Raw genomic sequence first — 72,089 nt, 5'->3', positions numbered from 1 at the left:
ATATCCAGTCCATGTTTTAATTATTTTCTTGCATATATATATCCATAGCAATATTTAGAATTCATGTGAATATTTATTTACATGATTGTTATAACATTATGAAATGTATTTTGTTTCAATCAACATGTTTTCGAGATTTATCCGGTTCCATCATATGGATCAAGATCCATTTAACAATTTGATACTATGCCATCAAATACATGTAAACTAATTTATTTTCCATTCAAATATTACTGAACAATTGGATTGTTTCCATTACTTCTCTGGAACAAACAGAATTTAATAGAACATTGTGTAGACTTCTCCTGAGACTCAGAAAGCATCAGGCTGTTTGAAGGATTGCTGCTTGCCTTTAGCCCCCTTCCACAGGCCTCCTCCAGTAAGACACTTGAAGCATGGACAACATTTGTCAGGAATTTGAAGCACAGATGAAAGGAAAATTCTCTCACATGGGGAGATCTAAGCCACTGCCCAGAAGGTAACAGGTTCATTTTAGGCATCCTGTTGGGCTCTAGGGAGAATCTGTGCCGGCCTGCACCTCCGTCCTTCTGCCTCTCCTCAAAACAAATGCGGAGAAAAGGAGAATCCAAATACCATGAGCAGACAAAGGGAGTGAGCCTGGGGGCTGAAGCTGTTATTGAGATCTCTGAATGGAGTGTGAGGGCACTGTGCAACCAGATGGCCTGGCCCTGCCTTCTGAGAACTTCTTTCCAAGGAGTGCTAGTGATTAAGGTGGTGCCTGACACATGCAGCTGACATGGACCACATTGTCACAGAAATCTGCTGCTTTATGAGTATCTCTTCTTGTTCATACACTCTTGTTTCCCATTATTTGGTCACTGCCTTTTGTACTTCACTAATGTGAATCATGATAGCTAGAGGACCGGGGACATGAATGACCCTTCTTACTAGGCAGCATTAGTCCATAGCTTGATGGTGAGGGAGGAGGTCAAACTAAACTCAAGAAGGAAAGATGGTGTTGAAGAGATGATCTCAGAGCTGGGTATATTTTCTCAAAAGCTGATGAATGATGGATAGCTCCTGGGCTGCAAGTGTTTCCTGGAGGCCTACTGGCCATGGGGCTGGGTTCACTCAGTGAAGGAACCAGGTACCCCCTTTATTTCATTCCTTGCTCATGTTTGTCCGTCTGCCAGCTTCTCTGCTTTTGATACACACTCTGCAAGACTGAATTTCTCCTGAAACCACTTTCTACTTGTTATTCTAGTCTTATGAGCATTTATTGTCCCTTTCTAGTGTTCCTCTAAAATGCCACTGCAGGGAATTTATAATTTGGTGATCATGCTTCTTACCATATTCTCAGCAACTTCTGATAAATTTTATCTACTTTATGCCATAGTATTTGCACATCAAGAATACTTATACCAACTCTGCAGCTGTAGGTTAACCCATGAGGAATCTTGTCTTTTTCTCTCTTTTGACAAACCCTTTCCATCTTTCAAGGTCCTTTGCTTGACTGTCTCCTACCCTGACTCTTTTTTTTAAAGTTTATTTTTTGCTATTTCAGTAAACTTTCAATCTCCTTCTCTAATTTCCTCACAAGCATGTAGAATTTATTTCTTGCAAATTAAAGGATGTTTGGTTGTTGAAAAGGGATAACCTCTCGGGTGTTCTTGCAAGTATGGAAGCTTCCCTGTCTGGCAGTCCTTTGAAGCAGGCCCCACGGAGACTTGCAGTTGAGTTCCAAACCTTCTAAGAACAAAACTCACACCAAGAATATGTCGCAGCAAATTAGAGTCCCTGGACGACTTCCTAAGCTCAGCTTTGAATTTAAATCCAATTAAGATAATTTAGGTAAAAATCACGGGGCTATATGTGTCCTGAAATCCGCTTAAATAGAATAAGAACAACAAAAAAATCCCAAAATTGGAAGAAAATTGCACTTAAAATAAAATTAGGGAATAGTCCCATTTCACAAATTATTAAGAATATCTGCTATACATGATAAAGTTTCCCTATTTTTAATCTGGCCAAGGAGTGTGTGTGTGTGTGTGTGTGTGTGTGTGTGTGTGTGTATGTGTGTGTGTGTGTGGTTGTGGTTGTGGTACAGTGAGGGTGGAGGTGAAGCTGAAAGGGCCCTTTGATCTCTAGTTACTTATCCAGACAGGGGAGATCCCCATTGCCTACACGAGCTACATCAGACCTAAAGATTCCTGCTGTTCCTGGTAGGCTTTTTGGAGCAAGATGGAATGCAGAGGCCTGGGGTTCCCTTCCTGTCTCTCAGTTAACATGCCACTCTGGGATTTCCCGGCCTTATCATGGTGCTGCCAAGAATCTGATCTGAGTACCCTGCTGCTCTGGGTCCCCAGATCCTTCTCTTCTCATTCCTGGGGAATATTTGTACAAGTCTCTTGGCCAAGCCCTTCCTCTCTGAGGCATTCTACTTATTCTTCAAAACTGTAAAGCTCCCTATTTTTCAACAGTAGTTTTGATGGCTCATTAAACCTAGGGTTAAAATCACTGTCAATAGGTAAACTAGTTTATCCTTTTTTAGAGGTCATGGGAGTTTGTCTTCAAACCTCTCTAATAAGGAGGAACATATAATAATAAAATTAGCTAGATATTACTGATAACTGATCATGAACCAAGTGCTCTTCTAAGCATTTGTTTGACTCATGCAATCAGTCTGAAGAATGACTCTAGGAAGCAGATGCTATTTTCTCTTAGGATAAGCACCTTAGTGGTTTAAGGAAATGTGGGCACAACTCCTGGAACCATCTGAGAACTTTGTTCTTTTTTCTGCAGCCTTGAATTCATCTGAGACCAGACCACACTAGTCTGAAGCATATGAAAGGGTGGATGAAGAATTTGTTCACCCCTGAAGTTACTGTACACTGTAGTCACATCAGCTACTAAGAAAAAATTCTAAGATCAGTGAAATGCACCTGGTCCAGATAAGGCACAGGATTTCAGACAGAAATTATATGCAGAAAACCTCTGGCCTGGTGGAGTTTTGAGCTTGTTCTGTTTCTTCCCATGAAATTTAGGTTCAGGGGATCCCCCTTCATACCATTATCACCCCTGAAGGTGTTGGAGCCATCCACAACTCAGGGCTTCTAAGTGTCCTGGCATAGTGGATGCAGAATAAGTTGGATGGGACACCCCTGAGTGTCATTCTTGCTGGGGAGTCACGGGTGAAGTGCTGGCTGCTGGAGATGCATGCTGGCGTGGGGCAAGCAGAGTGTCTCAGGATGCTTGCTCTGCACTCATTTGTGTGTCCTTTTCTGCCCGGCTCCCTTGTCCAGCCACCTCTGACCTTCCTCCTCCATCCTCAGCCCAGGGAGTCCCTGTCTTCACAAGAGTAGGACATTTGCCTCATTTTCCCTGATCATATCCTTTCTCCAAAATGTTGTCATTGTGAGTTTTTCCCATTTCCTAGACTCCTTTCTCTCCATTCATTTTTGTTCTGTCATCTCTTTCCTGCAGCCTGCTAACTCAATGGGGTGTTTCTTTCTATCCAAAGATGAAAGAAATATCAACCATTAAAAACAAACAAAACAAAAAAACAAAAAACAAACAAAAAAACAAACAAAAAACACAGACATACCAGGAAAATTTCAAAACATTTATCCTGCCACACTTTAAAAAATCACACAACCAATATATAGAAAGTCTCAGTGTAAAAACTCAAATAATTTAAAAATTGAGTAAAACTTAATTTTTTTCCATACTCCTTCCCCAATTTATTTAGTCCTCAATGTTAACTTCATTAACCATTTATTATGCTAACTTTCAGACATTTTCCTATGCACACATATAATTTTCTTTCTTCACATAGAGTGTGAACTAGGTCACCTCCAAAATGCTGTGATTCTGTGATTTACTCTCTCTCACTGAGTCATCCACTGATAAAATAGTCCTTTTCATAGAGGAGTAATTCCAATAGCTAATAGTTAATATCTGCCAAGTGCTTGCTGTGTGTCAGGCACTCTTCTGGCTACTTTATATATACTGTATATATTATATATACTTTATATTTGATAATATTACATATTATCCATGTAATTTTCACAACATCCTTATAAAATAGGTATAATTATTGACCCCATGTAACAGATAAGTGCAGATAAGTACAGACAATACACGGAGGTCAAGTGACTCCTCCAAGACGTAAGAGCAAGTCAAAATCCATGACTTTAATTATTTTGCTCTATTGCCGCCATCTGGGAGATGATGGTTTTGCCACAAAAACTGTTAAAAATCATGTTAGATTTTTACATCTCTTAAGACAATCATGGCACTGTTATATAGAAGAGGTTAACTAAACGGATCCTTTATTTTATAAAACTCCATGTAGCTGGATGAAGGAAAACAGCTACAGATTCAGGATTCCCACTACCCCCCTCCCCTTTTTATAGAAAATAGCTTCTTGTATGCAGTTCATGTAATGTCAAGTCTAGGGTGTAGTCCAAATACACAGGGAAAAATGGAGATACATAGAAAAGTACTTAAAGTTGGCAAGTACTAGGAGCATAGTATTATCGGGGCCCAGGTGGAAACGCACAGAAAAAGCTTGCCTGGTTCCATTTCAGGCCTTTGGATATGCTCCACCAACTGCCATGGTCCCTGGGTCAGCTACTTGGCCCATTTGTTGCTACAGTAGTATCCACAACTTGATAGAATCATAAGGACACCTTAAATTTAGTTAGCAGTTCTACATTCTTGATGCAATAATATTTTCATGGTGTGGGAGGACATCAAACTATGGAAATATCCCTGCAGAGATTTGCTTATTAAGTTAGTTTTCTTCCGTCTTCCTGGTACTTTTTGTTTTTTTGCTAAACACCAGGGGTTTTGCCTTCATTTTTCAGATACATGCTTTTCCTTTGTCTAATGAACTTTTGAATACTTTTCGATAAGATATTAAGGTTGGAAAAAATAACCATGTCTTTAAAATAAGAAAGATAGTGATAATGATAAGTATGTAAAGTCCTAAAACTGAAGATATTCATTATAGTCTGTTAATTGGAATGAAAAGCTCATGCTTACTAATTCAGAGTCTATAAATAAAAGCCAAAGATTATTTGGGGCATCTTTGGGGTCCTTATTCCTGATCCTGGTGAGCCTCCACCATTTCCAATGAGTAGGGTTGACACATAAAATACAGGCTGCTTAGTTAAATTTGAGTGTCAGAAAAATAATGAGTCCATTTTTAGTCTAAGTATGCCTAAGTATTATGTAGGATATACTTATATTAAAATAATTATCTGTTGCTTACCTGAAATTCAAATTTAACTGGATATCATATTTTTATTGGCCAAATCTGGCAGCCTACTGATGGACCACAGTAGAGGCAGCTAAGGGAAGGTACAAATAGTCACAAGTTGCTTGAGTTCTGGGAACAATGTGAAGTCTTGACTGCAAGTACTTCCTTGGGCTTCCCTGAGTTAAGGTGACCTTCCTGACCTTCCTCTTAAGAGCTTTCTAGTGAGTCTGGAAGCCCATATCTAAGGGGGAGCCCCAAAGTGACTCTCACCCTCATGACTTTGTTTCCAGTTCAAAATGGAATCTTCCTAAAAATAGCTGCATGTGGCCAAGAAAAGATGATGAGGTTTGTGAAACTGGGATGAACACAGCTTTGACACCTATGTGGTTTTTCCATCTTAGGAGATTTAATGGGATTGATGTGAAAGATTCTATGTTCCCAGATAGACAGAAAAAGTCCTGTTACACATCTAGATGCATGATCAGGCTCTAGTGGGTCAGAGCACACAGACGGATGCAAGCTTAGATGTTTGTAGGGACCAGGTACAGACCTGAGTTTCAAGATGGGAACAGGTACAGACTTGAGTTTCAAGATCACCTTTTATGGCCTGTGGAAACAACAATGAACTACACAGTTTCCAGAAGGGAAATCACAGAGGAGATCTTGGCTTCATCACATGTAGACTCTTATATTTTGTTCTGTCTAGATGGTGTTTCAAAGACGGAGTTTGTTTACAACTTTGGAGGTCCAGGAAATTCTCTGATATACTCTTTGGACTCTCACTTTCTGAGAAAAAGCAGGGTTGAGGCTGTAGAAAAGACATGAATTGTCTGGGCTGACAATGGCACTGCCGAGACCCTGAAGATGTTATGCTGCTCCTGGTACAATGCAAAGGGATTTTCATCTGTTTTGTTCCCTTTCATGGCACAAATATCTGATATTTATGTAACACTGGTATTACAGGAGCCAAGGACAGCAAATTATTAGGGATAATTTGGACCATCGTAGAGACAGCTAAGGGAAGGTACAAACTGGTTTTTGAATAGTCACAAGTTGCTTGAGGAGTTCTGGGCACACTGTGAATAGGGATGTGTGGAATGGGAAGAATGTTGCTGGAAATTCACAAATGGCACATGAAGAGGGATGGCACTGGGCTGTGATTTGGGTTGCAGGCCAGGGAGTGAGGAATAGCGATAGGGATTGGCCAGCTTGTCATTCATTCATCTGTTCCTAGGTATTTATTGAGTTACTGTCATATGTTAGGTAGTATTCTGGGTTTTGAGATACAACAGTGAAGAAAACGAATTATCAGGCTTTAAGGAGCTTATAGTTCAGTCAGAGAGACTGATAAATAAATAAGCAATGACAATGTAGGAGATAGAAGAAGTAAGTGCAAACTGTGGAGGCAAACAGGAGCATCAGCTAATTAAGTCTAGTTGTTGGGGTAGGGAATGGGGGACCCAGGAAAGACTCTCAGCAGAAGTGACATTGGAGTTCTGCAGGGTGACTAAGAATTTTCCAGGACTTTCCCAGGCAAAGATGGAGAAATGGAAAAGTTTTGGGCAGAAGGAAAGTCTGTACAGAATCTCTAAGATGAAGAGAATGTGCACATTCTTCAGTATGGTTGGGCATAAAATTCAAGGGAAAGAGTGACTGGGAAGGGAGACAGAGCTCTGTTGACTGTGTTAATAAGTTTGGACTTGTTCTATGGGCTAATAAGCAGAAAAGTGACTTCATCAGATGTATATTTTAGAGAAGTCACTAAGGTACCTGGGTATGGAGTGGATTTAACTGAGCATCAGCCAACATGGAGTAAGCTCAAATTCTTCTGTGTGTGGACCAGTGTCCCATACGGGACTAGGTAGGTCGCTGGGGCTAAGGTGGAGGGTAGGGGACAGTGAGTTTCGTTGTTTTGTTTTTCTGTTTCTTACATGAGGCTGCACCACCACATTGATTCCACTAAGAGTAACAAGCTCAGTAAATTTCCTGATTCTGTAAGGCAGATCTCTCTTTGTATTATTTTAAATTACCTTAGGATCCAAAAGGGCCATCACTATAGAAAAAGGGTCTGGTGGCTGGGTGCAGTGGTTCATGCCTGTAATCCCAGCACTTTGGGAGACCGAGGCAGGTGGATCAGGAGGTCAGGAGTTCAAGACCAGCCTGGCCAACGTGGTGAAACCCTGTCTCTACTAAAAATACAAAAATTAGCTAGGCATGGTGGCAGGCACCTGTAATTCCAGCTACTTGGGAGGCTGAGGCAGGAGAATCACTTGAACCTGGGAGGCAGAGGTTGCAGTGAGCTGAGACTGCGCCATTGCACTCCAGCCTGGTGACAGAGTGAGACTCTGTCTCAAAAAAGAAAAGGAAAAAGAAAAACGGTCTTGTACATGTAGTAGCCTGTTGGGGTGATCAGGTCCCAACACCAGGTCGTAGGGGTGACGAAGTCTGGCAGAGTCAAAGGAATGAGGAAAGACAGTTTCAGAGAGAAAGTGTGTCCAGGCAGCCAACGCGAGTATGGAGGCTGTGAAGGCCCCGAGCTCTGGAAGCCCAGACTATTTATTGGTGATCAAACAAAGAAACAGGTGGTGAGAATGTGGGGGTCAAAAGGGCAAGCACATGATCTACAGCTGTGACGGTTTAGCATTTCCTTTGAAGCATGTGGAACATATTCTGCTACTCGAGATAATGGGGAGCACGTTCTTCTAGTTTAAGTTAGAAACAAGGAACCAGCAAGTCGGGACTCATTCCAGGGACCACGAGGGGTTTTATGCCCTGAGCCCTGGGCATTATGTCAGACATGCAAGACCTGCCTCAACTTTTTTCCCAACACTCAGCTTTTTTCCCAACAGTAGCCAAGTGGAAATAACAACTGATGGAAAAAAATAAAATTTAAGGAATTCTGGGGCAGAGACCTAGAAGTTGTAGCAGTAAGGGCCAAGACACTGCAGAATTTCTAGCCTTATGACTCCTGGTCCTCTTTACCTTCTTTTCTTTCTATCCCCACACGCTTATGAGGATGAAAGGGTATTTAATGACCTTTGATCATATTCCTTTTTATGGGCCGTTCCTACACATTCAGTAGCTTCTTTCTTTGTCATGAGAAAAAGATTTAATTAATGATTGTGATGATTAAATGATTTGCACCGCCTGAGGCAATGTATGCCACATGTTGTAAGCAGTGGCAAATGTGGAGTAGTTGTAAATTTCTTCAAAAAAATTTCTCTGGTCCAAATCTGCACCAGCTCAGCATGCAGTGCTTCTCCCCTAGAACAGAGCGGGACAGGCCTCGTGGGCTCACCTCAAAGGAGGCAATGGAGTTTTGATTGGACCTCACCACAGATAACCGTTTTTTGCTTCAGAAAAATTATCAAAAAGCCAGAAAGCATCTCTCCTCTTTAAACTAGTTGCTGAATACATCACTTATTTAACACCCTCTCTTCTCCACCAAAGGCTATGTGTATGTGTGTGTGTGTGTGTGTGTGTGTGATCCAGATCTACTCAAACATTTCAGAAGTAATGTTAAAATAAGAAATGAATTCTCTATATGAATGAATTTCAATACATTTTAGTGTATAGACTGGTCTAAGTCTCTTGGCTTTCTAAAATATTTACCTTGTTTTTATTTTAAGAGAAGAAGACTTAGGCCTACTTCAGGGGAGGGAGCCACTCCTGGAAGACTCTTTAGCTTCACTTTTGAGGAAGGTTAAGTATTCCTGTGGAATGAATTCCAGGATGTGAAGGAAGCCTCCAGTCACATTGATAAAAGATCTTCAGTTCTGTCAAGCACAGACTTAGGAAAGGTTTCCTTTTCTCCGTGTGTGTGTGTGTGTGTGTGTGTGTGTATGTGTGTATGTGCACACACACCTATGCACGCACACCTATGTCTACATTTAGATTAACACTGAATTGTGTTTCACAACCAAGGTGCAAGAAGGAAGACTAATCACTGCAGACACCCCCACTGCCTCCCTGCCACCCTGCGTGGTTTGAAAGTAACAAAATTCCCTTAAAGGTAATGTGCTACTTATCTTCCTGTCAGTCATCCAGTACCATTTATAAATTCTAGAGGGCTACTGTTAGTAAAACCCTCATGCTTTCTATTCCTGAGCATGTTTCATCATTATACATTCTGATCTTGGAAATGTAATCTTTAACAAGGTACCAATGTCTGTGAAATGTCACTCCAACAAAGGATATCAGTATTCTCCATGGCTTTTGTTGTATTAGGATTTGACCTTCATGGCTAATTGTTGGTCTGTCTTCCTCGCTTACAGCTTATTTGGATGTACATTTCTTCTATCTGTTACCACTCCAAAGCTTTTGTCTAGAAATTAGACTGGTAAAATAACATAGAAGGGTTTTCCCCTATGATACCCTTTTCCTTTGATACAAATAATTGAAAATAGGGTATGATAGCATAAGAGGACTTAAAGTTTGAAAGTTTTAAGAAAGATTTGGAGAATCAGGAGTAAGAGAGAATAAATGCACATGAGTATAAAGTATTATTTTGCCCAAAATGCTACTTAAAATGGATTTGAATTTAGGTTTATTATAGAAGATGGTTACACATTAGGTCTTTAAGGTTCTAACATCTAGATGTTCTTTAAAAATCTATTTTAAAGTTCTAACTGGAGATTTAGAATAAAATTGCCAGAATGTGAAGAGGTAAAAGAAAAGTCAGATTGGAAGGATGCTACAAAAAATAAACTTCCCCATCCATGACCAGGCAGTGTGAATGGAAGTCAGATGGGAAAGGGAACAGACGCAGAGATGGTCTTGCAATTAATGGAGCTTGCAGCTCTTTAAAAATGTTAAACTTGGCTGGGTGTGATGGCTCACGCCTGTAATCCCAACACTTTGGGAGGCTGAGGTGGGCAGATCACTTGAGGTTGGGAGTTCAAGACCAGCCTGGCCAACATGGTGAAAACCCATCTCTACTAACAATACAGTAAAAATTAGCTGGGCGTAGTGGCACAAGCCTGTTATCCCAGCTACTTGGGAGGCTGAGGCAGGAGAATCACTTGAACTCGGGAGATGGAGGTTGTAGTGAGCTGAGATCACACCAGTGCACTCCAGCCTGGGTGCCAGAGGGAGACTATTTCAAAAAAAAGAAAAAAGAAAAAGAAACAGAGAAAGAAAAGTGCTAACTTGAAAGAGGCAGGTACAGAGCATGAAATGAGAGCTTCTCATAAAAGATTTTATGAGAAATTTGGCCCATTTGGCAGGGCCACCAGGTGGGAAATTTCTTCATTTTTGGTACACAGGCTGTTGTTTCAAAGATATGAAGACACAGGTCTTTCTCTGAAGGTTGTGGATGGTCATATTCTTTAGATACAATTTCTAGAGCTTAGTGTATACTCATTCTAAGGAAAAGATTTCTCTCAATCTAAGGACCTAAGAAAGCAATGGGAGGCAGAAAGAGAACTTACTCTGGTTTGTTACTTCAGGAAATTTCTTAATCCCTCTAACCCTAACTTCCCCATCTGTAAATTGGTGATGATCATAATAGGGTTGCTGTGAACTTTAAATGAGATCATGGATATTGGTTGCTCAAAGAAATACTTGGCACATAGGAGCTGTGTAATAAATGGTAACCAGTAATTATTATTAAAATCATAGAGAGTAATTCATCTTAGGCTTTTGTCAAAAGAGAATTATTATCTTTGCTCAATTGCTTAGATGGCTTGTGAACCCCTCTGAATTTGCACTTGGTATTTGTCTTCTATTGGCAACTCTTTCAGTGTCCCTCCAGTATCTCTTAGATCTTACCTCTTTGGTGCACTCTGGCATACTTCCAGCTGGCAGATGGTGTCTGCCATCTTCCAGCCCAAGAGCTTCCATAAGCTATGTGTAGACAGCAGGGAGGAAGGGATGGGAGCTAAGAACTCTCCAGGAACAGCTCTTAGCCAGGGACTGATGGGAGGGGTACACAAATGCCCTAGCTCTCTTCTCCTTCAAGTGGAATTTTCTGATTCCCAGAGTTTCTCTGTGGATTAACTCCAGTTGCCTATAATATTACCCAGTTAATAACAGACCCTTTAATGCTTTTTTTCTCTTCTCTTTCTCACCATCTTACTGCCCTGTTGGATGTCCCCTACCCCATTTCTCACATTTAACTACTTGAACTAGGACGTTTATTACTGGGGTTGAGTCTGGGAGAAACCATATGAAGACATTTTCTTGAGGAAACAAAGTTGTCAAGTTGTTTTCTATTCATCTATTAATATCTATTAAATAATCTTTTAATAGATTGTTTTTTGTTTTTTGTTTCTTATATGAGGCTAGACCATGCATTGATTTCACTAAGAGTAACATGCTTAGTGAGGTTTTTTTTGACAGTTAAAATGGAATTATTACTTTTTTTTTTTTGAGACAGAGTCTCGCTCTGTCACCCAAGCTGGAGTGCACTGGCCAGATCTCAGCTCACTGCAAGCTCCGCCTTCCGGGTTCACACCATTCTCCTGCCTCAGCCTCCCGAGTAGCTGGGACTACAGGCGCCCCCCACCTCGCCTGGCTAGTTTTTTGTATTTTTTTTAGTAGAGACGGGGTTTCACTGTGTTAGCCAGGATGGTCTCGATCTCCTGACCTTGTGATCCGCCCGTCTCGGCCTCCCAAAGTGCTGGGATTACAGGCTTGAGCCACCGCGCCCGGCCAATTATTACTTTTATTGACAATTTAGGGGCATAATGGACATTTTCACAGAACAAAAATGAGACAGTCCCAAGACAATGGAGTATAAAAGTATAGCATACAGGTTAATACTCTTCACCCTCATCCTCTCCCTCAGCACTATCTGTTCCAACCTTCTCATAATCCTTTTCAAGGGCAGCCATGTCCTCACAGGCTTCAGAAAACTCTTCTTCCTCCATCCCCTCACCCACGTACCAGTGAACAAAGGCATGCTTTGCATACATCAGGTCAAACTTGTGGTCCAGGTGAGCCCAGGCCTCAGCGACAGCTGTCGTGTTGTTCAACATGCACACAACTTTCTGTACTTTGGCTAGGTCCCCACTAGGCACCACAGTGGGAGGCTGGTAGTTAATACCAACCCTGAAGCCAGTGGGGCAAAAATCCACAAACTGGATAGTACACTTGGTCTTGATGGTGGCAATGACAGCAATGACGTCTTTGGGAACCATGTCACCATAGTACAACAGACAGCAAGCCATGTATTTACCATGGCAAGGGTCACATTTCACCAGCTGAATGGTTGGCTCAAAGCAAGCACTGGTGATCTTGCTAAAGTTACCTTTGTGGTTAACTTACATTTCCCTATACACATTATTTACTTACAGTATTTTTAAAATAATTATACAGTGTAAAGGTGGTATAAAAAGCATAATGACTCTATTAATTTTATAATTAAATGCATTCACTTTAAGCATATAAGAGAAGGGATACGGTTTGGCTCTGTGTCCCCACCCAGATCTCATCTCAAAATTATAATCCTCACATGTCAAGGGAGAGACCTGGTGGAAAGTGATGGGATCCTAGGGATAGTTTCCCCCATGCTGTCCTATGATAGTGAGTTCTCATGAGATCTGATGTTTTTTAAAGTGGCCATTTCCCCTGCCCCTTCTCCCTCCTGCCACCGTGAGAAGATGCGCCTTGCTTCCCCTTTCCCCCACCAAGACGGTGTAAGTTTCCTGAGGCCTCCCCAGCCACATGGAACTGTGAGTCAATTAAACCTCCTTCCTTTATAAATTACCAGTCTTGGGCAGTTCTTTACAGCACTGTGAAAACGGACTAATACAGTAGGTATCACTTATGTGAAATGCTAAGGGGTAAATAATCTAAGATCAACAGTTCCAATGTCATTTAATTCCAATGTCATGTACAGCCGTGGAATCTTGCTGAATTCAATTGTCTGCAAACAGTAGCGATTGGTGACATAGGAATACTAGAGTAAATTGGTAGCTATTAACCAAGGTTAGAAGAATGGATATGAGAGGGCAATTGGCTGTCAGTTCATATTCTTTTACTACTTCATTATTTAAAAAGCAAAGTAAAAAGTGCAACTCTCTACCTTTCTCACTTTGTTCTCTTATTTGAGGAATAAAAGGAGTGAAAATGGAAGCAATGTATAAGTTCTTTCTTAGTAAAAAGCAGATTATCTTCTCAATACAACTTTAATTAGAAGGCTATACCTGCATAACTTAATAGGAGTAGCTTGATTTTGAATTTGGAGCCCATCTCTAGGAAGCAAATGAATAGAGACCAATAGGAAGGGACTGAAGGGGACAGGAAGGTTAAGGGCTCACCTGGAAACCATATATAATCACAGCTTAATATCTTACAACTGCTTCTTTATCATAAATATAAAAACAAGGTCAGAAGCACCCCACATTTATAGTAAATGTTGATAACATTTTAGCATCATGACACCTATTTTTCATTCTTTCTGAGGTAGGCAAAGTCCAAATTTCATGTCTTCCCAGGTTTACTTTTCTAGTTTCATGCATTGACTGCACATTTGATTTTGGGGAACTGTTCCCTCTCAGGTTGTCAGGTTGGCAAGAGGTAAGAACTTTCTCACTAGTGATGCCTACTCATAGGATGGTTCTGCCTTCCAAATACACCTGGGACCATACATTTAGTGTTTTGTGTTTGCCTATCAGGATGGTTTGCAAATGACATCAGTGGTTGTATCTTCAAAATAGCAGTTTTCAAACTCTTATTTTCCCAGCAATTGAATAATTTTTTCAGATATAATATTCTGTAGAATTCCAAAACATAATTATATATGAAAACACTGATTCAACAGACAGGTAGCTGAAAATGGTAACAGCCTGTGGTATACTCTCACTGCACTCATTATTTATCCAGAAACATGAAAGAGATGGTAAGAAATTTTCATTTCAAAATTTAATCACCAACAATATCTAACTGTTGCTTGTATTTCTCATTATAAACATCAAAGTCAGAAAGGTAAGTACTAAAATTTATAATTCAACAAAATGAAGACATGACCTGCTAGAAATTAAATTCTTATTGGAAAATCGACTATTACATGATAAGACTATGTTCCAAGCAGATTAGTCTGAATCTTACCTGGCGTAAACGTGGGAGGGTCATGTTATTGCATGACTGGGTTACTGATATGGGAAAAATGAGTTATATAAATCTTATAGAAGATACAGTTTACTGTGATAAGCTCAAAGGATGTGCACTTAGCAAATTATACCAAGAGACATCAGACTGAGGGATATTCAAGGATCATGGATTCTCTATTCTCCTTGGTTCTCCCTATACAAAATTCTATCTAGTTGCAAGAAACCCAGATTAAGGCCTCTTCTAACCCTTTATAATTCAAATTTGTCACCCTGAAACTCCAGGATGATTTCATAACATGATTGCAAAATCCCATTAACCAACCCTTGTAGTAACTTAGTCGCAGTTTTTTTTTTCACTTCACCACTAGCGTCCTCTTGCTACACTACCACAGATTATGTAATAATGACCAGGTGTTGTACATGCCCACTATGGGCTGGCTTAGCAGATAGGCCTCAATAAAGCCATCCACATATGTGGGGACTTGCTCACACATCTGAAGAATGAGAGTAAATCAGGCATGACTTTAAAAAAGAAAAAGACCAGAGCTAATATGTATTTTCACTAAGAAATACTTAACAGATGGTCATTTATACACACAGATTTTTATAGAAGCTTTTTTTTTTTTTGAGATGGATTTTCATCCTGTCATCCAGGCTAGAGTACAGTGGCATGATCTAGGCTCACTACTACCTCCGCCTCTTGGGTTCAAGTGATTCTTGTGTACTGGCCTCCTGAGTAGCTGGGACTACAGGCGCCCGCTACCATGCCTGGCTAATTTTTGTATTTTTAGTAGAGATGGGGTTTCACCATGTTGGTCAGGCAGGTCTTGAACTCCTCCCAAAGTGTTGGGATTACAGGCGTGAGCCACCATGCCTGGCCTATAGAAGCTTAATACTGAGATTTGCACACAAGAATGGTTTGATAAGGCAATACCTTGAAAGGATGTTCACCAAAATGTGTTAAACTCATGTCTATAATACATGTGAGTTAGTAATTTCTAGTATATTCCCAAAGTGTTAAAATATATTAAAATAAAAAATTTGGGTGAAATTATTTGTATGCATCATGCTCAACTATGCAAAGGAATTTCATTTGACCCAGTGATGATTACTCAGGAACTCAGTGGCAGAAATGAAATGTGGAACTGAGGTCTTCTGTGCTGAAGTCCAGGAATCAAATGAACTAAATTTCCAGTAAGTAGAGCCTAGCTCTGAAGTTACAGATTAGAGCTGAATTATTGTAATTTGGTGTAAAACAAAATTCACTTCACTGAATTGGGAACAATTAATTGTTTAAAAATAATACTAAGATATAATTTCCTGTTACTTTGACTTTGTTCCTAATCCATGTCTGATGGCTTGGGAATGATAAACAATTGAAATGTAAAGCTATGTGTAGAAATAATCATTAGGCTTTGAAGACAGAACCAGTACTGGTAGAAATTGTAAGCCAGTGTATTTGGCTATAAAAGCATCCATAATAATCTTCTTAATAGATTTTGAGCCATCAGATAGATTATAAAGGGTTTGTAAAAAACCAAGTGTCATTTGCTTTTCCTTAAGAAATGCTAAATGCTAAAGTACATTCCCAATAGATGACCATTTTACATGACCATCATTTAAAAAAATCCTTTTCCTCAAAGTAAAATTTAGAACAATCTAGTCTAGACTGAAGGTTTAGGTGGTTATTTGCATCTAATCTCATTCTCATGGAAAATTTTGAGCCACCCCCTCTCCCTATCATGGGGATGTAAGGGATGGCTCAGGCAAGGTGCTCACGTTGGAAATGCATGACAAGGTTGCAGTAGTGGAGGAAGGCATGGGGTGAGTATTCATTAAAGCCATTTAGTTTGCTCACTCAAAAGATAAGTTGAAAGGATGGAAAAGGATCTAGAAATGGAAGACAAAGTTAATAGTAGAATTGAGACAATGTGAAAACAGGTAGACATGGAGCATAAAAGGGTCTCTTACCTTTATTGATTTTCAAGCATGTGATTTTACTAGTTTTGGAAGGTACGTATAAACATATGTTTATGTATATGCAATCATTCTTTTCCTTTTACTGAAGATCCTTGATATCACTGATTAGGGTCAGTGATAGTGGATATAAATCAACAAAGGAACAGATCTCATAAACCAGTTCAATGAAAGAACATTAATAACTAATACTCACATGAGAAGATAGGGCATGTTTAGGCCATTGCATACAAACAGAGGTTACATTTTTAAAAATGTTAAATTCCAGAATACATGTGCAGGATATGCAGGTTTGTTACATAAGTAAATGTGTGCCATGGTGGTTTGCTGCACCTGGTAACCCATCACCTAGGTATGAAGCCCTGCATGCATTAGCTATTTATCCTGATGCTCTCCCTTCCCTCACCCTCTCAACAGGCCTCGGTGTGTGTTGTTCCCCTCCCTGTGTCCATGTATTCTCGCTGTTCAGCTCCCACTTATAAGTGTGAACATGTGGTGTTTGGTTTTCTGTACCTGTGTTAGTTTGCTGAGGATAATGGCTTCCAGCTCCATCCATGCCCCTGCAAAGGACATGATCTTGTTCCTTTTTATGGCTGCATAGTATTCCATGGTATATATGTACCACATTTTCCTTATCCAGCCTATCATTGATGGGCATTTGGGCTGGTTCCATGTCTTTGCTATTGTGAATAGTGCTGCAATGAACATAGGCATACATGTATCTTTGTAATAGAACAATTTATTTTCCAAAGGAAACATTTTATATGAAAAATATACTATCCCTATAATATGTATTTATACCCAGTGGGATAATTCTGGGAGTAAGACAGTGTAATGCAGTTTGTTGGGTTGTTGCAAGGCTTCTAATGTTCTGCTCCCAAACATGACTTTCTTTCTTCATTCTTCTTTTTGACAAGAATACTTACAGACTTGGCAGAGTAGAAACAATGACAGAATATATATTCTTAGTAGATAAGCAGGTTATTAAAGTGCATTTTGATGGGACAGGGCCAAAAAGTATCATGAATAACCAAGTGTTCATTTTATTCCAAGGAGGGTGTTGGGTAAATGACTCTGATTTGGGGCCAGGAGTTAACAACCTGAGCTAGTGGCAAAGGAGACTTGCTGTGTCACTTTGGAAAGCATGTGTTGACGAACATTGTTGCTCTTTCTGATGGCAGTCTTTCTCATCATTTGCCACAGCTGAGAAGGCAGGCATCTCCCACAAAGTAGTTTAGAGGACAGATGCTTCTTGCATGGACGCTCTGAGTTAACTGCTTTCCTAGAGATTCCTTTCCAGCTCAAGCTGGGATTACAGAAACCATTCAGCAAATGAACATTGACTGAACCAGCTGCTCCATATATAACATATTGAGGCTCTTCAACTTGTTTGAAGCCTGGTACAATTTCTCTGCACAGGTGCTGCAGGTGGAAAGCTATTAAATTTTCATTTATGTTGGCATTTCACAGGCATTCAAGCTTTCCAGAGCTGGAGCAGGTTGCCATCTTAAATGATTGGATTTATAGGAAGTTCAAATCTTGTGGAGAGAAAAGGGAACATGTAGGCATTGACCTTGTTGGCTCATAATGTCTCCTTGGTTTCTGAACTTATTCAGTGTTTTGTCCTTCCTTCCTTCCAGATGCTGTTGTGCCAGATTCATTAACTGACTAACCCTGCTTTTCATTTTAATAACAAACATTTCTAATTTCCAAATAACAAACTCTGGTCTCAATAGTGACTGCTGACTTTAATCACTGGTTATCTGCTAGTCAGCTCTAGCTTAGTCTTAAAGACTTGCCTGAAGTTATCATTCTGTAATGCTATATGAAAAAAAACTGATTAAAAATGGTACAAAAGACTAGATTAACATATGAATGGATTATTATTTTCACCCAAACACAGATGAAAGAGACACAAATACGATAAATACATCCTATTCTGGAGCAGGGCATGTCTGCTATATATATATACACACACACACACACACAATATATATTATATATAGTGTGTATATATACTGTGTATATATTACTATATATAGTATTATATATATAGTGTATATATAGTATTTTATATATAGTGTATTTTAGTATATATAGTATATATAGTATTTTATATATAGTGTATTTTATATATATAGTGTGTATATATATTTTATTTTTGAGACAGGATCTTGCTCTGTTTTCCGAGCTTGGAGTCCAGTTGTGTAATCACAGCTCCCTGCAACCTTGAACTCCTGACCTCAAGTAATCTTCCCACCCTGGCCTCCCAAACTGCTGAGATTACAGGCATGACACACTATCCTAGCCTCAGATATATATTTTCTTCCCTTCCATGGGTTATCTTCTCACTCTACTGATAGTGTCCTTTGTATACAGAAGTTTTAGATTTTGACATAATTCAATTTATCTATTTCCCTTTGCTGCCTTTGCAGTCTTTATTATTTCTTTAATGTTGACTCTCTTCATAGTGTTTTTATCATGATGGAAAAATTTTGGTTACTTTGCTGTTTTCTTAAGCTTTATGTTACAGACCTTTAATTAACCTCGCTGCCTGAGATGCTTTTCATTCCTGTAGATTTTGAAGTCCAGCCTGAATTGTAGCTCCTTATGGAGTGCCAGCAAGCAGGCAATAGGGCCAAGGGAGCTTACATGCCAAGTTGACTTCTATTTATGTTCTCTTCAAAATTGGAGTTCTATTCTAAACAGTAACACTTTATTTGGTTGGCTTGGTAGCCTCAGAATTCCATCATCTTTTCAATCTATTTATTCAACATTCACTGGTGCTTATAATTTCAATTTGTGCAGTTTGTTTAATCCCTATTTGTGTCATCTGAAAAATTAATGAGCATATCTCATACCCTCATCTAGGTCAGGTTTGGGGTTTTTTTGAATATTTTATTATTTAAACTTTTTCCACATCTTTCTCCCCTACTTAATGATTTCTTACCACATTGTTTCATAAATAACCTTTTCAAATCTGTAATTTGAACTAACTCTTAGATAACTTCTGAATTAGACAAAATTATTCTTTTTTTCTCACTTATAACCCTTTCTGGCACATTTTGTATACAGAATTATGTGTTAACTAAAATTATATCCTTAGTAACCTAAAACTTTAGTGGAACCCTAAAAAGCAAGAAATCCTGAATAATAGTGGGCATTTACGGGTAAGAACAATTCACAGTTTTAGAAACATATTTCCCCATATTACGACACTTCTTAATTGGAAATGACCCAGATATTAAATGAGCATTAAAAGTAACTTTAGGATTTTAATTTATGCAAAAAGTTTATCTAAGACATTTATCCCCTTCACTGTACTTATTACTTTTAACAAAGGAGACATGAGATGTCAACTAACGTATGTAAAACAAGCATTGGTTTGATCTGGAAAGGTGGGACAACCAAGGTGAGGAGTCTCGGGGCTTTCAGATCACAGGTTGGAGATAAAGTGTTGCATTCTTTTGAGTTTCCAATTAGCCTTTCCAAAGGAAGCAATCAGATATGAATTCATCTCAGTGAGACTTTGAATAGAATGGGAGGCAGACTTGCCCTAAGCAGCTCGTAGCTTGAATTAACACTGACATTTTAAAATATTTAGCAAAGACAAACATAAAATTCAGACAAAATGTATGCTGACAATTCTGAAGGCATTTCTATTTTTATTCCACCAATAATTTTAAGGATAACTTGTTTAGTAAAGTTTTACTTTAAATCACATGAACTTGAAAATTGCTAACACTTATTTACTTAATTTATAAGCACTCTTACTTACAAGCCAATTTGGTAGACACAACATGTAACAATAAGTGTGCATACAAATAAACACATCTAGACATGTATACACACATAAACAAAGATCCCGTAGCTTGAAACCTTAGCCATGAGATAGCAATACAAGCTTGCTGGTTTTACTTTGCCCCAATAGATAATCCAAGGAAGGCTGTGAACCAAAATTTTGGGTAAAGCAGTCTCCATGGCCGTTTGATTTTTGTTTGTTTGTTTGTTTGTTTGTTTTTTGAGACAGAAGTCTCGCTCTGTCTCCCAGGCTGGAGTGCAGTGGTGTGATCTTGACTCACTATAAGTTCCGCCTCCTGAGTTCACGCCATTCTCCTGGCTCAGCCTCTCAGAGTAGCTGGGACTACAGGTGCCCGCCACCACCCCTGGCTAATTTTTTTGTATTTTTAGTAGCGACAGGGTTTCACCGTGTTAGCCAGGATGGTCTGGATCTCCTGACCTCGTGATCCGCCCGCGTTGGCCTCCCAAAGTGCTGGGATTACAAGCGTGAGCCACTGCACCTGGCCAGCCATTTGATTTTTAAAGGCCAAACCTCCCCAGACTACAGGAGCACTGGGGTCAAACAGTACAAAAGGAGAGCATCACACATTAACCAGGCTCCCTACTTACAACAGGAACACAAAAGCCTGGATACATGCAATGCCATCCCACTTTCCCATTAGACAGTAAACTTCAGATTTTAAACAAATTTGGGACCAAGCAGCATTGCAACTGTGAGAGAAAATTCTAAGGAGGGTTTAATACTAGGCCTCAGAACCTCTGCCAAGAGCCTCTTCTTTTGAGTATGAGGTCCACAGAACCCACAGAGCATCCTCCTGTGGGGTCCAGTCTTAGAGTTCCAGATGTCTCCGACCTCAAGTGGTCACCACCTGCAGGTTTCCCTCCAAAGCATACGATGAGGTTTATAGAATAGGAAACAGCCGCCGTAAGACTCTCCGGGCTGGCTCGCCAAAATATGTTAAGGGTGTCCAGGTTCTTGGCATCTTGAAAAAGAATTGGACAAAATGCACAAATAAAGCAAGGAAGGAATGAAGGGATTGATTGAAAATGGAGGTACACTTCACAGTGTGGGAGCGGGCCCGAGCATAGGGGCTCTAAGGGGAGGTTTTTTTTTTTTTTTAAATATATATTTTGTAAAGCAGCTAAACCCCTTTTGCAAACAGAAGCTTAAGCGAAAACTCAGTACAGCTGATAAGAGCAGCAGCTGCTCTGTTTGGGGCAAGGGATAAAGAAGTTCAGACTCCTGCTTTCCTTCCTCCAGCTCCTAAAGTTTTTCTTCTGAACTTGGATAGAGACTTTACTCAGAAGAGAAAGACCTGCTAATAAGGTAGGAAATGGAACACAGTCATTCACTCCTTCTTCCCCAGCCCTACTTACATCAAAGCAATTCTGCTTTCATATGTTAAACATATGTAGAAGTCCATGTAACATTCAACTTAAGCAACAGGGTTCTCTGTGTGAAATAGCTGTTCAAAGACCTCTAATCTAGTTCACAGGGCAAAACGTCAACCCATATAGAGCTGAGGACTTGTAACCATGATACAGCTCTATGACACCCCAATGTGGATACTAACCCAGGTGAGTAGCTCACATAGGGAAGATTAAAACCCAGAGGGGGGTCACCTGGCAAAGAGACCAGTTACTGAGACACACAACTCTTAGTTTTGATTCTAGAAATTGTAAACTGGAAGAGAACTCAGAGATCACCTAGCCCAGAAGCTGCAAATGATGTGTTGGTATGTATAACATTTTAAAAATCTGTCACCAGCAATTAAAAAAATAAGAAATGAGACATAGGGCTTTTTGGAACTTACCAACAGGGTTGGTCCAGTGAGAGGGGGCTGGACAGAACTGCCACAGCTTGCAGAAAGCATGCAGGTTATATAGCATTTTCACTTATCACCCTTCCCTCAACTACCTCCACCTGACAATCTTCATTTAATCCAACAAAGGGCCTTGATCACCTGTACAGCCTGTGTTCCATGGGATGGGGAAGGGCCTCAGATGTTTCTTATAGACAAGGAATTAATCTCCAGGTTGGTCATGCTCAAAAGTCTGAATTCACAATGCCCATGTATACATCTGTCATATGTGGGCATTCTCAGGGTGTGCTTAAGTTATCACTGTCAGGTTCATCTGTCATCTGCCATAAACTTTTTGTGCTTAACATAATGCCCTTGAGATTCATCCATGTTGTAGCATGTGATCAGATTTGTCTTTTTAAAAATGATGTAATATTTGCAATATAAACATCATAAAAGTATGTAGTCACTAGCCTATCCAAGGTCAATGCTAAAGAAAAAATCTTAAAAGCAGCTAGAGAAAAAGGTCAGATCATGTACAATGGGAAGCCCATCAGGCCAACAGCAGATTTCTCAGCAGAAATATTACAAGCCAGGGGAGACTACTTTCAACATTATTAAAGAAAAGAAATTTCAAGCAATAATTTTATATCTTGCCAAACTAAGCTTCATCAGTGAAGGAGAAATAAAATCTTTTCCAGACAAGCAAATGTTAAGGGAATTTGTTACCACTGCACCAGCATTACGAGAGATCTTTAAGGGAGTTCTAAACATGGAATCAAAAGTATAATACCTGCTACCACAAAGATGCACTTAAGTAAATAGCCTATAGATCCTATAAAGCAACCACCTGATAGAAAATATAAAGCAACCACCTAACAACTTTCAATAGGATCAGACCTTAATATCAACATAAACCGTAAATGTAAATGGTCTAAATGTTCTACTTAAAAGTCTCAAAGTGACAATTTGGATTAAAAACCAGAACCCATCTGTCTGCTGTCTTTAAGAGACCCATGTCACTGACAACATTCATAGACTCAAAGTAAAGTTGGAGAAAGATCTATCGCTGAAACAGAAAACAAAAAAAGAGATGAGGTTGCTATTCTTGTATCAGATAAAACATACTTTAACAACAGTGAAAAAGACAAAGAAGGAGATTACGTAATGATGCGGGGTTCAATTCAACAAGAAGACAATTATCTTGCATATATACACAACTAACATTGGAGCACCCAGATTAACAAAACAAGTACTTCTAGATCTACAAAAGACTTAGACTGCCACTCAATAGGAGACTTCAACACCTCACTGACAGTATTGGACAGATCATTAAGGCAGAAAACTAGTAAATAAATTCTAGACTTAAATTTGACATTTGACCAATTGAACCTAAAAGACCTAATAGAATATTCCACTCATCAACCACAGAATATACATTATTTTTATCTGTATGTGCTACATATTCCAAGATTAGAACACTTTTTTTTTGCTGGCCAAAAGCAAGTCTCAATAAATTAAAAAAAAAAAAAAAAAAGAAATCATTCCAACCATACTCTCCAATCACAATGGAATAAAAATAGAAATAAATACCAAGAAGATCCCTCAAATTCACACTATTGCACGGAAATTCAACAACTTGTTCCTGAGTTAATTTTGGGTAAGCAATGAAATTAAGGCAGAAATTTTAAAAATTCTTTGAAATAAATGAAAATAAAGACCCAACATACCAAAATCTCTGGGATGCTGCAAAGGAAGTGTTAAAAGTTTACTGCACTAAATGCCTACCTCAAAAACTTAGATAGATCTCAAATTAAGAATCTAACATCACACCTAATATAAATAGGAAAAAAGGACAAACCACAAAGCTAGCAGAAGAAAAACAACTAAAATCGGAGAACTGAATGACATTGAGACCCAAAAATCTACACACAGAATCAATAAATCAAAAGTTGGTTTTTGAGAGGATAAACAAGATTGACAGACTGATAGCTATGTTAACAAAGAAAAAAAGAGAGAAGATTCAAATAGACATAATCAGAAATGTCAAAGGTGATATTACAACTGATCCCACAGAAATAGAAAATTCCTAGAAACACACAACTTCCTAAGACTAAACCAAGAAGAAACAAACATCCTGAACATGTCAATAATGAGTAATGATATTAAATTAGTAATAAAAATTATACCAACCAAATAAAGCCCTGGACAAGATGGATTCACAGCCCAATTCTACCAAACATACAAAGAGGAGCTGATATGAATCCTACTTACTATTCCCAAAAATCAAGGAAGAAGGACTCCTCCATAACTCATTCTATAAACCAGTATCATTCTGATATCAAAATCTGGCAAACACACAACAAAAAAAAGAAAATTTCAAGCCAACATTCCTGATGAACATATGATATGGTTTAGATCTGTGTCCCCACCAAATCTCATGTTGAATTATAGGCTCCAGTATTGGAAGTGGGGTCTGGTGGGAGGTGGTTGGATCATGGGGGTGGATTTCTCAGAATAGTTTAGCACCATCCCCTTGATGCTGTTCTCATAATATTGAGTTCTCATGAGATCTAGTTCTATGAAACTATGCAGCAAGTCCCTCCTCACTCTCTCTTCCTTCTGCTCCAGTCCTGTGAAATGTCTGCTCCATTTTACCTTCCACCATGACTGTAAGTTTCCTGAGGCCTCCCTAGAAGGTAAGCAAATGCCAGCATCATGCTTCCTATACAGGCTGCATAATTGTGAGCCAATTAAACCTATTTTCTTTATAAATGACTCAATCTCAGGAAGCAATGTGAACACAGACTAATACAGAACAATTTTATAGGAATTTTTATAGCAACCTGAGGTCAGACTAATAGAGAAAATTGGTACTCAGAAGTGGGGCATTGCTATAGATATACCTGAAAAGGTGAAAGTGACTTTGGAACTGGGTAATGGGCAGAGGTTGGAAGAGTTTGGGGACTCAGAAGAAGATAGATGAGGGAAAGTTTGAAACTTTCTAGGGACTAGCTGAATGTTCATAACCAAAATGCTGATAATCAAACGTACAATGAAGTCCAGGCTGATGAAGTCTCAGGTGGAAATGAGGAATTTTTTGGGAACTAGAATAAGATTACTTTTGTTATGCCTTAGCAAAAACTTGGCTGCATTTTGCCTCTGTCCTAGGGATCTGTGGAACTTTGAACTCAATAGTGATGATTTAGGTTATCTGGTGGAAGAAATTTCTAAGCAACAAAGCATTCCGGAAATAGCCTGGCTGCTTCTAAAAGCCTGTTCTTATATGTGTTAGCAAATAAATGACCTGAAGTTGGAACTGATACTTAAAAGGGACACAGAATGTAAAAGTGTAAAAAATTTGCAGCCTGGCCATGTGGTAGAAAAACCCATTTTCATAGGAGGCATTCAAGCAAAAATTTACATGAGTAAAAAGGAGTCAAGTAGTTAAGACAATGGTGGAAAGGCCTCAAAGGCATTTCAGATAATATATAAAGAACTTAAGCAATTGAGCAAGCAAAAAACCAAATAACCCCATTAAAAAAATGGAAAAAAGACATGAATGGACACTTCTCAAAAGAAGATGTACATGTGGCCCACAAACATGTAAAATGCTCAACATCACTAATCATCAGAGAAATGTACATCAAAGCCACAATGAGATACCATCTCACACCAGTCAGTATGGCTATTATTAAAAAGTCATAAAATAACAGATGCTGGTGAGGTTGTGGAGAAAAGGGAACGCTTATATACTGTTGGTGGGAAAGTAAATTAGTTCAACCACTGTGGAAAGCAGTTTGGAGATTTTTCAAAGCACTTAGAACAACCATTGAACACAGAAATCCCATTACTGGGTATATACCAAAGAAATATAAATTATTCTACCAAAAAGACACACGCACTTGTATGTTCCTGAAGCACTATTTGTAGTAGCAAAGACACAAAATTAGCCCAGGTGTGCATCAGTGGTGGATTGGATAAAGAAAAATCGGCACAAATACACCATTGAACACTATGATGCCATTAAAAAGAAGGAAATCATGTCTTTACATCAATATGAATGCAGTTGGAGGCCATTATCCTAAGTGAGTTAACTCAGGAACAGAAAACCAAATACTACCTTTGGTTTTCTCACTTATAAGTGGAGCAAAACATCGGGTACTCATGGACATAAAGATAGCCACAGTAGACACTGGGGACTATTAGAGGAGAGAAGTGGAAAGAGTCAAAAAACAATTTTGTACTATGCTCACTACCTGGGTGATGGAATTATTCATACCTCAAATCTCAGCATCACACAATATACTCATGTAACAAACCTGCACATATACACCCTGAACCTAAAAGTTGAAATGACTAAAAATGGCCTAATAGTTCATTTTATGTGTATATATACCACATTATCTTGATCCATTCATCTTTTAGTGGACATTTGCATTGCTTCCACCTCTTAGCTATTGTAAATAATGCTGCTGTGAACATAAGTGTGCAGAGATCTCTTTGAGATCCTGCATTGATTTCTTTTGGATATATACCCAAATGTGGGATTGCTGTATTAGAAATTATTTTAAATTTTTTGAGGAACCTTCATACTTCTTGCCACAGTGGCTGCATCGTTTTACAATCCTACTCAAATTGCAAAGGTGTTCCATTTCTCCACATCCTCACAAACCCTTTTTTTTTCATTCTTTTGAAAATACTCATCCTAATCGAGCGTATTTCACTGTGGTTTTAATGTGCATTTCTCTTGCGATTATTATCTTTTCATATTCTAGTTGGCCATTTGTGTATTTTTTTGGATAATTATCTATTCAAGTTATTTACCAATTTTTAAATCAGGTTATTTGGTTTTTTGGTTGTTGAGTTGTAGAAGTTGTTTATATATTCTGGTTATTAACCCCTTTTCAGAAATACAATTCGTGAATATTTTCTCCTATTCCATATCTTTACTTTTCTATCTGTTGATTATTGTTTTGATGAGAAGTTGTTTTAAATTGTGACATAGTCCTATTTGTCTATTTTGCTTTTTTGTCTGTGCTTTGCTGTCTTATCTAAGGAATCGTTGCCAAATTCAATATCCTGTAGCATTTACCCTATGTTATCTTTTAGGAGTTTTACAGTGTTAGGTCTTATGTTTAGATCTTTATCATTTTGAGTTAATTTTTATATATGCTGTAAGGTAAGGGTCCAACTTCATTCATTTCCATGTCACTATCCTATTGTTTCAATACCATTTGTTGCAGAGATTATCCTTTTTCCATTGTATATTCTAGGCACCCTTGTCAAAGACTACTTGATCATTTACATGTGGGTTTATTCTGGACTCTGTTCTGTTTCATTGGTTTATATGCCTTTCTTATGGCTATAACATACTGTTTTGATTACTGTTGCTTTGTAATAATTTTGAAATCAGGAAGTGTGATGCCTCCAATCTTGTTTTCTTTTTCGGGATTGTTCTGGCTATTTGGGTTCCCTTGAGATTCCACATGAATTTCAGATATTTTTTTCTGTAATACGTCTGTAAAATATGCCATGGCAATTTTGATAGGAATTGCATTAAATTTGTAGATCACTTTGGGTAATATGGACATTTTAACAATATTAAGTCTTCCAATCTATGAGCATGAGATATCTTTCTATTTGTGTGTATTTTCTTTAAGCAATATTTTGTAGTTCTTGGTGTCTGTTTTAAATCTCTTTGGTTAAACTTATTCTTATGTATTTTATCCTTTTGGGTGCTATAGTAAATGGGATTTTCTTAATTTTATTTTCAATTTATTCATTATTAATACATAGAAATGCAAGTGATTTTTATAAGTTGATTTTGTATGCTACAAATTTGCTGAAAGCATTCGTTAGTTTTAACTTTTTTTGTTTGTGGAATCTTTAGAGTTTTCTCCATAAAAGATCATGTCATCAGTGAACAGAGATAATTTTACTTCTTTCTTTCCAATTTGGATGCATTTTATTGTATTTCTTTTTTATTTTATATTTTTTCCCAATTGCTCTGGCTGGGACTTTTAGTACTATGTTGAACAGCAGTAATAAGAATGGACATTCTTGCTTTCTTCCTGATCTTAGAGGAAAAGTTTCAGTCTTTCACCACTGGCTATGACTTTAGCTGTGGGCTTTTCAAAATTTATTTTTATTATGTTAAGGTAGTTTCCTTTTATTCCTACTTTGTTGAGTGTTTTTGTCATGAAAGACTGTTGAACTTTGTCAAATGCTTTTAAAACAATTTTAATTTTATTTTAAATTGACATAAACTTGTATGTATTTATTATGTACAACATGGTGTTCTGAGATATAGACATTGTGGAATTGCTAAATCTAGCTAATTAACATATGAATTACCTCACAAAGTTACCATTTTTTGTGGTAACAGCACTTATAATCTACTATCAAAATTTTTTTAAGAATACAATACATTGTTATTAACTAGTCACCATGTGTAACAATAGATCTCTTAAAATTATTCATCATAGCTAACTGAAATTTTGTATCTTTTGACCAACACTTCCCATACACCACACCTCCACCATTGCAACAGCATCTAGTAACCACCAATCTACTCTCTACTTTATTAGATCAACTCTTTTAGATTCCACGTATAAGTGAGATCATGCAGTATTTGTTTTCTGTGCCTGGCTTATTTCATGTAACATAATGTCCTCTAGGCTCATTCATGTTCTTGCAAATGACAAGATTTCCTTTTTTTTTTTTTTAATCACTGACTAGTATTTCCCTGTGTATATATACTATTTTTTCTTTATTCATTTATCTGTTGATGGACACTTAGATTGATTTCATATCTTAACTGTCAGGTTGGTGCAAAAATAATTGTGTTTTTTGCCACTGAAAGTAATATTTTGGATAATGCTGTAATGAACAGGAGAGTGCAGCTATCCCTTTGACATATTGACTTCCTCTTTTTGGATATATATCCAGTAGTTGAATTGCTTGATCATATGGTGATTCTGTTTTTGTTTTTTTAAGGAATCTCCATACTGTTTGCTATAATGGCTATACGAATTTACTTTCCTACCAATAGTTTCAAGGGTTCCCTTTATCCACATGTTCATCCACACTTGTTATCTTTTGTCTGTTAATAGCCATTCTAACAGGTGTGAGGTAATATCTCATTGTAGTTTTCATGTGCATTTCCTAGATGATAAGTGTTGAGGATTTTTTAATATATCTGTCAGCCATTTGTATATCTTCTTTTGATAATTGTCTATTCTGTTTCTTTGTTCATTTTGTATTTTTAAGACAGGATTTCAGTTTTTTTTTTTTTGCTGTGGCTGAGGTGCAGTGGTGCAATCACCGCTCACTGATGCCTTGCCCTGGGCTGAAGTGATCCTCCCACCTCAGCCTCCTGAGTAGCTGGGACTACAGGCACACACCACCATACCTGGCTAATTTTTTAATTTTGTGGAGATAAGATCTTACTCTTTTGCCCTGACTAGTCTTGAAAATCTAGACTCGAGTGATCCTCCCTCCTTGGCCCAAAAAGCTGGAATTATAGACTTGAGTCACTCTACACAGCCTCTTTGCCCATTTTTCATTCAGATTATTTGTTCTCTTGGTATTAAGTTTTTATGTTTCTTATACATTTTTAATATCAATCCTTTATTAGATGTGTACTTTGTGAATATTTTCTCCCTTTCTGTAGGTTGTTTCTATATTCTGTTGATTGTTTCCTCTGCTGAGTAAAAGCCTTTTAGGTTAATATAGTCTCATTTTTCTCTTTTTGTTTTCATTTGCTATGCTTTTGAGGTCTTAGCCAAAAGATCTTTGCCTATATTAATGCCCTGGAGTGTTTCTCAAATGTTTTCTTCTAGAATTTTTACAGTTTTAGGTCTTATCCATTTTGGTCTTTAATCCATTTTGAGTTGATTTTTTTATACGCTGAGAGATAGGGATCTAGTTTCATTCTTCTGTATAGGGATCTCCACTTTTCCAGCACCATCTATTAAAGAGGATATGCTTTTCACAGTGTATGTTCTTGGACTCTTTGATAAAAATCAGTTGGCTGTAAATCTATATTTATGTTTTGGTTCTCTATTCTCTTCCATTGGTCTAGCAATGTGGTTGTTTTTATAGCAGTACTGTGCTGTTTTGGTTAGTATAGCCTTGTAATTCAGGTAGTATGATACTCCCAGCTTTGTTCTTTTGCTCACAATGACTTTGACTATTCAGATTCTTTTTTGGTTCCATATAAATTTTAGAATTGTTTTTTCAATTACTATGAAAAATGTCATTGGTGAGCCTGCCGTGGTGGCTCACACCTGTAATCCCAGCACTTTGGGAAGCTGATGTGGGTGAATCACCTGAGGTCAGGAGTTCAAAACCAGCCTGACCAAATGGTGAAACCCCATCTCTACTAAAAATACAAAAATTAGCCAGGTGTGGTGGCATGTGCCTGTAATCCCAGCTACTAGGGAGGTTGAGACAGGAGAATAACTTGAACCCAGGAGGTAGAGGTTGCAGTGAGCTGAAATTGTGCCACTGCACTCCAGCCTGGGCAACAGAAAGAGACTCCAAAAAATCAAAAAGGAAAAAAAAAGAAAAAGATAAAAAGAAGAAAAATGTCATTAGTATTTTTGATAGGAATTGCATTGAATCTGTAAATTGCTTTAGGTAGTATGGCTATTTTAACAATATTAATTCTGCCTGTTTATTAGCATGTGATATCTTTTAATTTGTTAGCATTGCTTTCAATACCTCTCATCAACATTTGTAATTTTCCTTATAGAGACCATTTATGTCCTTTGTTAAATCTATTCTTAGGTGTTTTTTTTTTTTTTTGTAAATGTTATAAATGTGATGTTTTCCTTATTTTTTTCAGATAGTTTGCTGTTATGGTATTAAAATGCTGCTGACTTTTGTATGTTGCTTTTGTATCCTGCAAGTTGTTTATTAGTTCTCACAGTTTTTGGTGGCATCTTTGGGGTTTTCTACATATTAGATCATATCATCTGCCCATAGGGACAATTTAACCACTTTTTTCCAAATTGTAGGCCTTTTCTTAATTTCTCTTACCTAACACTTCCGGTCAGGACTTCTGGTATGTTGAATAGAAGAGGCAAGAATTAGCATCCTTCTCTTTTCTAGATATTAGAAAAAGCTTCAACTTTTCCTCATGAAGTGCTATATAAATTGGGTGTTTGTCATGTATAGTGTCCATTTGGTTGAGGTATACCCCTTCTATACCTATTTTTTTGATAATTTTCATTATAAAAATGTTGAATTATATCAAATCCTTTTCCGTACCTATTGAAATAATCATATGGCTTTTTGTCCTTTATTCTGTTAATGGCATATATCATATTTATAGATTTGTTTATGATGAACTATACTTGAAACCCTGGGATGAACCACATTTTATCATGGTAAATGTTCTCTTCATTATGCTGTTGAATTTGGTTTGATAGTATTTTTTTGAGGATTTTTGCATCTATCTTCATCAAAGATATAGTCCTGTAATTTTGTTTCCTTGTAGCATCGTTGTCCGGCCTTGGTATCAGGGTAAAACTGACATTTTAAAATGAGTTTGAAAGAATTCTCTTCCTTCCAATATTTTGGAATAATTTGAGAATTACCATTAGTTCTTTAAAAATTATGTGGTAGAATTCAGCAGCAGAGAAGCCATCCAGTCGTGGTCTTTCTTTGTTGGAAGACTTCATTACTGCTTTAACCTCCTCACTTGTTATTGATCTGTTCAGGAGTCTCATTCTTTCTTATTTAATTTTGATGTATTGCATGTGTCCAGAAATTTATTCATTTTTCTCTAGATTTTCCAATTTTTTGATGTATAGTTGTTCATAATAGTTTCTAAAAATCCTTTGTATTATTGTGTCATCAGTTGTAATGTCTTTTTTGTTTCTGATTTTATTTATTTGGTTCTTGTCTTGTTTTTTAGTCTAGATAATGATTTGTCAATATTGCTTAATTTTTCAAAAAATTAACTTTACTCTGGTACAATTTTGAAATGTCTATGTAATGTAGTACCATGCAGGTATTCAAGATAATTAGGTATATATTTTTGTGATGCTATGTTGCAACATATGTGATGCTATGTTGCAATGTTCACTGAGTGAGGAAAGGAAGTTACAGAATAACATATTAAGTATAGTATCATTTGTTTACAAAAAATGAAGACAAGAAAGGAAATATTGCTTATGTGTGCTTTTATGTGTATTCTTTATGGAGGGATACAAAATCAATTGTTAATAATGATTTTAAAAACAAAACTGACTTTACATTTCATATTTAGTATTTTTTAGTCTCTATTTTAATTTTACTTATCTTTTCAAAAAACTAATTTTAATTTTGTTGATCTTTTGTATTGTATATTTAATTTCAATGTCATTTCTTTCTCCTCTTATCTTTATTATTTTTATTCTTCTAGTAGTTTTGGATTTGTTTTGTTCTTGCTTTTCTAATTCCTTGAGATACATTATTAAGATGTTTTTTAAAAGTTTTCTACATTTTTGATGCGGAAATTTAGTGTTACAAACTTCCCTCTTACCTGCTTTTCCTATATCCCATAGGTTTTAGTATGTTGTATTTATATTTTCATTTGTTTCAAAAAGTTTAAATGGCATATTGGCTATACAGGAGCATGTTGTTTAATTTCCATGTATTTGTAGTTTCTAAAGGTCTTCTTGTTATTGATTTTTAGTTTTATTCCCTTGAGGCCAGAAAAACTGCTTAACATGATTTAATTTTTGTAAACTTGTTGAGACTTTTGGCCTTACATGTAGTCTATCCTGGAGAGTGTTTTATGTGCTGATGAGAGGAGTGTGTATTCTGCCTGAAGTGAATGAAATGTTCTATAAATGTCTATTAGGTCCATTTGTTCTATAGAGGAGCTCAAATCTAGGGTTTCTTTGTTGATTTTCTGTCCAGATGGCCTTTCTAATAATGAGCGTGTAATGCTGAAGTCCCTTTCTATTATTCTATTAGGGCCTATCTCCGCCTTTAGATCTATCAATATTTGCTTCATGTGTCTGGGTGCTTCATTGTTGGGGGCATATATATTTATAATTGTTATAGTGTCTTGATGAATTCATCCTTTTATCATTATATAATGATCTTTGTCTCTTTTTTACAGTTTCTGACTTAGACTCTATTTTATCTCATATAAATATAGCTACTTCTCTTTGATTTTGGTATACATTTGCATAGAATATCTTTTCCCATCCCTTTACTTTAAGTCTATGTGTGACATTCCAGGTGTATGTTTTTTGCAGGCAGTGTTTCTTTAGTTTCTTTTATTTTCCTGGTTGTTTTGAATATTCTTTGTTACTTTATTCCTCTTTTTATTGTTTATTTTTACGGTTTGGTATGTTTCTATATTGATAAAGTTTGATTCTTTTCTTTTTCTCATTTGTGTATCTGCTCTATCAGTGAGTTTTATACCTTCAGTTGTTTTCCTTATGTTAATCATCATCCTTTTTTCCCCAGATTCAAGATTTCTTCTAGCTAGCTCAAAGGCCTTTTGAAACAAAAGACCAGAGATTCTCTTACACAAGAGTAAGAAAGTGGAGTTTATTTTAAGACTATGTATTATAAGAGCTAGAAATATATTTGAGTTCTGAAGCATCTTTAAAGTCCAGTTAGTCTCTTATAGCCAAGTTGGCAGGGCTAATTTTTTCACAAAGATAAAAGGGAGAGGTATTGTGGATAAGCTGTAGAATGCTTCAAGATTTATCCAGTACAGATTTATATGGAAGCTAGCCAGGTGTCTTTAGCACTTTTACAAAATTGTGTCAAACAGTTGCTTATTTATTTTAGGGTTGTTTAAAACTTGTTTCAGCCTCTATTTTTTGCATTATTGAAACATTCTGTCATCAGTGCACTTCACAACAGACTCTCTTTTACAGTCCCTTAATATGTTTTGTAACTAAAATATAGAATTACCTGGACATGAGGGAGATAGTTTATGATTAAGAAGAAGTGTCATGGGGCGGAGCAAGATGGCCGAATAGGAGCAGCTCCAGTCTCCAACTCCCAGCGCGAGCGACACAGAAGACCGGTGATTTCTGCGTTTTCAACTGAGGTACTGGGGTCATCTCTCTAGGGAGTGCCGGACAATCGGTGCTGGTCAGCTGCTGCAGCCTGACCAGCGTGAGCTGAAGCAGGGCGAGGCATCGCCTCACCTGGAAGCGCAAGGGGGAAGGAATCCCTTTTTCCTAGCCAGGGGAACTGAGACACACAACACCTGGAAAATCGGGTAACTCCCACCCCAATACTGCGCTTTAAGGAAACAGGCACACCAGGAGAATATATCCCACACCTGGCCGGGAGGGTCCCACGCCCACGGAGCCTCCCTCACTGCTAACACAGCCGTCTGCGGCGATCTATCCGCAAGGCAGCAGCGAGGCTGGGGGAGGGGCGCCCGCCATTGCTGAGGCTTAAGTAGGTAAACAAAGCCGCTGGGAAGCTCGAACTGGGTGGAGCTCACAGCAGCTCAAGGAAGCCTGCCTGTCTCTGTAGACTCTACCTCTGCGGACAGCGCACAGCTGCAGCCCATTAGGGGAAAGAGCGGGGGCGGTGCAGACGCGAACGACTCTGTCTGACAGCTTTGGGGAGAGCCGTGGATCTCCTAACGCGGAGGTTGAGATCCGAGAACGGACAGACTGCCTGCTCAGGTGGGTCCCTGACCCCTGAGTAGCCTAGCTGGGAGACATCCCCCACTAGGGGCAGTCTGACACCCCACACCTCACAGGGTGGCGTCACCCCTGAGAGGAAACTTCCAAAGAAAGAATCAGACAGGTACACTCGCTGTTCAGCAATATTCTATCTTCGGCAACCTCTGCTGCTGATACCCAGGCAAACAGGGTCTGGAGTGGACCTCAAGCAATCTCCAACAGACCAACAGACAGTCCTTCTGACTGTCAGACGGAAAACTATCAAACAGGAAGGACACCTATACCAAAACCCCATCCGTACGTCACCATCATCAAAGTCCAGAGACAGATAAAACCACAAAGATGGGGAAGAAGCAGGGCAGAAAAGCTGGAAATTCAAAAAATAAGAGCGCATCTCCCCCTGCAAAGGAGCGCAGCCCATCGCCAGCAACGGATCAAAGCTGGTCAGAGAATGACTTTGACGAGATGAGAGAAGAAGGCTTCAGTCCATCAAACCTCTCAGAGCTAAAGGAGGAATTACGTACCCAGCGCAAAGAAACTAAAAATCTTGAAAAAAAAGTGGAAGAATTGACAGCTAGATTAATTAATGCAGAGAAGATCATAAACGAAATGACAGAGATGAAAACCATGACACGAGAAATACGTGACAAATGCACAAGCTTCAGTAACCGACTCGATCAACTGGAAGAAAGAGTATCAGCGATTGAGGATCAAATGAATGAAATGAAGCGAGAAGAGAAACCAAAAGAAAAAAGAAGAAAAAGAAATGAACAAAGCCTGCAAGAAGTATGGGATTATGTAAAAAGACCAAATCTACGTCTGATTGGGGTGCCTGAAAGTGAGGGGGAAAATGGAACCAAGTTGGAAAACACTCTTCAGGATATCATCCAGGAGAACTTCCCCAACCTAGTAGGGCAGGCCAACATTCAAATTCAGGAAATACAGAGAACGCCACAAAGATACTCCTCCAGAAGAGCAACTCCAAGACACATAATTGCCAGATTCACCAAAGTTGAAATGAAGGAAAAATCTTAAGGGCAGCCAGAGAGAAAGGTCGGGTTACCCACAAAGGGAAGCCCATCAGAATAACAGCAGACCTCTCGGCAGAAACTCTACAAGCCAGAAGAGAGTGGGGGCCAATATTCAACGTTCTTAAAGAAAAGAATTTTCAACCCAGAATTTCATATCCAGCCAAACTAAGCTTCATCAGTGAAGGAGAAATAAAATCCTTTACAGATAAGCAAATGCTTAGAGATTTTGTCACCACCAGGCCTGCCTTACAAGAGACCCTGAAGGAAGCCCTAAACATGGAAAGGAACAAGCGGTACCAGCCATTGCAAAAACATGCCAAAATGTAAAGACCATCGAGGCTAGGAAGAAACTGCATCAACTAACGAGCAAAATAACCAGTTAATATCATAATGACAGGATCAAGTTCACACATAACAATATTAACCTTAAATGTCAATGGACTAAATGCTCCAATTAAAAGACACAGACTGGCAAACTGGATCAAGAGTCAAGACCCATCAGTCTGCTGTATTCAGGAGACCCATCTCACATGCAGAGACATACATAGGCTCAAAATAAAGGGATGGAGGAAGATCTACCAAGCAAATGGAGAACAAAAAAAAGCAGGGGTTGCAATCCTAGTCTCTGATAAAACAGACTTTAAACCATCAAAGATCAAAAGAGACAAAGAAGGCCATTACATCATGGTAAAGGGATCAATTCAACAGGAAGAGCTAACTCTCCTAAATATATATGCACCCAATACAGGAGCACCCAGATTCATAAAGCAAGTCCTTAGAGACCTACAAAGAGACTTAGACTCCCATACAATAATAATGGGAGACTTCAACACTCCACTGTCAACATTAGACAGATCAACGAGACAGAAAGTTAACAAGGATATCCAGGAATTGAACTCATCTCTGCACCAAGCGGACCTAATAGACATCTATAGAACTCTCCACCCCAAATCAACAGAATATACATTCTTCTCAGCACCACATCGCACTTATTCCAAAATTGACCACATAATTGGAAGTAAAGCACTCCTCAGCAAATGTACAAGAACAGAAATTATAACAAACTGTCTCTCAGACCACAGTGCAATCAAACTAGAACTCAGGACTAAGAAACTCAATCCAAACCGCTCAACTACATGGAAACTGAACAACCTGCTCCTGAATGACTACTGGGTACATAACGAAATGAAAGCAGAAATAAAGATGTTCTTTGAAACCAATGAGAACAAAGATACAACATACCAGAATCTCTGGGACACATTTAAAGCAGTGTGTAGAGGGAAATTTATAGCACTAAATGCCCACAAGAGAAAGCAGGAGAGATCTAAAATTGACACTCTAACATCACAATTAAAAGAACTAGAGAGGCAAGAGCAAACACATTCAAAAGCTAGCAGAAGGCAAGAAATAACTAAGATCAGAGCAGAACTGAAGGAGATAGAGACACAAAAAACCCTCCAAAAAATCAATGAATCCAGGAGTTGGTTTTTTGAAAAGATCAACAAAATTGACAGACCGCTAGCTAGACTAATAAAGAAGAAAAGAGAGAGGAATCAAATAGACGCAATAAAAAATGATAAAGGGGATATCACCACCGACCCCACAGAAATACAAACTACCATCAGAGAATACTATAAACACCTCTACGCAAATCAACTAGAAAATCTAGAAGAAATGGATAATTTCCTGGACACTTACACTCTCCCAAGACTAAACCAGGAAGAAGTTGAATCCCTGAATAGACCAATAGCAGGCTCTGAAATTGAGGCAACAATTAATAGCCTACCCACCAAAAAAAGTCCAGGACCAGATGGATTCACAGCTGAATTCTACCAGAGGTACAAGGTGGAGCTGGTACCATTCCTTCTGAAACTATTTCAATCAATAGAAAAAGAGGGAATCCTCCCTAACTCTTTTTATGAGGCCAACATCATCCTGATACCAAAGCCTGGCAGAGACACAACAAAAAGAGAGAATTTTAGACCAATATCCCTGATGAACATCGATGCAAAAATCCTCAATAAAATACTGGCAAACCGGATTCAGCAGCACATCAAAAAGCTTATCCACCATGATCAAGTGGGCTTCATCCCTGGGATGCAAGGCTGGTTCAACATTCGCAAATCAATAAACGTAATCCAGCATATAAACAGAACCAAAGACAAGAACCACATGATTATCTCAATAGATGCAGAAAAGGCTTTTGACAAAATTCAACAGCCCTTTATGCTAAAAACGCTCAATAAATTTGGTATTGATGGAACGTACCTCAAAATAATAAGAGCTATTTATGACAAACCCACAGCTAATATCATACTGAATGGGCAAAAACTGGAAAAATTCCCTTTGAAAACTGGCACAAGACAGGGATGCCCTCTCTCACCACTCCTATTCAACATAGTGTTGGAAGTTCTGGCTAGGGCAATCAGGCAAGAGAAAGAAATCAAGGGTATCCAGTTAGGAAAAGAAGAAGTCAAATTGTCCCTGTTTGCAGATGACATGATTGTATATTTAGAAAACCCCATTGTCTCAGCCCAAAATCTGCTTAAGCTGATAAGCAACTTCAGCAAAGTCTCAGGATACAAAATTAATGTGCAAAAATCACAAGCATTCTTATACACCAGTAACAGACAAGCAGAGAGCCAAATCAGGAATCAACTTCCATTCACAATTGCTTCAAAGAGAATCAAATACCTAGGAATCCAGCTTACAAGGGATGTAAAGGACCTCTTCAAGGAGAACTACAAACCACTGCTCAGTGAAATCAAAGAGGACACAAACAAATGGAAGAACATACCATGCTCATGGATAGGAAGAATCAATATCGTGAAAATGGCCATACTGCCCAAGGTGATTTATAGATTCAATGCCATCCCCATCAAGCTACCAATGACTTTCTTCACAGAATTGGAAAAAACTGCTTTAAAGTTCATATGGAACCAAAAAAGAGCCCGCATTGCCAAGACAATCCTAAGTCAAAAGGACAAAGCTGGAGGCGTCACGCTACCTGACTTCAAACTATACTACAAGGCTACAGTAACCAAAACAGCATGGTACTGGTACCACAACAGAGATATAGACCAATGGAACAGAACAGAGTCCTCAGAAATAATACCACACATCTACAGCCATCTGATCTTTGACAAACCTGAGAGAAACAAGAAATGGGGAAAGGATTCCCTATTTAATAAATGGTGCTGGGAAAATTGGCTAGCCATAAGTAGAAAGCTGAAACTGGATCCTTTCCTTACCCCTTATACGAAAATTAATTCAAGATGGATTAGAGACTTAAATGTTAGACCTAATACCATAAAAACCCTAGAAGAAAATCTAGGTAGTACCATTCAGGACATAGGCATGGGCAAGGACTTCATGTCTAAAACACCAAAAGCAACGGCAGCAAAAGCAAAAATTGACACATGGGATCTAATTAAACTAAAGAGCTTTTGCACAGCCAAAGAAACTACCATCAGAGTGAACAGGCAACCTACAGAATGGGAAAAAATTTTTGCAACCTACTCATCTGACAAAGGGCTAATATCCAGAATCTACCAAGAACTCAAACAAATATACAAGAAAAAAGCAAACAACCCCATCAAAAAGTGGGGAAAGGATATGAACAGACATTTCTCAAAAGAAGACATCCATACAGCCAACAGACACATGAAAAAATGCTCATCATCACTGGCCATCAGAGAAATGCAAATCAAAACCACAATGAGATACCATCTCACACCAGTTAGAATGGCAATCATTAAGAAGTCAGGAAACAACAGGTGTTGGAGAGGATGTGGAGAAATAGGAACACTTTTACACTGTTGGTGGGATTGTAAACTAGTTCAACCATTATGGAAAACAGTATGGCGATTCCTCAAGGATCTAGAACTAGATGTACCATATGACCCAGCCATCCCACTACTGGGTATATACCCAAAGGATTATAAATTACTCTACTACAAAGACACATGCACACGTTTGTTTATTGCGGCACTATTCACAATAGCAAAGACTTGGAATCAACCCAAATGTCCATCTGTGACAGACTGGATTAAGAAAATGTGGCACATATACACCATGGAATACTATGCAGCCATCAAAAAGGATGAGTTTGCGTCCTTTGTAGGGACATGGATGCAGCTGGAAACCATCATTCTTAGCAAACTATCACAAGAAGAGAAAACCAAACACCGCATGTTCTCACTCATAGGTGGGAACTGAACAATGAGATCACTTGGACTCGGGAAGGGGAACATCACACACTGGGGCCTATCATGGGGAGGGGGGAGGAGGGAGGGATTGCATTGGGGAGTTATACATGATATAAACGTCATGCACATGTACCCTAGAACTTAAAGTATAATAAAAAAAAAAAAAAAAAAAAAAGAAGTGTCATTACCAAAATTTGTAAGTTTATTTAGTGTCATTATTTATAGAAAATGGACTATTATCTTGGGATTTGGTGTTAACTATTCAAATTATGATATGCACAGAGACTTAAAATTATTGTAAATGCAACAAGTTATCTAATTTAGTAGAGTTAATCAGCTATTGCACAAATTCCTTAGTCATTTTTGTAAAAATCATAGCTGGGTATAATAATCGAAGATAGAAATTATTTTCGTGGTATCCATCCACATTCATTCTGTAACGATGCTGTGGGTTGTAAAAAGCCTGATAAAAGAGCTGTATTTTGTGTACTTTCAAGTGACGTTTTGTGGCAAAGTGTTTACTTGTATAATTTACAAGCAAGTTCAGGTTTAAAAACAGGTACATTTGGATATGTATATGTGAAAATCAGTTTTTCACCTTAGAATTTTATAACTAGGTTCAACGACTATATACTCTTTCAATGCTCAATGGCTTCTATTTTGTATATATATTTACCTTTACATGCCTGCCTAACACATCTTAAAAATCAAGGCTATTACAGTGTGTTAGGTTTTAATATTCTGTATAGTCATATGAATCGCTTTCAACTAGTTTTAGCAACAAAAATAGCATTTTATGTTTTCATTCGGTGCCTTCACATCCTCCCAATAATACACTTTTTTTTCTTCTCTACCTCTTCTGAAACGGGTCTACTTTTTGCCCACTAAACAATAAAGAGCATGTTTTAAGTATTGTTTTCCTTCACCTCAGCTTTGGCCCAGACTGTTTTCTCAACTCTGATTATTATTCATGAATTTGTTCATGGGTTTGTTCTTACTTTTGAATTTTCCTCAGCTTTCTTTTGCTATTCTCTTTAATATGTGCCATGAACACATATATGTAAATACTTAAATTCTTCAGAAAAAATAAAATTGTCTTTTCTGCCTACTTTGTTAACAGTCTCTGAATATTCCCTGCCAGACACTGTGGCCATGGTAGGTCTTTAAGAACCCGTGGGAATGAATGACACCTGGTAAGCAGGTGTTCTCTGAGCTGATTTTCCACTGTGCCCATTGTTGATACCCTTGCTTTATGACCTGGTTTCTGACCTCGGATATTGGCTACTTTCTAAGACTCTGCTTAACTTTGGTGCCAGTGTGTTCCTTGATCTGACTTTCCTCTTAAATTTTTGCTATCTTGAATGGGGTTTTGTGGATAACCCCTTTCTTGTTTTTGAACTCTAGTCAATTAAACTCCCCACAGCTAAATGAAGACATATCCCTAACCTGGAGCTTTTACCAAGCAGCAGTTCTTTTTGGATCTCTGGTATTGAGGACTCTCTTTTTTCCCCAGGGCAGTCATTATGATTAATTCACAGGATCACAGGAGAGGACCTTTTAAGTCCATTTAGGTACATTCTGGAATGTAAGACTATCCTGTGGAATAGTGGGATAAAACGTGTAAAATGCTCTCACAGGCATGCTTTATCTGTGAGAACCTGAGAGCAGAAAAGCTTTGGGAATTAATTTGATAGGTTCTGGGATGGGTATTGGACTTTGGTGGTGATGAGTGGAGAGATTGCTATTTGAATGTGAAGAGAGCTGTATGTGCTTTTCCATCTCTGAGCAGGGAGTGTAAAATCTATTTAGAGATGTAGCCATCAGCCAAAAGTGAGAAGTCTCTTAAAACAAGCAAAAACGGCACTGCTAATCATTTTGATTCCTGCACCAAGTGCTCTATAAAAGTGGTGCTAAAAATGCCACTCTTAGCAAATTGTATTTCGCTATAATTTAAAGCATGTTACAACTTCTTCAAGTGATAAAGCTAGAGAACAAAGTGTTGGAGAATGTTTAATATTGGGATTTACATTTGAGTTAACTAAGCTAAAAAAAAAATCCCCATAGAATTGAAATTATTGATAACTTATGTGATTACCACGGAGGATTATTGGGATTCAGCATGAGAATACTACTTCCTAAGATGCAAAGAAATGTACATTATTGACATTAGATAAATCCATATAGAAGAGATGTGGATCCTACTGGCTCTTAAATATTTACTTTTTAAAAAGTTACTGTTCTGTCCATTCTTGAGGTGGAGACGGCTGCGGCTCTGGTGGTGATGCTGCCAGGGGATCTCCTGCCCCAGGCGGGCCAGCTGCCTGCCCTCCAGACTGTTTGCTATGGCTCCAAGGCTGTTACCCGCCACCGTCGTGTGATGCACTTTCAGTGACAGAAGGTGATGGCTGTGACTGAATATATGCCCCAGACACCAGCCGTCAACCCAACATGTCTGCCATCTCCTCCCGGCCCCCGACAGGAGGCATCACTGGAAGCCCCAGAACTTAGCACAGAGGGAGCAAGGTTGCCAGGAGAAGTGACAGCTGATGTACCCTTGGTTATTGCTTTCCAATTTCAGGAGAGGGGCCTCATCAGGCTTCTCCGCCGGGAGGTAGCAGCAGTTTTCCAGGACAGCCGAATGACAGCTGTCTGCCAGAAGGTGGCTCTGAGCGCAGAGGACAAGCTTCTTCTGCCACACCAGCTGCGGAAACGCAAGATCCTGATGAAGGTCTCCCCCAACCAGGTACCGAAGCCCTTCCCGGAGGATTCCAAGTGCCAAAATCTGCTGCCCCTTTTTGTGGGGCACAAGGTGCTGCTGGTCAGTGAAGAACCCAGGGTCAAGGAGATGGTCTGGATCTTAAGGACTCTGCCATTCCTGCCGCTGCTGGGTCGCTGCATCGATGACACCATCCTCAGCAGGCAGGGCTTTCTCAACTACTCCAACCTCCCCAGCCTGCCCGTGGCACAGGGGGAGCTTGTCGTAGGCCTCACCCGCCTCACCGCCCAGACCCACTCCTTGCTCCAGCACCAGCCCCTCCAGCTGACCACCCTGTTGGACCAGTACATCAGACAGCACCGCGAGAAGGATTCTGTTGTGTCAACCAATGGGAAGCCAGATCCTCCTGACCCTGTTCCGGACTCGTACCCAGCCTGGTTAGCCAGCTCTGCCCATAAATACACTCTGATTGGCTGTGCTGTCCACCATGGGAGATGTGGAAGAACTTGGGGTGAGGGAGTGCATTTGTCACTGGGCTTTACTAACAATGATTTTGTCAGGTATAGGGCCACTCGGAGATACAGAGGATTCCATTTCAAATGGAGGCTGTCAGTCACTGGTTTTATCCTTAGTTTTCCGCACTTGGGACCCAATAGGAACAAAGGTCCAAGGCAGAGAGGCTGAAAGGATAAGGCTATTACCCCCTACCTCCTTGGTCACTGCCCCTTGCTGCAAGGGCTCTTGAGCCCACCCCCTTGGGGCACAAACTGCCACTGCCACAGTAGCTCAACCAAGCAGTCGTGCTGAGGATAGCACTCAGTGAGAGCCTGCTGTGTGCCAGGCTTTGTGCTAAGCGCTGCACATGCATTAGTTCCTTTATTCCTGACCACATTGTACCCATTTCACAGAGAAGGAGCAGAGACATTAAGTAGCTTGCACAAGGTCATGCAGTTAGTAAGTGGCAGAACAGGGACTTGAGTCAGGCCCTCTCTGCTCTGAAGACCGCATCCTGAATTTCTGCACTAGAGCTTCCTCATCAGGTTACCCAGAAGTGGGTCCCATCCACCATCCAGGTGTGGTTGGACGTTAGTTCTCCACCCTCGGGGTGTGCCATGCTATGGAAAGTTTGGGAGCACTGCTTTATGATAAAATGAAATGCATCCTACTTCCTCTATTTTGTGGTTTACATGGTTGTCCTTCCTGTAGACTTATTCTCAGGAGCTTCTCGTCTTCTGACTTTCCTCACTCTCACTTCCCTTCCTAGGAAAATCCTCTTCCTCTGTACCTGTTCCCACAAATGGCATCCCGCGCATACTTGCCCTGTTAAAGGCAGCTGACAGCTGTGGCCACTAGCTAACATTTCTCTGGTGGTTCTGAACAAAAGGGCTGGGAGGAAACTAGGATTCTCAGTTAATGGGGGATTCTGAGGGCTCTAGAGTAGGAGGCCTCATACAAGTCTTGGTGAACCAGAAATTCCTAATAAAGGAGATAGGATGCTTAACTCAGAAAACAAAGAAACACAAAAACAAACAAACAACAACAACAAAGTTACTTATTTGACACTTGAAACAAGTTATGTCTGAAAGAGCAAATAAGGTATAAACTCTTAATCTGGGGTTATACTTCAGTGTAAGATGTGTACATTAAAGTCTCTTCATGTGTAGACTAATTTTTTATTAATTGACCACTGTCCACAAATCATAGCAAACAGCTGCTTGCCACAGAAATGGAACTACTGCAAATTCTGGAAATGTCGCCACTTTGAGAAGATGGTTCAATGGACGATATTAAATTGCAGGTTTACTTACAACACCTGGGAATGTTTCTTCATTGGAAAATACCTAACTTAAAGTAAATTAAGTTAATTCATACTCTGTTTAGTTCCAAAAAGTGTAAAGTCTGCATTGATGTAACTTTTCTGTAACTTAGGATAATTCAAGGTTGCCTAAGGAGACAACAGGCATCCATTGTGGAGCCATCTCTATGCCGTCTGCTGACGTTTACGAGTAATCACCAGAATCATTCATGTTTCTGTAAGCAATATTCTTCTACACTGGGAAAGAAGTCCAGGCTGCACTTAGCCAACTTCTTGGCAGTTGTGAAAAACGTAGTAATCAGAGTAGTTGTCAGGCACCTTAATTGAAGGTCTCCTTGTGACTATTTTGCGTACGCACATTATGCTCAGTGATTATCTTTTGGGAGGAAAGGTTAAGGCGAATAAGTTAGCATTTAGACTATTGATTAAAAAGAAAGAGAAGATTATTGCGGGAAGTCAGGGACCCCGAATGGAGGGACCGGCTGAAGCCATGGCAGAAGAACATAAATTGTGATGATTTCATGGCTTCTATCAGGGTGAATTTCCCTGATGGAAGATCTTGCCAATGAATCAAAGAAAGAGTTTATCTAATTAACTTGCTGTTTTTGCCCTGTACCTCAGACTGTAGTCAGCACACACACTGCCACAAAGACAGAACAGCATAGTGGAGGTCTTTTTTTTGATCCCTTTTGATCACTGAAGAGCCTCCATTTACATATTGAGAAATCTGATAAACTCTGATTGTGTATGTGCGGGTAGGTTGGGGTGTTTTGTCATAAATACCACAAAAACATTTATTCTAGTGAGATTCTGAAGGGAATGTCATGAAAATAAACTATCTCTGATGTTTCTCATGCTGATCTGTCAATGGTCTTGAAATTGAGAAAAATGAGATTTGAAAGGAAGCAATGGGAGAAGTTGGAGAAGGCAATTGGGGATGAGGGACAAGAAAAGATAATATATCAACAAGTCAGAGTGATGTAAGGGCCCTAACAAAAATTTAATGGAAGAGAGTCCAAGAAAAGGAGAAATTAGAGAAACAAAGATAAATGGACAGAAAAGAAATATTTGGTGCCATTAAAAAAATCAGGATTCAAACTTTGTTTTTTCTTTTGTTGATTATTGTGAGCACTTTCTGTGCACCAGACACTGTACTAAATGCTTTGTCTTTTAATTTATTATTATATTTTCTTGTTACAACCATATGAGGAAGCAGTGAAGCTAATAGTGTTTGTTTATGTATTTATTTGTTTAGAGACAGGGTCTTGCTTTGTTGCCCAAGCTGGAATGCAGTGGTGTGTTTATAACTCTTTGCAGCCTCAACCTCCTGGGCTCAAGTGATCCTCCCACCTAAGCCTCCTGAGTAGTTGGATCTACTGGTGTGTGCCACCATGCCTGGCTAACTTTTAAACTTATTTATCTTTGTATGTTGCCTAGCCTGGTTTGGAACGCCTGAGTTCAAGCAATCCTCCTACCTCAGCTTCCCAAAGTGCTAAGATTACAGGCATGAGTCACTATGTCTGACGACTAATAGTGTTAAATGTGTGAACCCTAGAGCTTGAATATCTGGGTTGGAATCCCTGAGGTGCCACTTACTGGCTTTGGGATCTTGGGCATAGTAAACTTTCTATATCCCAGTTTCTTCATCTGTAAAATGGTGATAATAATAATAATGCCATATATTTAACAAGGATATGGTGAGGATTAATAGGCTGATGAGGAATAATTGGATTAATAGGTGAGTGAGGATTAATATACAGAGCATTTAGAGCAGAGTCTACACATGGAAGCACTCAATGAAGGTTGACCATTGTTGTTATTTTTATTTTTATTAGTATTCCAGTTTAATAGTTGATGCTTACAAAAGTCAAGGCACATTCTCAGGGGGTCTTAATGAGTGTCAAATTCAGGTGAATTTGTGTTAAAGATCCATGCTTTTAATTCATATTTTCTGTATTAGTCTGTTATCATGCTGCTGTGAAGAAATACCTGAGACTTGGTAATTTACAAAGAAAAGAGTTTTAATTGACTCACAGTTCTGCATTGCTGGGGAGACCTCAGGAAACTTACAATCACGGTGGAAGGCAGCTTTTCACAGGACGGCAGGAGAGAGAATGAGAGCTAGCAGGGGAAATGCCAGATTCTTATACAACCATCATATCTTGTGAGAACTCACTCACTATTATGAGAACAGCAAGAGACTACCCCCATCATTCAATTACCTTTCACTGAGTCCCTCCCATGACACATGGGGATTATGGAAACTATAATTCAAGATGAGCTTTGGGTGGGGACCCAGTCAAACTATATCATTCTGCCCCTGGCCCATCCCAAATCTCATGTGTTCACATTGTAAAACACAATTATACCTTCCCAACAGTTCCCCAAAGTCTTAACTCATTCCAGCATTAACTCAAATCCAAAGTCTCATCTGAGACAAACAAGTTCCTTCCACCTATGAGCTGGTAAAATCAAACACAGGTTAGTTCCTTCCAAGAGACAATGGGGGTACAGGCACTGGGTAAATACACCTGTTCCAAGTGGGAGAAATTGGCCAAAACAAAGGGTTACAAGCCCCAAGCAAGTCTAAATTCAATAGGGTAGTAATTTAACTTTAGAAAGTTCCCAAATGATCTTTGACTCCATGTCTCACGTTCAGGGCACACCGATGTAAGAGGTGGGCTCCCATGGCCTTGGGCAGCTCTGTCCCTGTGGTTTTGCAGGGTACAGCCCCCCTCCCTGCTTTCTTAGCTGGCATTGAGTGTCTGTGGCTTTTCCAGGTGCATGTGCAAGCTGTTGGTGGATCTACCATTCTGGGATCTGGAGGACAGTGGCCTTCTTTTCAAAGCTCCACTAGGCAGTGCCCCACTGAGGACTCTGTGTGGGGGCCATGACCCCACATTTCCCTTCTGCACTGCCCTAGCAGAAGTTCTCCATGAGGGCTTTGCCCCTGCAGCAGACTGCTGACTAGATATCTAGGCATTTCCATCATCCTCTGAATCTAGGTGGAGGTTCCCAAACCTCAGTTCTTGTCTACTGTGCACCTGCAGGACCAACACAATGTGGAAACTGCCAAGGCTTTGGGCTGGCATCCTCTGAAGCAATGGCATGAGCTATACCTTGGTCCCTTTTAGCATGGCTGTAGCAGCTAGGATTCAGGGCACCAAGTCCAGAGGCTGCACACAGCAGGGAGGCCCTGGTCCCTGGGCCTGGCCCAGGAAACCATTTTTCTCTCCTAGGCCTCTGGGTCTGTGATGGGAGGGGCTGCTGCCAAGTTCTCTGAGATGCCCTGAAGACATTTCCCCATTACCTTGGTGATTAGCATTTGACTCCTCATTACTTAAGCAAATTTCTGCAGCCAGCTTGAATTTTTCCCCAGAAAACGGGTTTTTCTTTTCTTCCGCATTGTTAGGTTGCAAATTTTCCAAACTTCTATGCTCTGTCTTCACTTGAATGCTTTGCTTAGAAATTTCTTCTGCCAGGTACCCTAAATCATCTGTCTCAAGTTCAAAGTTCCACAGAACTTTAGGGCAGGGGAAAAAAGCCATCAGTCTCTTTGCTGAAGCATAGCAAGAATGACCTTTACTCCAGTTCCCAACACATTTCCCACCTCCTTCTGAGGCCACCTCAGCCTGGACTTCATTGTCCATATTACTATCAGCATTTTGGTCAAGGCCATTCAGCAAGTCTCTAGGAAGTTCCAAACATCCCCACATCTTTCTTTCTTCTTCTGAGCCCTCCAAACTGTTCCAGTCTCTGCCTGTTACCCAATTGCAAAGTCATTTTCACATTTTCGGGTATCTTTACAGAAGTGCCCTATTCTCTGTGTACCAATTTACTGTATTAGTCCATTGTCATGCTGCTATGAAGTATTACCGAAGACTGCGTGTTTTATAAAGAAAATAGATTTAATTGACTCACAGTTCTGCATGGCTGGGGAGGCTTCAGGAAACTTACAATCGTGGTGGAAGTTCTTCCACCTTCTTCACTGGGTGGCATAAGAGAGAATGACACAGCAGGGGAAATGCCAGATGCTCATAAAACCATCAGAACTGTGACAACGCATTCAGCATGGGGGAAACTGCCCCCAGGATTCAATTACCTACCACTGACATGTGGGGATTATGGGAACTATAAGATGAGATTTGGAGGGTTGGGGGTACAGCCGAAACCTATCATGCTCTAAGGAGATGGAAGACCTGGTTTGTAATTCTAATGCTAATATTAGCAGTCTCTTTTGTGAGTTACTTAAATGCTCTGATTTGGCTTGAATTCCTTCATAAAGCAGATCCTATGCCAAGGGCTTGAGAAATAGTTCCCATGTATATAGTGTATATATATGTGTACTATCAACTATTGTAACCCAATCCAGTAAAGCAGAATAAGCATGATGAATTGGGAAGAGTGAAATGGGAGGGAAGGCAGCCCATCTAAGGATGCATTTTTAAGAAGCTGTCTGGGGGGAGATGGAGGTCAAAGCTGCTCTATATAATGTGCTTCAGAATCATCCATCCATGGGGATGTGTGCACCTCTCATGGGGCAGATGGAAATATTTATCTACCAGTTACTATCCTCTGTTGATCAAAGGTTGTTCCAGAGCTGTTAATGCTCTCACACTTCCAGGTTTGCTCATGACTCAGCATAGACCAAACCTCATTGGACAGAGAAGCCTGGGGCAGAAAACAAATGAGAGGCAGTGCAGCTTGAGGGTCATTTTATCAAGCTGTATCTGAGGCACCACCGGTTGCCACATGAATGGCTTGAGTAAAGTGACAGGCCAAGGGGATGTAAGATGGGTGATAAAATGTATTTGGCACACTCCTTTACATTAGCATACACATAGTTGGATTACGTAAGTTATTTGCTCTACATGTGTTGATGTACATTTTCTGTTATTAGAACTATGTCAATGAGGAGATTAAATGAGATGTGTGTGAGAGTGCCCTGAAATATAAATCAGGTAGAGTATATACTGTTCATTTTATATTAAGATCTCCAAAATTGAAGGTTAAACAGTGGTTGAACTTTTTTGTAAACTTACCAGTTTATAGTTACTTGTGAAATCAGTGCCTCCTCTTACCTCACTATATTACTGTATGTGGATTTCAGCACAAGAAAATTGCCTTGAAGACCCAACAGGACATACATGACTAAATTCCAAATTGACATTGATGTGATCATTGAATTGTAAAAGTCCAAATAATTAATCTGTCTAATGCCTACTCATTTGGCTACTTACTTTCTTGGATGCTCTACCCCTAATATTCCGAGGTAAAAATTAAGTAGAACAGAATAAAAGTTTATCCTAACTAGGTTAAAATGAGAGACAGTGTGGCACTTCCTGTTCTTTAGTGGAAATCAATCTGTGTTTTCAGAACTAAAATACAACTTTGAAATGTTTAATCTAATGCGTTATCTTCCTGCTTTATGCTTGAATTCTCACTTCTTCACTTAGCCACTAGGGAATGTTGGTCATATTGTTGAACCTTTCTGGGCTTCAAGTTCCTCATTGCAAAATTGGAATATTAATATTTAATCCAATGAATTGTTATGAGGATAACTATCATGTCTTTGGAAGAGTTCTTGGAACTTAAAGACACTCAGTAAGGGTTAACTGCTATTATTACAATTATTATCATCATTTGTTTGACAAAGATCTGCAGCTTTATTTTCTGAGGGTTTAAATATAATGGTTATTTCTATTAATTCAATTTAATAATGAGCTTCTCTAATCTAACATTTTATATAAAACATAAAGACTCTGAGAGTTGTCTTAATGTCCTGACTGAGAGATATTAAGTATAAAATCTTTTGACGCTTTGATGATCCTTCTGACATCAGGAAAGCACTCAGTCTTTCTAAAGTTGATTTTCTAACAGAAAAATGATATCCCTGTCTAAATTTGTTTCAGCACTGTTATAAAGAACTACCTGAGACTGGCTAATTTATAAAGAAAAGAGGTTTGAGTCACAGTTCCACATGGCTGCACAGGTCTCAGGAAACTTTCAATCATGGTGAAAGGCAAAGGGAAAGCAAGGCATGTCATCTTACATGGTGGCAGGAGAAAGGGAAAGACAGAGAGAGTGAAGAGGAAAGTGCCACACTTTAAAACAATCAGAGCTTGTGAGAACTCGCTCACTATCATGAGAACAGCATAGGGGAAATCCACCTCTGTGATCCAATCATCTCCCACCCGGTCCCTCCCCTGACACATGGGGATTACAGTTCTACATGAGATTTGGGTGGGGACGCACAGCCAAACCATATCGCTGCCCATAACTGATTTAGAAACGACTTAAAAAGTCAAGTACCTTGAAGAGGAGTAATGATTTTGATGATAATGCTATGTATTTATAAAAGCAGTTTTCCCCTCAAATAGTTTGATATGCCCTTATTTTTCTTCCATTTAAGTCACATGTTCTCTGTGAAGGAGATTAGGGCACACATAGCATCTATGTAACAGATCTCTGTCTCATAGCCTTATATAAAAGACCGTAAGTGCAGCCCAATATAATGAAGAGTTTGATTCATTTTTTTGATGATTGACTGCTGATATCTTAAGCCTCATCCCTGCCTCTTTCCCTTCTGTCCCAGTTTTGTGCACACTGATAAGAAAGACTGGATACTTCCTCCTTTGGCCCCTGTGGGAAGTTCAAATCACATAAGCCCCTGCCTGGGCACAGGAGCCCTCACGCCAGCCTCAGCCCCTAACCACCATAAAAATCTCATGTCAGTCTCCTTTCCCTGTTCTTGCAAGCCATTTTCAGTTCAGCTTGGGAAGGCAGCCCTGCTTCCCAGAAAGCCTCAGGTAGTTAATAAAGCTTCTCATAGCCTGATGGTATGTGTCATCAATCTTGGCATTCCAACTCAGTGTATTCTTCCACTCAACAGACTGTCTCTTTACTCTGTTGATTATTTTCTTTGCTATGCAGAAGCTTTCAAATTTGTAGTCCCATTTCTCTGTTTTTGTTTTTGTTGTCTGTGCTTTTACGTCTTAGTCATAAATTCTTTGCCTAGACCAAAGTTCAAGAGAGTGTTCTCTAGGGTTTTCTCCAGCATATTTATATTTTTGGGTCTTATGTTTAAGTCTTTAATCCACCCTGAGTTGATTTTTGTATATATTGAAAGATAGGGTACAGTTTAATTCTTCTGCACGTGGTTATATAACATATCTTCCCAGTACCACTTATTGAAAAGGGTGTCCCTTTACAAGGGGTGTTCCCAATATAAATTTTTATCAGCTCTTTCAAAGATCAGTTGACTGTAAATATGTGGCTTTATTTATAAGTTCTGTATTCTGTTCCATTGGTCTATGTATCCGTTTTTATAGCAGCACTATGCTGTTTTGGTTTCTGTGGCCTTATTTTATATAGATATAATATATAATATTTAATCCAATGAATTGTTATGAGGATAACTATAATGTCTTTGGAAGAGTTCTTGGAACTTAAAGACACTCAGTAAGGGTTAGCTGCTATTATTACAATTATTATCATCATTTGTTTGACAAAGATCTACAGCTTTATTTTCTGAGGGTTTAAATGTAAACCCTCAGGAGTCCACTGTGGTCTCTATCTCCTGACATTGTGATCTGCCCGCCTCGGCCTTCCAAAGTGCTGGGATTACAGGCGTAAGCCACCATGCCCAGCCCTTATTATATATTTTGAAGTCAGGTAATTTGATGTTTCCAGCTTTGTTCCTTTTGCTTAGAATTGCTTTGCCTGTTTGCCCAGTTGGTTATTTGCCCATTTTTTTCTATTTCCTTTAAGAATGATGTTGGTGTTTTGATAGCAATTGCATTGAATCTGTGGGTTGTTTTGGGGAATATGGTCAATTTAGTGATATTAATTCTTATGATCCATGAGATGAGAATTTTTCCATTTGTTTGTGTCATCTTCAGTTTCTTTCACCAGTGTTTTATAATTTTCCTTGTAGAGAGATCTTTCATCTATTTAGTTAAATTTATTCCTAGGTATTTTACTTTTTTGGTAGCTATTATAAATGGGATTGCTTTCTTGATTTATTTCTTGATTGGATCATTATTGGTATGTATAAATGCTACTGATTTTTGTATGTTGAATTTGTATCTTTCAACTTTACCGAATTCATTTATCAAATTTAAGAGGTTTTTTGGTGGAGTCTTTAGGTTTTTCTAGATGTAAAATCATATTATCAGCAAAGGGGGACAATCTGAATTCCTCTTTTCCAATTTGGATGTCTTTTGTTTCTTGCTCTTACCTGATTGCTTTGGCTAGAGTTTTAGTAATATGTTGAATTAGAAGTGGTGAAAATGTGCATCTTTGTCTTGTTTCGGTTCTTACAAAAAGGCTTTCAACTTTTCTCCATTCAGTATGATGCTAAATGTGGGCTTGTTGTATATGGTCTTTATTACCTTGAGGTATGTTCCTTCTATGCCTAGTTTGTTGAGAGTTTTTATTATGAAGGGAATGCCAAATTTTATCCAATTCTTTATTTCCATCTATTGAGATGATCACATGGTTTTTGTCTTTTCTTGTGTTGATGTAATGCATCACATTTTTAAATTTGCAAATGTTAAACCATCCTTGCATCTCTGGAAAGAATCCCACTTGATTGTGAGGTGTTATATTTTTGATATGCTGTTGGATTTAGTTTCCTAATATTTTGTTAAGCACTTTTGATTCTATATTCATCAGGGATATTGGCCTGTGGTTTTCTTTTTTTGTTGTGTCCTTGCCTGGTTTGGCAATAAGGTAGATGCTGGCCTCATAGAAAAAGTTAGGGAAAAATTCCTAATCTTCAATTTTTTGGAAAAGTTTTAGGAGGACTGGAATTAGTTCTTTGTACTTTTGGTAGAATTGGTTGTGGATCCATTTGGTCCTGGGCTTTTCTTTGTTGGGAGACTTTGTAGTACCTATTCAATCTCACATCTCATTATTGATCTCTTCAGGTTTCCTATTTCTTCCTGATTCAATTTTGGTAGGTTGTATGTTTTCAGGAATTTATCCATCTCATCTAGGTTTTCCAGTTTGTCAATGTACAGTTGTTCATAGTAGTCTCTGATGATCTTTTGTATTCCTGTATCAGTTGTAATGTCTCTTTTTTCATTTCCGATTTTGTTTATTTGGGTCTTTTCTTGAATAGTCTAGCTAGTGGTTTATACATTTTGTTTATCTTTTAAAGGACGAACTTTTAATTACTTTCTGCTTTGATCTTCATTATTTATTTCTGCTAATTTTGGCTTGAGTTGTTCTTGCTTTTCCAGTTTCTTTAGGTGCTTTGTTAGATTATTAATTTGTACTCTACTTTTTTTTGATGTAGGTATTCGTTGTTATAAACTTCCTTCTTAGCAAGGCTTTTGTTATCCCACAGGTTTTGGTATGTTGTTTCAATTTTCATTTGTTTCATGAAATGTTTTAATTTTCTTCTTAATTTTTTTTTGTTTACCCAATGGTCACTTTAGGGAATGTTGTTTAATTTCTATGTATTTGTAGTTTTCAAGGCATTGATTTCTAATTGTATTCCCTTGTGGCCTCAGAAGATACTGAATATAATTAAAATTTAAAAAATTAATTGAGACTTGTTTTGTGGCCTACCATATGATCTATCTGGAGAATGTTCCATGTGCTGATGAAAAGAATGTTATTTTGAAGTTATTGGATAGAATGTTCTGCAAATGTCTGTTAAGTCCTTTTCATATATTATGTAGTTTAATTCTAATACTTCTTTGTTTATTTTCTGTCTAGATAATTGGTCTAATGTTGAGAGTGTGGTGTTGAAGTTCTGCTATTATTGTATTGCTGACTATCTCTCTATTTAGATCTAGTACTATGTGCTTTATGAATCTGGGTGCTCCAGTGTCGGTGGCATATATATTTAGAATTGTTATATCACCTCACTGTATTGATCCCTTTATTGTTATATATATGTGATATATATATGTGGTATATATGTGATATATATGTGAGATATATATGTGAGAGAGATATATTATCTATCTATCTATCTATCTATCATCTATCTATCTGAGTTTCTTTATCCACTGATTGATGGGCATTTGGGTTGGTTCCACGATTTTGCAATTGTGAATTGTGCTACTATAAACATGTGTGTGTGTATATCTTTTTCATATAATGACTTCTTTTTCCCTAGGTAGATACCCAGTAGTATGATTGTTGGATCCAATGGTAGTTTCACTTTTTGTTCTTTAAGGAATCTCCACACTGTTTTCTATAGTGGTTGTACTAGTTTACATTCCCACAAGCAGTGTAGAAGTGTTTCCTGATTACTGCATCCATGCCACATCTACTGTTTTTTGATTTTTTTGATTGTGGTCATTCTTGCAGGAGTAAGGTGTTATTGCATTGTGGTTTTGATTTACTTTTCCCTAGTCATTAGTGATGTTGAGCATTTTTTCATAAGTTTGTTGGCCGTTTGTCTATCTTCTTTTGATAATTGTTTATTCATATCCTTAGCCCACTTTTTGATGGGATTATTTGTCTTTTTCTTACTCATTTGTTTGAGTTTGTTGTGGATTCTGGATATTAGTCGTTTGTCAGATGTATAGACTGTGAAGACTTTCTCCCACTCTGTGGGTTGTCTGTTTACTCTGCTGACTGTTCCTTTTGCCATGCAAAAGCTCTTTAGTTTAATTAGTTCCAGCAGCTTATCTTTGTTTTTATTGCATTTGCTTTGGGGTTCTTGGTCATAAAATCCTTGCCTAAGCTAATATCTAGAAGTGTTTTTCCAATGTTATCTTCTAGAATTTTTGTAATTTCAGGTCTTAGGTTTAAGTCCTTAATCCATCTTGAGTTAATTTTTGCATAAAGTGAGAGATGAGGGTCCAGTTTCATTCTCCTGCATGTGGCTAGCCAATTACCCCAGCACCATTTGTTGAATAGGGTGTCCTTTCCCCACTTCATGTTTTTGCTTGCTTTGTTGAAGATCAGTTGGCTGCAAGTATTTGGGTTTATTTCTGGGTTCTCCAGTCTATTCCACTGATCTATGTACCTATTTTTATACCAGTACCATGCTGTTTTGGTGACATGGCCTTATAGTATAGTTTGAAATCAGGTAGTGTGATGTGTCTAGATTTGTTCTTTTTGCTTAGTCTTACTTTGGTTATGCAGGCTCTTTTTTGTTTCCATAGGAATTTTAGAATATTTTTTTCTAATTCTGTGAAGAATGATGGTGGTATGTTGATGGAGATTGCATTGAATTTGTAGATTGCTTTTGGCAATGTGGTCATTTTCACAATATTGATTCTATCTATCCATGAGCATGGGATGTGTTTCCCCTTGTTTGTGTCATCTATTATTTCTCTGAGCAGTGTTTTTTAGTTTTTCTTGCAGAGGTTATTTGCCTCCTTGGTTAGGTGTATTCCTAAGTATTTTAATTTTTTGCAGCTATTTTAAAAGGGGTTGAGTTTTTGATTTGATTTTCCACTCGGTCAGTATTGGTGACTACTGACTTGTGTACATTAATCTTGTATCCAGAAACTTTGAATTGTTTAATCAGTTGTAGGAGCTTTCTGGAGAAGTCTTTAGGGTTTTCAAGGTAAACAATCATATTGTCAGCAAAGAGTGACGGTCTGACTTCCTCTTTATGGATTTGGATGCTCCTTATTTCTTTCTCTTGTCTGATTGCTTTGGCTAGGACTTCTAGTGCTATGTTGAACAGGAGTGATGAGAGTGGGCATTCTTGTCTTGTTCCAGTTCTCAGAGGGAATGCTTTCACCTTTTCCCCATTGAGTATTATGTTGGCTGTGGGTTTGTCATAGATGGCTTTTATTACATTAAGGCATGCCCCTTGTATGCTGATTTTGCTGAGAGTTTTAATCATAAAGCAATGCTGGATTTTGTTGAATGCTTTTTTCTGCATCTATTGAGATGATCATGTTATTTTTGTTTTTAATTCTGTCTATGTGGTATATCACATTTATTGACTTGTGTATGTTAAACCACCCCTGCATCCCTGGTATGAAACCCACTTGGTCATTGTGGATTATCTTTTTGATATGTTGTTGGATTCAGTTAGTTAGTATTTTCTTAAGGATTTTAGCATCTATATTCATTAGGGATATCAATCTGTAGTTTTCTTTTTTTGTTATGTCCTTTCTGGCTTTGGTATTAGACTGATGCTGGCTTCATAACATGAATTAAGGAGGGTCTCTTCTTTCTCTATCTTGTGGAATAATGTCAAAAGAATTGGTACCAATTCTTCTTTGAATGTCTGGTAGAATTCTGTCCTGGACGTATTTTTTGTTGGTAATTTTTAAATTACCATTTCAATTTCACTAGTTGTTATTGGTCTGTTTGGGGCATCTAAGGCATCTAATTCTTCCTGATTTAAGCTAGGAGGGCTGTATTTTTCCAGGAATTTATGCATGTCTTCTAGGTTTTCTAGTTTATATGTGTAAAGATGTTCATAATAGGCTTGAATGATCTTTTGTATTTCAGTGATGTCAGTTGTAATATCTCCTGTTTTGTTTCTTAGTGAGGTTATTTGGATTTCCTTTCTTCTTTTCTTGGTTAATCTTGCTAAGGGTCTGTCAATTTATTTATTTTTTAAATAATAAAGATTTTTGTTTCATTTATCTTTCTTTTTTTTTGTTGTTAGTTTCAATTTCATTTAATTCTGCTCTAAACTTGGTTGTTTTCTTTCTTTTGCTGGGTTTGGATTTAGCTTGTTCTTATTTCTCTAGTTCCTTTAGCTGTGACCTTAGAATGTCAGTTTGTGCTCTTTCAGTCTTTTTAATGTAGGCGTTTAGGGCTACGAACTTTCCTCTTAGCACTACCTTTGCTGTATCCCAGAGGTTTTGGAAGGATGTGTCATTATTGTCATTCAGTTTGAAGAATTTTTAAATTTCCATCTTGATTTCATTTCTGACCCAATGCTCATTCAGGAGGAGGTTATTTCATTTCCATGTATTTTCATGGTTTTGAAAATTTCTTTTTGGATTGATTTCCAGTTTTATTCCACTGTGGTCTGAGAGGGTGCTTGATATAATTTCACTTTTCTTGAATTTATTGAGGCTCATTTTATGGTCTATCATATGGTCTATCTCGGAGAAAGTTCCATGCACTGTTGAATAGAATATGTATTCTGCGGTTGTTGGATAAAATGTTCTTTATACATCTGTTAAATCCATTTGCTCCAGGGTATAGTTTAAATTCATTGTTTCTTTGTTGACTTTCTGTCTTGATGACCTGTTTAGTGCTGTCAGTGGAGTATTGAAGTCCCTCACTATTGTTTTGTTGCTTTCTCATTTCTTAGGTCTCTTAGTAATTGCTTTATAAATTTGGGAGCTCCAGTGTTAGGGGCATATATGTTTAGGATTGTGATATTTTCCTGTTGGATAAAGCTTTTTATAATTATGTAATGTCCCTCTTTGTCTCTTTTGTCTGATATAAGAATAGCTACCCCTGCTTGCTTTTGGTGTCCTTTTGCATGAAATGCCTTTTTCTACTCCCTTACTTTAAGTTTATGTGAGTTCTTATGCGTTGGGTGAGTCTCCTAAAGACAGCAGATGGTTGGTGAGTTCTTATCCATTCTGTGGTTCTGTATATTTTAAGTGGAGCATTTAGGTCATTTACATTAAATGTTTGTATTGAAATGTGAAGTATATTGCAGTTATTGTATGCTTTGTTGCCTGTGTACTCTGTTTTTTTTGTTTGTTTGTTTTTGCTTTTTAACTTGTATTTTTGTTTTATATGTCCTGTGTGATTTATGCTTTAAAGAGGTTCTGTTTTTCTTTTTTCTTTTTTTTTAGATGGAGATTCGCTCTTGTTGCCCAGGCAACAACAGTGGAGTGCAATGGCATGATCTTGGTTCACTGCAACTTCTGCCTCCCGGGTTCAAGCGAGTCTCCTGACTCAGCCTCCAGAGTAGCTGGGATTACAGGCATGTGCCACCACGCTTGGCTAATTTTATATTTTTGGTAGAGATAGGGTTTCTCCATGTTGGTCAGGCTGGTCTCCAACTCCTGACCTCAGGTGATCCACCCACCTCAGTATCCCAAAGTGCTGGGATTGCAGGTGTGAGCCACTGTGCCCAGCCTAAGAGGTTCTGTTTTGATATGTTTCCAGGATTTGTCTCAAGATTTAGATCTCCTTTTAGCAGTTCTTGTAGTGATGGCATGGTAGTGGCAAATTCTCCTAGCATTTGTTTGTCTGAAAAAGAATGTATCTTTCCTTCACATATGATGCTTAGTTTTACTGGATGCAAAATTCTTGGCTGATAATTATTTTATTTGAGGAGGCTGAAGATAGGGTCCCAATGCTTTCTGACTTGTAAAGTTTCTGCTGAGAAATCTGCTGTTAATCTGATAGATTTTCCTTTATAGGTTACCTGGTGCTTCTGTCTCACAGCTCTTAAGATTCTTTACTTCATCTTAACTTTCAATAACCTGATGACAATGTGCCTAGGCAATGAGGAATAAACTCTGATTTTTTTTGTTTTGCCCAAATTCCTATCTAAGGGGGTCTGAGTGGTCATGCCCTACAGATCATACATTCTTATTGGATGGGTTTTATTTAACCCTATATGTCGTGATTTACTTTTCAAACTGACTCTGGCATAACACTACAAGACAAAGAAGATCAAAATATTTTACCCTAAAACATGTTTCTTTGCCATATTTTGAAATGGCCTTGCAAAGCTGTTCTTTGTGGGGGACAATTTGTATCTGTAAAGAATCTCTATTAACATAGCTAGATCTTTTTCTTCTAGACCCTCCCAATTCTAAATACATTAACTAAGATCTTCATTGGAAACATTTGTCATCTATTTTCTCTAAGGGCAGCCACTATAAGACTTCAAAAGAACTTTGTTCTCCACAATCTTTATCTTAACCTGAACATTCCCTTTCTATGAATCCCTGGTCTTCAGACAAACTCAACTAATTCTCAAACAGAAAGCATTTAAATTCACCTATAGCCTGGAAGTCCCTGCTTGGAGTTGTTCCACCTTTCTGGACCAAACCAATGTATTACTTAAATGTATTTGATTGGTGTCTCATGCCTCTCTAAAATATGTAAAACCAAACTGCATCCTGACCACCCTGGGCACATGTTCTCAGGACTTCTTGAGGGCTGTGTTATGGGTCATGGTCACTCATATTTGGCTCAGAATAAATCTCCTTAAATTTTACAGAGTTTGACTCTTTTCATTGACAGCAATACTGTCTTTTTGTGATGAATTTCCCAGGTGTTCTTTGTGCTGCTTGTATTTGAATGTCTATGTCACTAGCAAGGCCAGGGAAGTTTTCTTCGATTATCCCCCTAAGCCACTAGCCTCCTGAACTCTTTTTCAGGTAAATCAGGGATTTCTTCTTGGTTTGGATCCATTGCTGTTGAACTAGTGTATTATTTTGGCAGTGTTGAAGACCCTTGTTTTGTCATATTACCAGGGTTGGTTTCCTGGTTCTTTCTCATTTGGGTAGGCTCTGTCAGAGGGAAGGTTTAGGGCTGAAGGCTATTGTTCAGATTCTTTTGTTCCATGGGGTGTTCTCTTGATGTAGTGCTCTCTACTCTTTCCTGTGGATGTGGCTTCCTGTGAGCTGAACAGCAGTGACTGTTGTCTCTCTTTAGGGTCTGGCCACCCAGTGTGTCTACCCAGCTTCAGACTGGTACTGGGGGTTGTCTGCATAGAGTCCTGTGATGTGAGCCATCTATGGGTTTCTCAGCTGTGGATACATGCACCTGTTCTGGTGGAGGTGGTGTGGGGGGTGCAATGGACTCTGTGAGGGTTCTTAGCATTAGTGATTTAATGCTCTACTTTTGTGCTGGTTGTCCTCCTGACAGGAGGTGGCATCTTCCAGAAAGCATCAGCTGTAGTAGTATGGAGAAGGAATGGCAGTGGGCAGAGCCCTAGAACCCCCAAGATTATATACGCTCTTTCTTCCGCTACCAGGATAGGTAGGTAAGGACCATCAGGTGGAGGCAGGGTTATGAATGTCTGAGCTCAGATTTTCCTTGGGCAGGTCCTGCTGTGGCTGCTGTGGGGAATTGGGGTGAGATTCCCAGGTCACTGGAGTTGTGTACCTAGGAGGGTTAGGGCTGCCTCTGCTGAGTCATGCAAGCTTTCAGGGAAGTGGGAGAAAGCCAGCAGTCTCAGGCCTCACCCAGCTCCCGTAAAAGCTGAAGGGCCACCATCCTCCCGCCAGTAACCCTGAGTCTATTTCCAGGTGGAGGGTGAGATGGGCTTGAAAACTTGCCCCAGGCTAACCGCCTCCCAGCTGCAGAAAAAAAAGGACTTGGTTCTTTCCCCACCTGTGGAGTGTGCACACTGGATTTGTGCCCTCCCCTGAGTTCTGTCCAGGGAACTTCTCACTCTGTTCAAATTGTTACAAAGTTCAGCTAGAGACTTCCTTCACCCTGTGGAGTTTTATCCCCTACTCCTCTGGCCACCCACCTGATAGATCCCTGTGGTGCGAAGCAGAAATGGCCTGCTAGGGAACCCAGTGAGCTCCAGGGCCTTTCTGCTGTGGTGCGAAGCAGAAATGGCCTGCTAGGGAACCCAGTGAGCTCCCAGGGCCTTTCTGCTGCTTCCTCTACCCCCTGTATTTCACTCAACTCTCTAAATTGGCTCAGCTCCAGGTAAAGTTGGAACCTTCTCCCATAAACAGACCTTGAGGTTCTCCAGTGGGGGTGTGTGTTTGGGAGAGGAGACTCTCCATTCCCACTTCCACAGTTGGGGTACTCACAGTATTTGGGGTGTCTTTTGGATCCTGCAGGAGCAGTTGCTTCCTTCAGAGGGTCTGTGGGTCCTCTTAGAATTGCTGGTTTCTTCTTGCAGTCGATCTGGAGCTAAAATTCACAATATGAGCCTCCACATGCTGCTCTGTCTGGAGCTGCAGTCTAGTCCTGCCTCCCATCTGCCATGATGACCTGTTATTCTCTATTGGGTTCTTTTTTCAAATATCTTTCTTTTTGGTAAATTTCTCATTTATATTCTGAATTGTTTTTCTTATTTCTTTGTATTGTTTTTCAGAATTCTCTTTTATCTATGTTTCTTTAAAATCAATATTTTGAATTCTTTTTCTGGATTTCAAAAATTTCTTTTTGATTACATCTATTGGCTGGGCTTGATGGCTCACACTTGTAATCCCAGCACTTTGGGAGGCCAAGGGGGGCTGATCACAAGGTCAGAAGATCAAGACCATCCAGGTTAACACAGTGAAACCCGGTCTCTACTAAAACTACAAAAAATTAGCCGGGTGTGGTGGCACATGCCTGTAGTCCCAGCTACTCAGGAGGAGGAGGCTGGGGCAGGAGACTTGCTTGGGAGGCGGAGGTTGCAGTGAGCCGAGATCGTGCCACTGCACTCCAGCCTGGGTGACAGAGTAAGACTCTATCTCAAAAAAAAAAAAAAAAAAAAAAAATCTATTGCTGTAAAATCTTTGTGTTACTTTGGAGGTTTCATATTTCCTTGCCTTTTCATGTTCCTTGTGTCCTTACATTGATCTTACATTGATATCTGTGTATCTGGTATAACAGTCACTTCTTCCTATTTTTGAGTTTACTTGGAAAGAGGAGGACTTTTTCCTGAAGTTGTAGCTACGGTGTGGTCGGGTAGGGTATTTTAGCTTTTATTCGGGTTGCATACAGTAGTGCAGTCACCGTACGATTTCTTTGTCTATAAATAGCATTAGTGGCATCTGTGATTTCCTCATTGGGTGAGAGTGCCGTTATTAGTGGAGGCTGTGGTGAAGCTGTGCTGGGGATCGGGATGCCCAGTGAGGCAGGGATCGGGGTGCCCAGTGAGGCACTCTTTGGGTCCCAGCAGTTGCAGTAGTGGGGTGAGTGTGCCTGTCTTTTTGCCCAGGGAAGTGTATTCTGGCACTCATGTTGGTGGTTACTGGCAGGCTGAGTTTTGGGTCTCATGGTGGCTTGCTTGGATGCTGGTAGTGGCAGTGGTGGACCAGGTGGGTGGATGGGTTCTTAGGCTCCTGGGAAGCTGGTATAGCATTGGTGGTGGCAGTCGTGGTGGAGGGACAATTTCATGCTGTGATGAGCTGGGCAGGCCAGTGTTTAGGCCTTTCAGTTGGTTCCTGCAGGTAGGTGCCATCTGAGGTGGTAGTGACTATGTGTTTAGGCCCAACCTCAGGTGCTCAGGAGGAGTGCTGAGGTCCCAAGGTGCTGGATTGGGTTGGGCAGTCCCCAGCATTCCCGGCTATATGCTCTGTCTTGGAAGGGATAGTGAAACTAGGCTGGGTGGGTTTGTGCTCAGGTCTGCAATGGTGAAAGCATGCATCAGCTGTCGTGGGTGGACATGGGCCAATTCCCAGGTCCCAGGCAGAGTGTTCAGGTGAGGGGTGGTAGCAGCTGTGCTAAGACTCTGCCACTGGAAGGTATGAAGTCATCCTCAGTGGACACAGCCTAGTCTGTTGGGTGGGAAACACGTGTTTCTCTCATGCCACAGTCCCAGCAGGGCTCACCCACCAGCCCTTGCAGTGGTCACCTGTGTCTAGCTTGGGTCCCCACTCTGGCTGCAGGAACCTCAACTTAGGTGGTGACCAAGTTTCAGTGGCAACTTACACCCTACTCATGTCCCAGTCTCCATCCTGGCTCTGCTCACTTCTCAGCACCAGCAGCTGCAGCGCATGCCTCGTCTGCTTCTTCTCTTTGGCTGCAGCAGCATTCCCAGCTCACTCCTCAGTTCCAGCAGTGACAGCCCAAGTTTCCCTAATGCTTCGGATCTGGCACTACTGGGTCCTAGGACAGCATGCAGTCTGCCAAAGGCTAGGTTTGAAAATGGCTCCTTCCTATAAGCCACTTAGATCTCAGAAAGGGTGTGAGGACCCAGTGTGAGCTCCCTCCCTGGAGTAGTTCCATCCCATGTTCTCCTGGCAGCTCCATATGTTAATTTCAGGGGTTGGGAGGGTTGAGAGTTCTCTCATGGCTAGGTTTGCACAATTCTACAGTGAGTATGTGGGCCACTGGAACTCTGTCACCTACGCTTTCCCAGCTCCCAGCCAATCCTGGCCAGGCAGGCTGCCTCTCTCCCTTTTAATTCCCTGTTTTTGGTGCTTTCTGTTATTTCTCTGTTGAATTTCAGTGTTTCCCCTTGGATAATGTACTCAAAGTGTGACTGTCTATACATTATTTTGATTCTTCTAAGTGCAGGGGGTGGACCTGAAGTACTTCTAGTCAGCCATCTTGAAGTACCCTCCTCATTGAGAGGTGTTTATTGTTCTGTCTTTAAACTTTCTTTTTTTTACAGATTAAAAAATAAAAAATCATGTTTAAAAGCCTAAGATAAGCAGCAACAGAAACAATTACAAATGAACTACAGAGGAGTGCTGATACCACCAAAATTTCTATGTTACTTTCTCTGAAAGTTTAATAGATGTCAACAGAATGCAATGCTTGTGTTTGTATCTGGCAATTATTCTTAATGTATAAAATAAGGAGCAATTATTATTATGTCAAAAGAGCTACTGCATAACAACCTGTGTTCATTAATCAATGTTATCTTCTTCTACCACTGGCATCTATCTGAATTACTATGCCCGGAAAACATAGTAAATATATACTCTCTGCCTACAAGGATAAATAGACAACTGACTTGGAAATCAAAAGATTTATGGTTGCTGCAAACTCCTTATTGTGATATCTCATTAATATCAGATTTGATTTGAGAGCATCATGCTTGAACTGCAAGCGAACCCTGACTTCTGTGATTGGAGAGACATTGGCGAGACTCACCTGTGATTAACATCTCTGCTCAAATAAGAGCAACTGCTTGAGGATGACATTTCTGAGTTGTTCAGCTTGTCATTATTTCATCTGAAAACAGCAGTAATTCTTTGTCCTGCTCCCATGCCCCAAGAAAGTAATTGGTGTGCTCATTATCTTTTAAGAGCCTGAAGGAATTTATCTTATTAAGACTATGGGAAAATGAGTAGTTATCCAGCTCTGTTTGACTTTGTAAAGCCTTTTCACAAGTTGTTATACTGCCCTGTGCCAAATCTTTTTCCGTTTCTGTAGTACTTTTTTTTTTTTTTTAAGATGACAAGTTATTGTTCTTTTCCTTTGCTGGAAGACTCCCTGTATGAAGAGGGATTGCCACCCAATGTAGTATTATAAATTTAGGCTAAAACATTCGTAAGAGAATGCTCCAGCATTACATATTCCATCCTTGGACCATGTGAGATGAGGCTATTACCATGATGTTATGTGTTTGTTGACATTTATTACATAGCATTTTTGTGTAATTTCTTGTTTGCTTGCAAAAATGCTTCTTGAATTTCAGTCTTTATTTTACAACAAATCATTTTTCTATGGTAGAGAACACAGCTTGCGCTACATAAAAATGAAAACCCACAAGACATTTTAATATACACCATGAATTTAAGCAATATGAGTTTTAGGATATTTATCTCTGAAAACTAGAAAAATTCTCTTGAATGCATACTTTGAAAATGAAACCGAACGATTATATCAATATTATTTGAGAATTTCCAGTTGCTTACAATAGAGAAGCCTAAAATTCAGATTCAGAGGACATCGGTTTGTGTCCTGACTTTGCCACCAGATATGTGCAGCCTTTGCACAGACTTCTGGGCTTCTGTAAATTACAGGTGTGTGAAATCGGTAATTTCCACCATGTAGGGGTCTTGTAAGGGCAAAATTATAATGATATCTATCAATGAGTCTGGAATTATTAAGCATCTAATATATGCTGGTTGAATTTGAATCTAATATATGCTATTTGAATTTGATTATTATGAACCCCTTAAGACAGACAAGGAAGCTGAGGCTCAGAGTCATTAAGTAGATATTCAGGGTCACCAAGTGGTAACTGGCAAAGCTGATCAAAGTCATCTAAAGTCCATGCTCTGATATTGCCTCCCTATTTCCTCAAACAACCCCCAAGACAATTACTAACACCCAGATAATTAGTATGGAAAGAGAATTCACACCTTGCCAAATTGTAGATAAGCAAGTAGTTTTACCTTTATCTAACAGGATGCTTAGAGGTAGGTAGTGCTCTCCTTGGTTCATGGAATCAACAGTTTTAGGGTTGGGATGCATCTCTGTAGATTGTCTTTCCTATTCTGCATAGTCACAAGGTAAGGGCTATATCTACCATTGTTGAATCTGTGATTTTGGGAGGAAGAGAAGGGCAAGAGCAGTAATCATGTTGGTCCTTTTGACCAGGAAAAGAGAAGAGAGGATTTTCCAGAAGTTCCAGTGGACTTCTGCTTGTACATCTCTGGCAGACTTGTCGCATGACTTGCTTTCACTGCCATGGAGGTTGGAAAGGGAATGTTTAGTTTTCCCAGCCTCTTCCATGGAGTAGGGCAAGGGAAGGAAGGGTTAGGAATGAGATTGAGGTTAACTAAAAATGATACCTGCCACAGGGGGTTGTTTGAGGAAGTAGGGAGGCAGTATCAGAGCATGGACTTTAGATTACCTTGATCAGCTTTGCCAGTTACCACTTGGTGACCTTGAATGATCTACTTAATGACTCTGAGCCTCAGCTTCCTTATCTGTCTCAAGGGGTTCGTAATAATCATCTTTCAGGGTTGCTGTAAAGACTAGAATATATATTATAGACATACTATATAAAATGTTACATATACATATGAATATATATCTCCAGTATCTGGTACATTGCAACTAGGCAATAAATTGTAATTAGAGGAAAAATGCTTTCCAAAAATTACATTTCTATTGTGATGATCACTTAGAGTGGATATAATTTATAATGAGTTAACCTTCTATTGATATTTAAATGTATAAAATTAAACAATATTAATTGGGAGGTATAGAGAAAAACTTCCTAAATGAGATAAGGAAATCCCAAGGCCCAAGGAAAAGATAGACATGATTGTAAACTGTTCTGAGGTGATACTGGAACTTTCTAGTTTGACTTATGTGCTCTAGATAGGAATCTTTGTGGTGGTTCCTTCAAGAGGTGATATTGAATCTTCATTAGCAGGTTTGATAATTGTAAATAAATTATTTAAAAGTGATTACTGGAATTATGTATTAGTGGGGTCAGTTTAAGTTTAGTTAATTTAGGAGAGTGCCTCTTTAGAACATTCTACCGGGCTGAATTTTCTGTTTGAAGAATTAAATAATCGAAGCATTTCAATTATATTGGTTGTAAAAGACACTTGAAATAAAAGTATTAATTCTTTTACATCTTTTGAGACAACATCTATCAATCTTTTGGAATAACGTTTATCAATAGGAGATAAGGTATAGATGTATAGATTTGTGACCCCTTTTGAAATAGGTATAGTTTAACACTAAAAATTTTCTGTGAATGAGGCCACTTGACCCTTAGTAAATGAGCAGTCTCTACAAGCTAGGAGTGCCAGATAAAATATAGGATGCTCAGTCAAATCTGAATTTCAGATAACAATGGATGCTTTTATACTATAAGAATGCCCACGATATTGCATGCGGCTTGCTTATACTAAAATGGTGTTCACTGTTTATCTGAATTTGAAATTTAACTGGGAAGCCTGTATATTTATTTCCTTCATTTGGCAATTTTACCTCAAGTAGATTCTAAAAGCTGCTTAAGTCAGCTGTAGGAACGTAGATGTGTCCTCCAGAATCCAAAGAGGAAACAAGCCTGTAATGATGCATCATCATACCATTTTGCTTTACCTGCTTTTCTCCAATAACAAGTTGGTCTTCCTTTATGCATCCATGGGTGACAAAACCAAAACTCTGTGTGAATATGGTTACCTTATTAGCTGACGAACAGCTCTTTGTTATAATCAATTTGATTTTTTATGAACTTGCTAGATGAGAAAACAACAGGATGGGATGGGTAGGGGGACACACAAAATTTCTGCTCCGGACTTTAACTGCAGTTTACTCAAAACAATCATATTAAAAAGAAATGTGTAGCAAAAGACATGATGAATCAAGTCAAAAAGCAAACAGTAAACTGGAAAAGTACTTGCAACACATATGAGAAAAGGAAAATATCTTTCAGATGTGAGAGCTGTCTTTGATGACTGTCAGGGAAGTGTAGAATAAACAATATGATGCCATGTTTTTGCTCACCTAATTGGGAAAAAATATATAATGATGGTATCCAATGGTGATGAAGATATGGGAAAATGACCACTCACGTAAAATTGCTAGTGACAATTCAAATTGCTAAAATATTTTCAGAAAGAAGTATGGAATTCTATAGTAAACTATAAAATATATAAACAATTAACCTCAAATATCATCTTCTGATAGCTATCTAATAGGTAATATGGAAGTAAAATAGTATAAAAGTAAAAGCACTAGAAAATAAAGATTTATGTTCAACTAGTTTTATTGTGTCATGTGATAGTGGCCAAAAACTCCCAATTAAGGGTCAAAACAAACCTTTTCTGTAAATGAACAGATAGCATATATTTTAAGCTTTGCAGGTCATGCCGCCTCAGTGGCAACTTACCTCTACTATTGCAGTGTGAAATCATGTAAATGAATGCGTATGATTGTGTTTCAATAAAACTTCATTTACAAAAACAGGAGGCAGATCACATTTGGCCCATGGGCCATAATTTACTGATCCTTTCTTTAAGTTATAATTTAAATTTATCAGTAGAAATAGGAAAACTAGCTGCATACAACATAATCAAATTTTTGTTACAACAAATAGCAACAGCAACAACAATAAAACCTGTGTGTGTGTGTGTGTGTGTGTGTGTGTGTGTGTGTGTTTGAATGTGCTGGGAAAATGTGTGAAAACACATACCAACATGTTAACATTTATTATCTTGGAGATGGGTAGGGATAAAGTAAGACTGTTAATTTTTAAAAATAAAGCTTTTTATGGTTTTGCTACATGTTGTTAAAGAAACAACAAATAAAATCTTCACAAAACGACTGGTTTTTATAATCATCAGGAAAAGATGCTACAATGACCTTGAATTCAAATACTATATTGTCAAGTAGAATGTTTAAGATTTTGATTTAACTAGGAGAATCCCCACCAAATTCAGTTATTTATGCTAAAGAGTTTCATCCCACTCATCCAGTATAATTCTCTTTCTGATATTTGCTTACGTGGCTCCAAACCAGTAAGAATATTGAGTGAACAAAAAAATAAAATGGAAGTTCAAAAAATAGCAGAAAAACAGCAGGATGTAATGATACCAGAACTTCAACTCCCAGTCAAGTGATGTTCTCTTCTGAACATTTCCTGCCTCTGAAGTGAAAAGTATAACATAGGAAAAATTGCACCAATTTCAAGACACAGGAGCTGTGTTTCTGACAAGGCCCCACTCCAGCTAGTGTTGTGACTTGGCACAGTGCTGTCACTGGTGCTTTACATATTTATTTTCTTCAATTTAGAATTGGTGTAACACTTACCTCATAGGGTTTCAGTTGATATCTAATGAGGTAATTCATGTGAAAGCACACTATAAATACAAATTTTTATTAAGAATCAGAAGTTGAAACTAGGATTGAACTCCAAAGAAGTATTTGTGAAATTAGTGTTAATTTTGGAATTTGATAATTTTTTAAAGGAATTTGTCCACTTTATCCAACTTTTCAAACTTACTAGTGTAGAGCATATATTGTTTATTAATTGCTGATATTATGGTTTTCTACCTAAAAGAACTAGTAAAATCCAGAGACAAACTATCAGAACCAATATGAATTTAAGAAAGTTGTTGCATACAAGAGTAACCTACCAAAATCAGTAACATTTCTCTACACCAACAACAACCAATAGAAAACTCCAGAAAAGTAATATCTCATTTATAATTGCAATGAAATTATACAGTACTCAGGACTTAAAGTAACCTAGAATTTCTAAGAGCTTTATAAAAAAAACTTGCTAGATTGTCATTTTCAAACAGGTAAAATAATCTGTTACGTAAATGTAAATTGAACATATGTTGGTACTTTAAAACTCATTAATTAATGAGAGAATCAGTAAGATGTCATGATCAGTTTGAAGAGCAATTTAAGAGGGCAGGGATTTATAGACAATTAGAGAATGATTAAGATGAGATTGCTATTAGCTATAAACTAATGTCCAACAAATCATAAATCTAGTTATCTTTCCATCAGACACATAGCTATTTGCATCCAGTGGACAAAATTCTAAAAGTTAACAGATAATTTCAGTAAGTTTGGGAGTATTTGTTAATAGTAAACAATGAGATGAACTAAGTATATCCCACAGTAAACCTTGTGTACCCTTTGTCCCCATTAATATTTAAAGGATGTGCCACCCATCTTTTTGCATCATTTTCGGGTTTTAAATAATTTTCCTGACTTACTTTGCAATTTTAGTAAAAATCTTTGAGATGATCTAAATAAAAAGAGTGACATTCCGTGCTCTTTAATGATTTGACTTTATATTATAAAGATATACATTTTCTTCAATTCAGTATATAAATGCAATAAAATCTTGATCAAAACTTGTCATTTTTGAGAAATTCATTAAACTTGCAGTAAAATTTGTAGAGAAAAATAAAATTCCATGCTATCTATTACTCAAGGGAAGTCATAAAGAGGGAGAACTTGCTGTGTCAAATATTAAACATACTACAAGGCCAAAGTAATAAAAACAATGCACTATTGGTGCAAGATCAGGTAAGTAGATAAAAGTGGAAGAAAATAATGCACTCAGAGATTCATTTATATGACGAAATGTAATAAACTTTAAAAAATTACCATAAATAATTGGAAATTTAGTTGAAGTACTTTTTTGAAGATTAGTTCATTGTATGGAGAGAAATGAAATTGGGTTTTTATGTAGTTGCACACAAACGGTGGATTCCAGACAGGTTAAAGATATAAGTAGGAAAAGAAAAATTATACAGCTAATAGAAGAGAATGTATGAGATAATCTTTATGCTATAGAAATAGAGAAACACTTCAAAATTTTTCAAAAAAACCCCACAAAGCAAAAGATGGAGAAATATTATTATATGAAAATTTAGCCTTTCCATTCAATGAAGATACCATTGACCAAATTAATAGACAACTGAATGGGAGAAGGTATTTGGAATATCTAAAAGTGGCAAGGAATTAATAATTACTAAGAACCTTCTCTAAATCAATGTCAGTCACTGTGGTAAGAAAATAGGTAAAGAATATGAACAAGGAATTTACAGAAAAAACTCTCACAACCAATAGGTACTTATAGGTATGCTGAAGATAATAATCAAAGAAATGCAGGTTAAATTAAAAATATTAAGTTGGCAAAGACTCGAAAGCTGGCTAATGCCGAGTGTTGTCAAGGAAGTTACCATGCAGGAAGTTTCATGTGAGGGTAGACTGGTGTAGCCATTCTGAACAATCTGGCATGATACAGGCAAATTAAACAGACATATATGCTATGACTCAGCGGTACCTCTCCTGAATATTTACCCCAAAGACATTTTCAGATATGTGTATAGCATGAAATACATAAAGATATTTCTTGCAGTGTTGTTTATAGTTGGCAGCAGTTTGGGTGGAGAAGATAGGCAAGACTTGGATAATACATACCATGGGGCATTATGCAGCTGTTAGGAATACATGGAAATAAGACTGGATCTTAAAAAGATACTACCTAGTCCAAAAAAGTAAGAAACTGAACGAGATCTTTAAGGACTTTCCAACTTTAAATAAATGCCAACAAAATCACGAATCACATTTGTATGCACTTTATGGTGTTTACAAGGAGTAAACACAACAGAAAGATTACTTTGGAAACAAGAATAAAATATAATAAATAAAGATTAAAACTAGAGAGCCTCATATGGATCGATAATGATAAATTGCCTCCAACTGAGAAATATTACTATTATAATTTATCCTTGTGTAACTGATGAACAAATAAAATAAAATAAAATAATAAAATAAAACAAAACCTAAGCATGCTGGAAGAACCTAAGTGTTCATGGCTATCGAAGACGTGTGCCTTGCTTAATCCTTGCCTCTGTTTAAATTTACCACTATGATTGCCATCTGGAGTATGGCTGATCTGGGAGGCTGCTGTGGGCCGATTCAGGGTTTTCATATGCTTGGAGGTCAGAGACCAGCAAGAGAAATTCCAAGAAAGAAGGAACACAGGCACAATCAAAACAGTTCTGGTCTCTGCTTTTGTGCATGTTGTTATGCTACACAAATGTTAGAAATTGTCTTTGTTTTCAAGCACCCTGATGTTTTTGCGTTTCTCCCCTACTTATTTAGTAGACCATCTTCATGTTTACTAACAACTCGTGCTTCTATCGTTTTCTGGTTTGCAAATCACTTTGATGAAACATCCTCTTATTTCATGTGCACAACTCAATTGGAGGCCCTATCATGCTTCTTTTGTAATTAAGGAAACAAGGGCCCAGAGACACTAAATAACTTTCAAAATGTCATATCTGGGGAGTGACTGAAGTAGAATTTAAAATTGGGTTCTCTGGCTCTAAACTTTACTCTTAAAATCCAATGCTTCAGGCTGCTTTAACAAAAAGAAACCTTCAGTCGTAATTGAATTTCAAGGAAAAAAATTAATGAAATTCTCATAGAGCTTTCTGTTGCTATTTATGTGGAAACTAAGAATTAATTAGTAAAGAGTCAGTAGATATGACAATCAGAGAAAGACAATTTTCTAGTGGAAGTCTGAAAAGCAGTGATAAATCATATAATTCCCTGGTCATCCACTACTGTTTAGAAACTATGATACATTTTTATAATAAATTTTGAATTTTGAAGACAGCTTCAGCTTGTCTAAATGCATTAGGCTATGAGCTGCAAATACTCTGCAGTACCATTTTAGATGCAGTATCCCCAAAAGAAACATTTATGGGATTAAACTTCTCAAAATCAGAAAGTTTTTAGGCATGTATGTAGCTTAATTTTG

At 38.5% G+C, this 72,089-nt stretch overlaps 2 protein-coding genes across 2 annotated transcripts; one reads left to right on the top strand and one right to left on the bottom strand.

Annotated features, from left to right (window-relative positions):
- Nucleotides 1-11,979: 11,979 nt before the first annotated feature.
- On the bottom strand, nt 11,980-14,299 carry LOC117066135 (tubulin alpha chain-like). The gene is made up of 2 exons (XM_033181578.1): nt 14,276-14,299; nt 11,980-12,459 (listed from the first exon to the last, which is right to left on the bottom strand). The coding sequence occupies exons 1-2, from the start codon at nt 14,297-14,299 to the stop codon at nt 11,980-11,982; spliced, it is 504 nt and encodes a 167-aa protein (XP_033037469.1).
- Nucleotides 14,300-41,494: 27,195 nt separating this feature from the next.
- LOC117065970 (39S ribosomal protein L10, mitochondrial-like) lies at nt 41,495-43,486 on the top strand. Its single transcript, XM_033181464.1, has one exon. It carries the CDS (start codon nt 42,157-42,159, stop codon nt 43,153-43,155), a length of 999 nt encoding a protein of 332 aa, XP_033037355.1. The 5' UTR covers nt 41,495-42,156; the 3' UTR covers nt 43,156-43,486.
- The last annotated feature ends 28,603 nt before the right edge of the window (nt 43,487-72,089 follow it).

This window comes from Trachypithecus francoisi, unplaced genomic scaffold (genome assembly GCF_009764315.1).
Source record: "Trachypithecus francoisi isolate TF-2019V2 unplaced genomic scaffold, Tfra_2.0 Lachesis_group2, whole genome shotgun sequence".
NCBI classification, from domain to species: domain Eukaryota; kingdom Metazoa; phylum Chordata; class Mammalia; order Primates; family Cercopithecidae; genus Trachypithecus; species Trachypithecus francoisi.
The sequence above is the reverse complement of the archived record's forward strand: the minus strand, read 5'-3'. Positions and strand labels throughout refer to the sequence as shown.

Bases quoted from the DNA above. Each gene is read 5' to 3' on its own strand.
- LOC117066135 (XM_033181578.1), bottom strand. From the start codon at position 14,299: ATGACCCTCCCACGTTTACGCCAG. The intron at 12,460-14,275 runs GTAAGATTCAGA...AACTTTAGCAAG, and splicing joins CCCTCCCACGTTTACGCCAG to ATCACCAGTGCTTGCTTTGA.
- LOC117065970 (XM_033181464.1), top strand. From the start codon at position 42,157: ATGGCTGTGACTGAATATATGCCCCAGACACCAGCCGTCAACCCAACA.